The sequence below is a fragment of the Ovis aries genome, chromosome 23 (assembly GCF_016772045.2).
Source record: "Ovis aries strain OAR_USU_Benz2616 breed Rambouillet chromosome 23, ARS-UI_Ramb_v3.0, whole genome shotgun sequence".
NCBI lineage: Eukaryota > Metazoa > Chordata > Mammalia > Artiodactyla > Bovidae > Ovis > Ovis aries.
This window is the reverse complement of record NC_056076.1, coordinates 23,121,377-23,186,858: the sequence shown is the minus strand read 5'-3', so window position 1 is coordinate 23,186,858 and position 65,482 is coordinate 23,121,377. Positions and strand designations below refer to the sequence as shown.

The 65,482-nt window shown below is 39.3% G+C and overlaps 1 pseudogene; it reads right to left on the bottom strand.

The window, feature by feature from the left end:
• Positions 1–26,514: 26,514 nt before the first annotated feature.
• LOC101112617 (protein maestro-like) lies at positions 26,515–27,393 on the bottom strand (annotated as a pseudogene).
• Between the last annotated feature and the right edge of the window lie 38,089 nt (positions 27,394–65,482).

Genomic DNA, 65,482 nt, shown 5'->3' with positions numbered 1-65,482 from the left:
ACATATTTCAGAAAATAAAAATATAAACTGAGTAGTTTATCTTCACCTTAGAAAACAAAAAAGGAAGAGTCAGTTCAGCCAAACAATAGTAGGAAAGGCCACAGTAGAGTAGAAACTAATGACATTTAAAAAAAGAACAGAAAAATCAACAAAATCAAAATCTGCTTTTTTAGAAAATGTAATAAAAACAATATACTTGTAGCAGACTTACCAAGAAAAATAGAAAGAAGACACAAACTATGTAATTCAAAAGTGAAAGAGAAGCATTACTACTATCATACGGACATTAAAACAATTATAAGGAAATGCTATGAACAACCCTAGGTCCATACATTTGATAACGTACACAAGGAAAAATGGAGACTCTAAACAGACATATATCTATTAGAGAATTTGAATCAATATTTAATAACCTTCCAAAAGAGAAAGCATGAAGCCTCGATGGTTTTACTGGTAAGTTCTACTGAATTCTATCATTTAAAGAGAAGTAATCCCAACTCTACAATCTCTTCTAAAAACTAGAAGCAGAGCAAATAGTTCCAAACTTGTTCTATGAGGCCATCACTACCTTAATACCAAAACTAGATAAAGACATCTCAGGAAAGAAAAACTGTGGACAAATATAGCTCATGAACCTGGTTGTAAATATTATGAATACAATGCTATATGTTACAAGTCAGACACAACGATCTATTAAAAAGTAACTATACACCCGGACCAAGTGGGATTTATTCTAGACATAGAATGTTGGTTCAACATTTGAAAGTCAATCATAGTTATCCACATCAGGAGGTCAAAGAAACAGAGTACCGTTGATTCTATCAACCTAATATCTCTTGAACTGACTGAACATATTCTTACGACACCATATCAATTGGCACAGAAAAACATTTGACAAAAATCCAACACCCATTCATTATAAAAACTCTCAGCTAACTTGGCCTAAAGGGAACTTTCTCAGCTTGATAAAGTACATCTATAACCTTCCTAAAGCTAACATCACACTTAATGGTGAGAATTCTAAGTTGCAGAATTAGGCAAGAATGTCTTATCTTAGCACTCCTATTCAATAAAGTACTATGAGTCTTCCCTAATGCAATAAGAATTTTCAAAAAGGAAAAGAGGATATGAGCTATACAAGTCGGGAAGAAAAAAATAAAGCTTTGTTTTCATAGATGGCCTGGTTGTCTTTGTAGAAAACCGTAAATAATCTATACATCAAAACTCCTGGAGCAAATGACCAATTACAGCAAAATTGCACGATATAAGGTCAATATACAAAGCCAATTGTGGCTATAAAGCAGCAATGAACAGTTCTAATTTGAAATTTTTAAATGCCATTTATAATAGTACCAAAAACCTGTGAAATACTGAGGTAAACATCTAATATGGATACATATATATGTATGTATACATACATAGGATAAATATGCAGAAAAAGATAAAATTCTGAGTTATTTTGTAGAAGTGAATGAATTGATTTTAAAATATATATAGAAAGGCAAAAGAAAAAGAACAAAGATGTAGGAAACACAAGACTTAATTTCAATACTTAATATAAAGCCACAGTAATCAAGACCCTGGTATTGGCAAGAGAATAGAATACATAGATCAATAGAACATAATAGACCCACCAGAAATGCACCCAAGCAAATAGACTGACAATAGAGCAAAGACCATTTAATGGAGAAAAGATTTCTTTTCAACAAATGGTGCTGGAATAATTGGATATTCATATGTGAGAAAAAAATAACCTAGACACAGAATTAATACATCACAGAAAAATTAACACAAAAATATCATAGAACTTTATGTAATATCTAAAACTATAAAACTTTTAGGAAAAATACAGAAAATCTATCTTTTTTCAGTGGAGTAGTGAGTTTTCAGAAACAAGACCAAAAGCACAGATCAAGAAAAAAAAATAATTTGGACTGTACTAGAAATTAAAACTTCTGTGAAAAACACTGTTAAGAGAATGGGACGATAAGCCACAGTTTGAAGAAAATATTTGCAAAACATATATCTGATGAAGGACTTGTATTCAAAGTATACAAAGAATTCTTAAAGCAATAAGAAAACAATCTGATTTTCAAAATGGACCAAGAATCTAAACATGTATCTCACCCAAGAAGGCAAACCTGTGGCAAATACATATATGAAAAGATGCTCAGCATAATTTTTCATTAGTGCATCTTAAATGGAAACAGTAAGATTTCACTATATACTTATTAGAATGACTATATTGAAAAAAAATCTAATACCACCAAATGCTAGCAAGGAACTCTCATTCATTACTGGTGGGTTTTCAAAATGATTCAATACTTTTAAAGACAGTTTGGCACTTTCTTACAGAGCAAAACATAGATTTGCCATAAAATCCAACAATTGCAATTTTAAGTTTCTACCCAACGAATTTTATAATCTGTGCCCACACAAAACACTATTTGTGAATGTTTAAGCCAGCTTTATCACCCCTAAACAGGAAGCAACCAAGAAGACTTCAATAGATGTTGGGTTAACAGACCATAGTACATGTGTACAATGAAAACCTGTTGAGAAATAAAATAGATGAACTATCATTTCATTTTATAAATGAACATACACAGAATGGAATATTGCTCAGAAATAAAGAAAAATAAATAAAAAGACAGACAAATACTAAATATATTCCCACATTGCTTAGAGAAAGTCAGTCTGGAAAGATTGTACACTCTCTCTTCCTGATTATACGATATTCTAGAACAGGCAAAACTATGGAGACAGTAATACAATCAGTGGCTTCCTGGTGTTTGGAGTGGGGATGGTTTGAATAAACAAGCTGGGTTTAGAAAAGGCAGAACCACCAGAGATCAAATTGCCAACATTCATTGGATTATAGAGAAAGCAAGGGAGCAACAAACAACGTCTATTTCTGCTTATTGACCATGCTAAATAAAGCTTTTGACTGTATGGATCACAACAAACTGTGGAAAATTCTTAAAGAGATGGGACTACAAGACCACTTTACTGTCTCCTGAGAAACCTATATGCAAGTCAAGAAGCAACAGTTAGAACCAGACATAGAACAACTGACTGGTTCAAAATTCAGAAAGGAGTACGACAAGGCGGTATATTGTCACCCTGCTAAGTTAACTTCTAGGCAGAATACATCATGTGAAATGCCAGGCTGGATGAATCACAAGATGGAATCAAGGTTGCCAGGAGAAATATCAATAACCTCAGATATACAGATGATACCACTCTAAAGGCAGAAAGTGAAGAGGAACTAAAGAGCTCCTTGATGAGGGTGAAAGAGGAGAGTGAAGAAGCTGGTTGAAACTCAGCATTCAAAAAAACAAGATTATGGCATTCAGTGCCTTCATGGCAAATAGAAGGCAAACAACTGGAAGTAGTGACAGACTGTATTCTTTTGGCCTCCAAAATCACTGTGGATGGTGACTGCCCCCATGAAATTTAAAAATGCTTTCTCCTTGAAAGGAAAGCTATGACAAACCTAGACAGCATATTAGAAAGCAGAAGCAATCACTTTGCCAACAAAGGTCCCTATAGTCAAAGCTATGGTTTTTCCAGGAGTCATGCATGGATGTGAGAGTTAGACAATAAAGAAGGATGAGTGCTGAAGAACTGATGCTTTCAAACTGTGGTGCTGGAGAAGACTCTTGAGAGTCCCTGGACTGCAAGGAGATCAAACCAGTCAATCCTAAATGAAATGAACCCTGAATACTCACTGGAAGTACTGATGCTGAAGCTGAAGCTCCAGTACTTTGGCCACCTGATGTGACTCATTGGAAAAGGCCCTGGTGATGGAATGATCCAGGGCAAAGGGAAAAGGGGACTACAGAGGAGAAGATGGTTAGATAGTATCACCGACTCAATGGACATGAGTTTGAGCAAACTCCAGGAAATAGTGAAGGACAGGGAAGCCTGGCATGCTGCAGTCCCTAAGGTTGCAAACAGTCAGACACAACTGAGCAACTGAAAAACAACAATATTTAACTATATACACTAGAAATAATGGCTATATAATGATACATTAATTGTACAATTTTAAATTATTATCTAGACCAGTTTATTGAAGTGTGATCCTGGAATAGTAGTGTCAGCCTCACCTGGAAAATTATTAGAAATATAAATCCTTAAACTCCACTCAGACCTACTGGCTCAGAAACTCAAGAGGGTAGAGCCTAAGACTCATTTTAACAAGCCCTCAAGCTTGGGAAGATCCCCTGGTGAAGGAAAATGGCAACCCACTCCAGTACTCTTTCCTGGAGAATCCCATGGAGGGAGGAGTGTGATAGGCTACAGTCCATGGGGTCGCAAAGAGTCGGACATGACTGAGCGACGTCACGTCACTTCACTTCAAGATATTTCTGGTGCTATCTCAGATGTGAAAAATCACTGATCAACACTACACTGTGATTGCAACTGTAAATGGAGTATAGTTATAATTTTCTAATTAAATTGTCTGTTTAGTTTTATACCTGTTGTAAAAAAAGTTACTCAATTAGTCACTGTTAATGTGATCCTATTACTTTAGAGATTATCTCAAACAGTTGCAAAACGAGTTCCTGAAATCATACAAGGTTTGAATGTATGAAAATAGATGGCAAATTTACAAATTTTAGTTCTTATTGTGATTGGAAGAAAAGGTTCCACTTTTTTGAATTAAAATATTTTAATGTTAAACTTTTCATGATGAAATAATTTCATACTTGCAAAACAGTAAAAAGAATCTCAATATACCCTTCATCCAGCTACTCCAACAGTAAACACTTAACCACAGTGCAGTGATCATATCTGGGAAATTGAGAACATTTTTAAATAGTCAGGAAACCTTACTCAGATTTCACCAGTTGTCCCATTAGAGCCTTTTATAAATCCAAGCTCTAACTAAGATTATACATTGTATTTAGTTGCCATGTCTTAATCTCCTCTGACTTTGGACTGTTGTTTGTTTCTCTGTTTTTCAAGACCTTGAAACTTTTGAAGTATGTGCTGTGCTAAGTCATTTCAGTAGTGTCTGACTCTTTGAGACCCTATGGACCATACGCTGCTGGCTCCTCTGTCCATTGGATTCTCCAGACAAGAAAACTGGAGTGGGTTGCCATGCCCTCCTCCAGGGGATCTTTGCAAACCATGGATCAAATCCGCGTCTCTTACATCTCCTGAATTTGGCAGATGGGTTCTTTACCACTGACGCCACCAGGGCAGTTCTTGAAGCATGTAGGTCAGTCAGTTGTTTTGTATATATCCTTCAATTTATGTTTGTCTCATATTTTCTTGTGTATAAATCCAAGCTATTCATTTCTGATAAGAATACTATTAAAAATAATACTATGCCCTTCTCAGTGCTTTGTATCAATATGTTGTTACTGGTGCTGTTGTCTTCGATCAGTTGGTTAAGCTGATGCTTACCAGGTTTATTCATGTAAAGTTACTATTTTTACCTTTATCATTAATATATTATATTAATATATTAATATAATTAATAAGTATTGTATGAGGAAAATACTTTGAAAATATTATGAAATAAAATACTTATGAAAAAATACTTTGTTTCTCATACTTTTCCCATTAATTTTAAGACCCACTGATGATTCTTGCCTGGAACAATTATTACTGTGATAGTCACCAAATGGTGTTTTTTTAAAAATTCCATCATTTTTCTTTATTAACTGGAGTTCTACTATAATGAAGGGCTATCCCTTACCTCCTTTCCTTTTTGTATTCAATAATACATTCATGCCAGTATAAGCTCATAAAATTTGCTCTATGGAGTATACTCCATCACTACCACCATTTCATTCATTGCTCAAATTGACCAGATGCAGCACTAGGAACTACAAGTTGGCTCCAGTATCCTTTCAACATGTGATTATCTTTTGGGCACTTGCATACACTGCTGCTGCTGCTAGGTCGCTTCAGTCATGTCCGACTCTGTGTGACCCCATAGACAGCAGCCGACTAGGCTCCCCCGTCCCTGGGATTCTCCAGGCAAGAACACTGGAGTGGGTTGCCATTTCCTTCTCCAATGTGTGAAAGTGAAAAGTGAAAGGGAAGTGGCTCAGTCGTGTCCGACTCTCAGCGACCCCATGGACTGCAGCCTAGCAGGCTCCTCTGTCCATGGGATTTTCCAGGCAAGAGCACTACATACATATTATTCCAGGCTCATTTTGTACTTTCCCTATCCCAACCTGGAATCAGTATTTGTCCAAAAAGCATGAGTTCATTAAAGAATGATATTTAGAAACTAAAATCTGGATATGAGTTGTGTTCATTGCTACTAAGTTATCTTTGCTTCGAGGTATTCTCAAGGGAGAGAGTATACACGCTTAAATGCATCTAGTCTATTTCTCTATCAATCTATTTAATAAATATCAAATCATACTTAATGGTGATTCCCCTACTTCCAACCTAACACTACATGGTTCATTTTAACCATACCCTCTTCCTAATTTGCAACTACTTTCTGTGTGGAAAAAAAAAAAACGGAATTTGGCTTTCATTATTCATCATATACTTATTTCTCAGTCCCAGAATACACATAAAATAATTTCAGAATTACTAACATAGACCTCTGTGGAAAATAAATTACAGTCTAGAGTATTTGTGTTCAGTACATTTTAGAAGAATATACTGTAAAGGCCTTAATGTTTACACCTAGGCAGTTACATATTTTTAAAACTTTGTATCTCTGTTTAAGACAGTTGAATATCTTCAGCTCAATAAGAATCAATCCAGTTATAAAATTTTCCTTTTTTCATAAACAGCAAATTCCTACTGTTTAGCACAGGGAGCTATATTCAACATCCTGGGATAAACCATAATAGAAAAGAAAATAACATTAATATATATATGTATATATGTAAAACTGCATTACTTTGCTTAACAGCAAAATTAATAGTTATAAATCAGTTATATTTCAAAAAATAAAAATTTCCACCTTTAGCACCTGTTTAACTATAAATACATATCCTACACTTCTCATATTGTTAAATATTTTTTAAGTTTTTTGTATTTTATCCCTCATTTTTATTTAGAAAAAAAGAACAAATTATAATAGCATTTAAGCCCCACCAGGACAGTGATTTTCTTTTTTGGTTTTTTATTTTCTTTTTCTACTGTAGTTCTAATTCCTGGAAAAGAATCTGATGTCTACTAGCAACTCAACAAAAATTGGTTGACCAGAATTTTCAAACAGTTATACAATCTGTTGTGTAACAACAGCGGTTCTGCCAAAAGTAAGCTGTTGGTGAACAAGCGATCACCACTAGGTGGCAGTATAGAGCATTCATACCTTAACTAACGCACTGAAGTTCAGAACAGGCCCATGAAAATAAAGTGAGAGGTGGCCCTATGAAATACACATAGCCTGACTTTGGAAAATCTAGTGGTACTTGTTATAAGAAAGCATTAACCCAAACATACAAGCCTACTCAGTGCCCATCTGTGACAACAGGATGAACATTTTAGGAATAGTATTGCTATTAGAAAAAATAAATGGTTTGGGCCTTAGAGAGCTTTATCTTTAGTACTGGGGGACAGAAGATATGTAACAGGAAAAGCAGAGAATAACATGGAAGCTGCTCAAGCCACAGGGACAGTATTTAGATATGCATTAACCAAGGATAACTCAAGGGTTCTAAGGTTGAATGGAAGGGTAAGTCATAGCCAAGTTGAACAGTAAAGTAATATGGAAGGAATACTGGTACTATTTTTTTCTGTTTCTAAGAAACAAGGATACTGAAATGAGTGCTTTATCTAATGTCCCACAGCTATTCTGATTCTAGAATTGCTGATTTGTGATACTACTTCAACCATCTCTTGCTCCTAAATTCTTAATAAAAATAAATATTGAATTCGAAATGCTGCCCTAAAATTTCCCAAATAATGGACTATTTTTAAAACTCCTGAGAAAATCAGACCAGCAGCTAATTTTGTAGGGGCTCAGCTGGTAAACTATCTGCTGGTAATATAGGAGACCCAGGTTCAGTTCCCTGGGTTGGGAAGATTCCCCTAGAAAAGGGCATGGCAAACCACTCTGGTATTCTTGCCTGAAGAATTACATGGACGGAGGAGTCTGGCAGGCCACAGTCCATAAGGTCACAAAGAGTTGGACATGACTGAGCGAATAACACTTTCACTTTCAAAATTAATTTTTAAGTTATTTTTGCTTAAGAACTTTGTTTTATATATTTATAAATATTTATAAATATAAATATTTATAAATATTTATATATATTTAATATAATATAATTATATTAAATTACAATGCATGGATTCATTCTCAGCTCTTAATAAGAGTTCTTACAGCTGGTCACTCTTTTAATGAGAAATTATAAACATAAGGGTGAAACTAGGATATTCTTTCACCTCAAAGTGCCTCTTTTTTAGTGGAAACGCAGAATCTATTTGGATAAAGTGTGTTTAACCTAGAACTTAAGTTTCCAGATATTCCTAGAGAGATGGTTTCAATGCTATAGGCAATGCCTTTTCTTTGAAAGTTTCAAATGCATCTGCTGAATTATAAAGAAAAGAAAGTTAATAAAACATAAAATATATTTCTAAGATTTACTATGGCCCATTAGTTTTTCCTAGACTATAATTGATTGCCTTAAGGAAGTTAATTACTTACAAATTAAATATTACTTTAATTAAACATCTCTGAGAGTCAAAGATCAATTGGCAGGTAAGAGTTAAAGTAGAAAATAATAATAAATTGATCATTATTTTAGGTCTTTTATTTTAAAATCTGTTTTTCTAAACTTGTTTTTTAATATCAGTAAGGTTATTTGTGTCAGAAAAGATCATTTGTGTATATGGAATTTTAAAGAATATTTGAATATAAAATAACTAATCAGAACATATTACATATAGTATAGGGAACTCTACTCAATACTCTGTAATCACGTACATGGGAAAATAATCTACAAAACAGTGAAAGTGGTTCACTTTGCTATGTTCCTGAAATTAACACAATACTGTAAATCAACTATACTCCAACAAAAAAAAATTTTTTTAAGAAGTAAAGACAAAATAGCTTAAATTAAAAAACAAACAAGCAAACAGACAAAATTAGGGCCAATTCAAAACTCTGGTCCTCTCTGGTTAGGTATTACTCTATGTTCACAGCTATCTCTGTATGAGATTATCAAATTCTCTGCTAAATGTGTGAAGTTCAAATATTCTCTTTTTTTATACGAATTTGATTTATTGGACCAATTAAGGACACTTTACTGTATAGTTTTATTACTTTTGCGCAGCGAACTCTCAAAGAGAAGATAAGGATGCCTTAGTTTTACTGAAAGTAGTTCTGGCTTGGGGGCTTCCCTGGCGGCTGAGTTGGTAAAGAATCTGCCTGCGATGCAGGAGATTGCCTGCAGCACAGGAGAAACCTGGGTTCAATCCCTGGGTCTGGAAGATCCTCTGGAGAAGGAAATGGCAACCTGCTCCAGTATTCTTGCCTGGAAAATCCCATGGACAGAGGAGCCTGGCAGGCTACAGTCCATGAGGTCACAAGAGTCGGACACAATTTAGAGACTAAACCACAATTACTGTCCTGCCTGAGGTCCCAATTTTGTTTGCTTGTTTGCTTTTTTTTTTTTTTTTGTAATTTTGTTTTTCTTTTTTAAAAGAAATTTATTGGAGTATAGTATATTTACAGTGTTGTGTTAATTTCAGGTGTATAGCAAAGTGAATTAGTTATGCATATACATATTTCCACTTTTAAATTTGGTTTTGGAGTCAGGGTGATGCTGGCCTCATAGAATGAGTTTGGAAGTGTTACTTCCTCTGCAATTTTTTGGAATAGGGTAACTTTCTGGCTAAACATAATAATATTATGTAATTTGACTATCTTTAAATAATACTTATAAAGAATAATGCATATACTAATGAAATGTGATAAATGGAAACATACAGTTATGTTAAGAAGGTTAAGATAATTGTAAATACATGCTTTGATATATATCATATATCTATAACATAGTTATAACATTCTAATAAACTAAAATATAAATTATGTAAGCATTAACAATGCTTTGTGAAAAGATCAGTTCACACACTGCATTTTGAAAATTTACTTTCTGAAGGGTATAGCAAATTACTGAAAGTAACCAAATGAATTATTAAGGTACATCATTTACCAGTAACAATACCTATTAGGTGATACAGATCTATCTTGAAGTACACATCCAGAAAAACCATCCAAAGTAACTGAACAACTAAAAAGTATAGATTTTTTAAAAACATTACCAAATCTTTACCTTGCTATACCCACTGTTTATTTCTCAGTTCAGTTAGTCACTCCGTCGTGTCAGACTCTTTGCAACCCCATGGACTGTAGTATGCCAGGCTTCCCTATCTATCACCAGTCCTGGAGCTTGTTCAAACTCATGTCCATCCATCAAGTCAGTGATGCCCTTCTCCTCCCACCTTCAAACTTTCCCAGTATCAGCGTCTTCAATGAGTTAGTTCTTTGCATTAGGTAGCCAAAGTACTGGAGCTCCACCTTCAGCTTCAGTCCTTCCAATGAACATTCAGGACTGATTTCATTTAAGATTGAATGATTCAATCTCCTTGCAATCCAAGGGAATTCAAGAGTCTTCTCCAACACCACAGTTCAAAAGCATCAATTCTTCGGCACTCAGCTTTCTTTATAGTCCAAATCTGACATCCATACCTGACTCCTGGAAAAACCATAGCTTTGATTAGATAGGCATCTGTTGGCAAAGTAATGTCTATGCTTTTTAATATGTTGTCTAGGTTGGTCAGAGCTTTTCTTCCAAAGAGCAAGCATCTTTTAATTTCATAGCTGCAGTCACCATCTGCAGTGATTTTGGAGCCCACCAAAATAAAGTCAGCCACTGTTCCCAACTGTTTCCCCACCTATTTGCAATGAAGTGATGGGACTGGATGCCATGATCTTCATTTTCTGAATGTTGAGTTTTAAGCCAACTTTTTCACTCTCCTCTTTCACTTTCATCAAGAAGTTCTTTAGTTCTTCTTCACTTTCTCCCATAAGAGTGGTGTCATCTACATATCTGAGGTTATTGGTATTTCTCCTGGCAATCTTTATTTCAGCTTGTGCTTCATCCAGCCTGGCATTTCACATGATGTACTCTGTATTTAAGTTAAATAAGCAGGTGACAATATATAGCCTTGATGTACTCCTTTCCCAATTTGGAACCAGTCTGTTGTTCCATGTCCAGTTCTAACTGTTGCTTCTTGACCTGCATACAGATTTCTCAGGAGACAGGACAGGTGATCTGGTATTCCCACCTCTTGAAGAATTTTCCAGTTTCTTGTGATCTACACAGTCAAAGGCTTTGGTGTAGTCAATAAAGCAGATGTAGATATTTTTCTGTAACTCTCTTGCTTTTTCTATGATACAATGGATGTTGACAATTTGATCTCTGGTTCCTCTGCCTTTTCTAAATCCAGCTTGAACATATGGAAGTTCATGGTTCATGTAGTGTTGAAGCCTGGCTTGGAGGATTTTGAGCATTACTTTGCTAGCACGTGAGATGAATGCAATTGTGCGGTACTTTGAACTTTCTTTGGAATTGCCTTTCTTTGGGATTGGAATGAAAACTGACCTTTTCCAGTCTTGTGGCCACTGCTAAGTTTTCCAAATTTGCTGGCATATTGAGTGCATCATCTTCTAGGATTTGAAACAGCTCAACTGGAATTCCATCACTTCCACTAGCTTTGTTCGTAGGGATGCTTCCTAAGGCCCACTTGACTTCACATTCCAAGATATCTGGCTCTAGGTGAGTTGTCACACCACTGTGGTTATCTGAGTCATGAAGATCTTTTTTGTATAGTTGTTCTGTGTATTCTTGTCACAATTTTTTCCAAAATATATTTTTAGCCCTTTTTTTGAATTTTGATTTAAAATTCATGCTTGGATTTCCCTGGTGGTATCATGGATAAGAATCTGCCTGACAGTGCATGCATCCAGATCCCTGGCATGTGAAGATTACACATGCTGTGGATTGACTTATCTCATGTGCCACAAGCCACAATTACTGAACCCACATGCACTAGAGCCAGCAAGTCTAGACTACTGTGCTTGCATGCTCCAGCTACTGAAGCCTGTGCACCTAGATCCTATGCTCAGCAACAAGAGAAGCCACTGCAATGAGAAGCCCTGTGCACCACAACTAGAGAGTAGTTCAACCCCCCCAAACCCCCCCGCCCCCCACCCTGGCTCACTTCAACTAGATAAAGCCCTTGCACAGCAAAGAAGACCCAGCACAACCAAAAAGAAAAAAGTTCATGCTTCCTACCTTTTTTTCCCCTAAATCATCTGACATTTTGCAGAGACTTAGCTAGCATAAACAAGGTTCTACATTTTGAGATCCACCTTTCCCTCATGGTGTCATTTTTCTTGTTTTTCTAATTCTCTGTATTTCTTACAATCAGAAAGTTAAATGTCAAGCCTTGACTTGATTCCGGTGTAGCACTCTGGGCAAAAATACCTTGTATGTCCTGTGCTATATCATCAAGAAGCACAAATGCCATATGGCCCACTGTTAATGCGACTACTTTACATCATATGGTCAAAATGTTGACTCCCAGATCTCTCCACTGTCTAGGATTTCGATTTCCTATTGAAATTGGCAAGTGGTGTTTTAGTGTGACACTTTGATCTCAACAACATTTCCCCTAATGATTTTAGTCTCTAGTGATTATCTTATACTGAACTATTTTACTTAAGGTTATAAAAAATGTCATTTTGAATTCTCTAATTTCATCTTTTTTAATTAGCGTTTTTAAACATCTGTATAAAAATGAGAGCACTTTATCTCATGACCACAGGCTGAACTTCACTTCCTCCAAGAGTTATGCTAAATGCCTAACCTTGCCTTTAATTACAAACTTCAAGGATAAGTTAATAATCTCATTGGTAGTATATCTCTCACTTTCTGACACTACAGAGTTTTTAAACTAAGTGGTTACAGCCAATTATAGTCATTATTCTTTTTGAGGCTTAAACTGTTCCAAAACTAGTTCCTGGGTCCTTGTGACATGTCTCCCTTCTTTGAGAGCTTGTTTTCTGGCACTAGAGGATGTAGCAGGCTCACTGTGTACTTTCCCTAAGCCAGGCCTAAAAGAGCAGTCATTTCTCCAAAATAGTATTTAGAAACCACAACCTAGTCACAGGTGTGCTCATCAGATATTTTTAAAATAATGTTTAAATGCATGGCTGAGCTGGCACAGACAAATGAGCTTTTGGAGACATCTAGAGAGGTGAGAACATGACGTTTACATATAGCTTTGGCTCTAATGAGCCACAGGCATGGAGAACAAGCAATATTACTGGTAGGGAGCACTCGAAAGGAAGGTTGAATTAGACACCCCACATAGAATTTGGGATGCTAAAAGGCAATGCACTCTGTGTTGAAAGGGGGAAAAAATATTACAGTGGAGCATGGTAGGATGTTTGCCTAATTTGACCATTAATCTATATAGAGTTGAAAATAAAAAGAAAATTTCTCCCAGAAACTTCCCAAATATAAATGAATCCTTATCTGAGATTGGGAATGAAATTACCTAATGCTAGCTATCTGGTCTACAAAATCCATAAGTCACATATTAAGTGATTCTTGGTCATTAGTGTCTAGATTCACCTGCAGAAACCAGAAACAAATCTTCTCTGAAGGGGAGACGTTTAAACTTCATCCTCACAAAATTCCCACAAAGATGAAAATAACTACCATCAAAGAGAGGCAGAATTAGTAGGGAAAAAAATGTTTAAACCTGCAGATAATATACCAAGGATGGCAAATGTTGATATTATCAGGCAAGGAATATAAAACAAGTAGGTTTAAAGAAAAAAAATGGCAGGAATATGACTACAGAACAGTAGGTCTTCAAAGTTGACCAGGTATAGTTTCAAAAATTTCAAAATAAAACTTTTGGAAATGAAAACTACTATCTGCAAAATAAGAAACTCAATGCTGCTAAGGCACTTCAGTCATGTCTGACCCTGTGCGACCCCATAGACGGCAGCCCAAAAGGCTCCCCCGTCCCTGAGATTCTCCAGGCAAGAACACTGGAGTGGGTTGCCATTTCCTTCTCCAATGCATGAAAGTGAAAAGTGAAAGTGAAGTCGCTCAGTTGTGTCCGACCCTCAGCAACCCCATGGACTGCAGCCTTCCAGGCTCCTCCATCCATAGGAGAAACTCAATAGATGGGCTAAAAACAAATTAGCTCCCATTGGCTAACTTGAAGAGAGAATTCATGAAGGAAAATATTGAATTTAATTCATTACCCAGGAGGCAGCACAAAGTTATGAGTTATAAAGAAATGAAAATATGAAAGAAAAATAGATATTGAATATAAAGTAAAAAGGTTATTCAATGTTTATTCAGAGTTCCTGAGAAACAGGGAGAACAGGAGAAAGGCAATAGCCAAAGAGATAATGGCTAAGAATTTTTGAGAACTGATAAAGACACCCATTCTGAGGCTAAGAAGGTCAAAGGAACTCCAACAGAATTACTAAAAAGAAGAAGACGCTTAGACACAACATAGTAGCTACAGTGAAACTGCAGATTATTAAAGATAGACTTAAAAGCATTCAAAGAAAATGCTTTCTATGAAGGAAAAACAAAACAAGTTCTCAAGAGCAAATCTAGAAGCCAGAAGACAGCTGAAAGGAGATTCAGAGAAGGAAAATAGATAGCAGACAGAATTTCATCTCTATCCAAAGCTATCATTTAGGAATGGATGTGATATACAGGTGCTTGGCAAACAAAAAATTTAAAAAAAAGTGAAGATGAAATAAACCTTAGTTTCAGGCAAAAGCAAGACAAAAGAAAATACCAAGAGAACAATGTGAATCAGTCAGTTGTGTCCTACTCTTTGTGATCACATGGACTGCAACACTCCAGGCTTCCCTGTCCATCACCAACACCCGGAGTTGTTCAAACACATGTCCATCAAGTTGGTGATGTCATCCAGCCATCTCATCCTCTGTCATCCTCTTCTCCTCCTGCCTTCAACCTTTCCCAGCATCAGGGGCTTTTCCAATGAGTCATTTCTTCACATCAGGTGGCCAAAGTATTGGAGTTTCAGCTTCAGCATCAGTCCTTCCAATGAATATTCAGGACTGATTTCCTTTAGAATGGACTAGTTTGATCTCCTTGCAGTCCAGAGGACTCTCAATAGTCTTCTCCAAAACCACAGCTCAAAAGCATCAATTCTTCAGCACCCAGCTTTCTTTATAGTTGAACTCTGACATCCATACATGACTACTGGGAAAGCCATAACTTTGACTAGATGGGCCTTTGTCAGCAAAGTAATGTCTCTGCTTTTTAATATGCTGTCTAGGTTGGTCATAACTTTTCATTTCCAAGGCAAACCATTCAATATCACAGAAATCCAAGTCTATGCCCCAACCAGTAATGCTGAAGAAGCTGAATTTGAATGGTTCTATGAAGACATACAAGACCTTCTAGAACTAACATCCGAGAAAGATGTCCTTTTCATCACAGGGGACTGGAATGCAAAAGTAGGAAGTCAAGAGATACCGGGAGTAAAAGGCAAGTTTGGCCTTGGAGAACAAAATGAGATAGGGCAAAGGCTAACAGAGTTTTGCCAAGAGAATGCACTGGTCATAGCAAACACTCTCTTCCAACAACACAAGAGAAGACTCTACACATGGACATCACCAGATGGTCAATACCAAAATCAGATTGATTATATTCTTTCCAGCCAATGCTGTAGAAGCTCTATACAGTCAGCAATGATAAGACCAGGAGCTAACTGTGGCTCAGATAATGAACTCCTTACTGAAAAATTTAGACAAATTGAAGAAAGTAGGAAAACCACTAGACCATTCAGGTATGATCTAAATCAAATCCATTATGATTATACAGTGGAAGTGACAAATAGATTCAAAGGATTAGATCTGATAGAGTACCTGAAGAACTATGGATGGAGGTTCGTAACATTGTACAGGAGTCAGGGATCAAGACCATCCCCCAAAAAGAGGAATGCAAAAAGGCAAAATGGTTGTCGGAGGAGGCCTTACAAATAGCTGAGAAGAGAAGCAAAAGGCAAAGGAGAGTTCCATTTGATTGCAGAGTTCCAAAGAATAGCAAGAAGAAATAAGAAAGCCTTCCTCAGTGATCAATGCAAAGAAATAGAGGAAAACAATAGAATGGGAAAGACTAGAGATCTCTTCAAGAAAATTAGAAATTCCAAGGGAATATTTTATGCAAAGATGGGCACAATAAAGGACAGAAATGGTATGGACCTAACAGAAGCAGAAGATATTAAGAAGAGGTGGCAAGAATACACAGAAGAACTATACAAAAAAGATCTTCATGACCCATATAACCATGATGGTGTGTATGACCACTCACCTAGAACCAGACATCCTGGAATGGGAATTCAAGTGGGTCTTAGGAAACATCATTATGAACAAAGGTAGTGGAGGTGATAGAATTCCAATTGAGCTATTTCAAATCCTAAATGATGATGCTGTTAAAGTGATACACTCAATATGCCAGCAAATTTGGAAAACTCAGCAGTGGCCACAGGACTGGAAAAGGTCAGTTTTCATTCCAATCCCAAAGAAAGGCAATGCCAAAGAATGTTCAAACTACCACACAATTGCACTCATCCCACATGCTAGTAAAGTAATGCTCAAAATTCTCCAAGCCAGGCTTCAACAGTATGTAAACCATGAACTTCCAGATGTTCAAGCTGGATTTAGAAAAGGCAGAGGAACCAGAGATCAAATTGCCAACATCCGTTGGATCACAGAAAAAGCAAGAGAGTTCCAGAAACACATCGACTTCTGCTTTATTGACTGTGCCAAAGCCTTTGACTGTGTGGATCACAACAAACTGGAAAATTCTTAAAGAGATGAGAATACCAGACCACCTGACTGGCCTCCTGAGAAATCTGTATGCAGGTCAAGAAGCAACAGTTAGAACCAGATATGGAACAGACTGGTTCCAAATTGGGAAAGGAGTACATCAAGGCTATATATTGTCACTTGCTTATTTAACTTATATACAGAGTACATCATGTGAAATGCCAGGCTGGATGAAGCACAAGCTGGAATCAAGATTGCTGGGAGAAATATCAATAACTTAAGATATGCAGATGACACCACCCTATGGCAGAAAGCGAAGAACTAAAGAGCCTCTTGATGAAAGTGAAAGAGGAGAGTGAAAAAGCTGGCTTAAAAACATTCAAACAATGAAGATCATGGCATCTGATCCTATCACTTCATAGCAAATAGATGAAGAAGCAATGGAAACAATGAGAGACTTTATTTTCTTGGGCTCCAAAATCACTGTAGATGGTGATGGCAGCCATGAAATGAAAAAAAAAAAAGCCAACCCAATGTGAATATACTTCAGGAATAAGTGGTTTCTAGAGGGGGGACAACAACTAACTTTGATCATTCACTGAGCTTTTAGAAATATGCTATTAAATAACTCTTCAGTCAATGATTAAATCCTGAAAGAAATAGAAAAATACTTTGGGACAATGATAATATCACTACATGTCAAAAATATGGGATACAGTAAAGATTTATTCAGAAGAACATTTATGGACTTAATATTCTTATACTGATAAGATGAAAAGCTGGAAATTAATAACATTCCAATTGAATATGCTAGAAAAATAACAGAATAAATTAGAATAAAGGTCAAGATAGAAGAAAAAATGGAAATAAGAAAGCTCTGAAATTAATAAAAAATAAGAACAGTATTATTTTATGTGGATAATATATATTAGAAAAGACCGATAATCTGATTATCACCCAGTATTATTAATTAGGTAGAACAGTAATCAGAAATTTGAAATATATAACAAATTTGTTACTATAACAAATATATTTCAATATACTCAGTTCCCAGTGTTATCCTGTATGTTTTATTTTATGCATTTAAAAATATTAATTCATAGAAGGTTTCATAAGCATTATCAGACTACCAAAGGGATTCATGGTACAAAAGAGTTATAAATTATTGGTGTCATTTAAATATTGAGTTAAAGAATTTTAGGGCCATTATCTTCTTCTCTATCTGGAAGGCTAAGATACTTGAGCATTTTTTATTGTTGCTTTAAGACTTGCTGGAGAGATGGAAAGCAGGACAAAGTAAGAGAGACAAATGGGCAAATGAATGAGCAGACAATTAGATATCCGTATCTATAAAATCTTGGTGTATTGTATTGAAAATACATTGACTGTATATATTAGATTATTTGGGGTTTATTTACTTAATATCTCTAAATTTTCCATTTAAATATCTCAGATATTTTCAGTATTGCATTCTCTTAGCAGTATATTGTCCTGTTTAAGGCAATAAACTTACTGAATATGGCCACTGATAGAACAGAATTTTCCAATATCTATATGTACTTTCCTTCTGATTAATGAAAATCTATTATATACTCATCAGCACTTCCAGTGAAAGATGTCAGATTTATGCAAACAACTCTGTCCACTTTCTCTTCAGATAGATATATGTATATGTGTGTGTGTGTGTGTGTGTGTGTATATATATGTGTATATATATATATATATGTGTGTGTGTGTATATATATATATATATATATATATATATATATATGGCTTCCCCGGTGGCTCAGTTTGTAAAGAATTAACCTGCAATGCAAGAGACCTGGGTTCAATTCTCCATTTGGGAAGATCCTCTGGAGAAGAGCATGGCAACCCACTGCAGTATTCTTTCCTGGAAAATCCCCATGGACAGAAGAGCCTGGTGGGCTACAGTCCATGAGGTCGCAAAGAGCTGGATATGACTGAGCAACTAAACATATATATACATACACACACACACACACACACACACATATATACATAGTCAAAGCTGTGGTTTTTCCCTTGTAGTCATGTGTGGATGTGAGAGTGGACCATAAAGAAGGCTGAGCACCAAAGAATTGATGCTTTCTAACTGTGGTGCTGGAGAAGACTCTTTAGAGTCCCTTAGACAGCAAGGAGATCAAACCAGTTGATCCTAAAGGAAATCAACCCTGAATATTCATTGGAAGGACTGGTGCTGAAGCTCTAATACTTTGGCCACCTGATGTGAAGAGCTGACTCACTGGAAAAGACCCTGATGCTGGGAAATATTGAGGGTTGGAGGAGAAGGGGATGACAGAGGATGAGATAGTTGGATGGCATCACTGACTCAATGGACACTAGTTTAAGCAAACTCAGGGAGACAGTGAAGGACAGGGAAGCCTGGTATGCTGCAGTTCATGGGGTCACAGAGTTGGACATGATTTAGCAACGGAACAATGAATATACACACACAATTGTATGTATATATATGTTTTTAATGAAAATCACAATAATTAAATATTAAAAAAGTGAGCCATCAATATGGAAGAAAGCTTGAGGGAATCCTAGCTAATAAAAAGAATCAGACTGAAGGGTAAAACAGGATGGAGAAACCTTAGACCTAAACACTAAATGAAAGTTCTGTCCCCAAGATAACCAAGGACTAGCTCCAAATTCCAACAAGGACAAAAAGCTGGAATGGACCATTAATTAAAATGCTTTAGAAATAATGTTTTAATTAACTAAGCCAACTCAGAGCAAAATAACTTTCTAGAAGAGGGAGCTGATCTGCCTAGGGAACCATTCCTATAGGAGCCCAAGAGAGGCTAGGTAATGGATTTAGATAGACACAGCAGATGCTGAGGAAAGAAAAAGGAGGAGCATCTCTAAAACATATATGCACTAAAGAGTTTTAATCTGGGCTTTCCTGGTGGCTCAGATGGAAAAGAATCTGCCTGCAATGCAGAAGACCCAGGTTCGATCCCTAGGTTGGGAAGATCCCCTGGGTAAGGGAATGGCTACACACTTCAGTATTCTTGCCTGGAGAATTTCATGGACAGAGAAGCCTTGTAGACTACAATCCATGGGGTTGGGTCACAAGAAGTCGGACAGGACTGAGCAACTAACACTTTCACTTTCAAAGTCCTCTTAGCCTAATTATGCAAGTCCCCAGTCACCTAGAAGGGTTCATGCTTAGTAACTTACAAAGCAGTAGTAACTGACATCTTCTCGATGTAAATGGATCATTAATCTTTCTAATTCTTTATTCAATAAGTACAGATTTTTATCTAAGGATCACCACACATTGGAGGAAGACCAAAAATGGTAAAAATCACAATGAATAAAACAAAAAATTAAACCTATAAGAAACAGAAATAATTTCAGAACTAAAAGGAAAGTTAAAAATATTCCACTTGTTTATTCAGAGAAGTTTAAGAGGATAGTGCATCCAGAAAACAAGGATAGACTGTTATTTCTTTAAAAGGGGAACTACCAAAGAATAAATTTGTGGATTTAAAAAATATGTGATTATGGAATGTTAGTCAATGAACTGAATAAAGGAATAATCCAGTTAAGACCAAGGTTAGTATTGGAAATATTACGTTTAAGAAATTTCTCATACTGTAGAATGTAATTATGTTATATATAAATATATTTTAGTTATATATAATACACATATGTAATTTTTTTCTTTACAACACTGAGGTTCAATTCCAGAATGCCAGGCATTCTTAGGAGTCAGTGATTAGCGAAGGGAAGAAAATAAAGAAATAATGCAAATATTTTTAACTTAAAGACCTATCAGATATTGAGCTGGGTAGCAGAATCAAGCACATATCAATGCATTTCAGTAAAATTTCAGGGCTTCAAGGATTCAGAGGAAATCAAGAAAACTTTCACAGAAGAGATAATAAAAAAAGATATGTACAACAAATGACATCAAACTGATTTCACCAAAATTAGAGGCTCACAGACAGTGGGAAATGCTATCAAATTTGAGTGGAAAAATTATTCGAAATAATAATTCTGCATGTATTAAATCTATCAATCAAACAAGAAAATAGGTACATTTTTAAGATAAAAGGACTGAGACGGTTTATAGATCATCACTACTTACTATGAATGCTTGGAAAACTGCAAAATAAATAAAAACAAATGCAAGGGAAAGAAAGCCATGAGAGAAGAAGGCATCAGCCTGAATATGAGCCAGAAGAATGGTCCTTAACCCTATGCTAACATTAGAATCAGATCTGGAGCTTTCAAAAGTACTGCTTTTTCAAAGAGAAGGTCATCTGGGATGTTTGTGATGTTCTACATTTTCAATTAACTGTACACAGATGTGTCCACTTTATAATATTTAGTCACAAAAAGGAGAAGGAAATGGCACCCCACTCCAGTATTCTTGCCTGGAAAATCCCATGGACGGAGGAGCCTGGTAGGCTGCGGTCCATGGGGTTGCTAAGAGTTGGACACGACTGAGCGACTTCATTTTCACTTTTCTCTTTCATTCATTGGAGAAGGAAATGGCAACCCACTCCAGTGTTCTTGCCTGGAGAATCCCAGGGACGGGGGAGCCTGGTGGGCTGCCATCTATGGGGTCGCACAGAGTTGGGCATGACTGAAGCGACTTAGCAGTCACAAAAAATACACATACCTAATTTCTCCCCCAAAGTACTGGAGCTGACACTGAAGCTCCGATATTTTGGCCAACTGATCCAAAGAGCTGACTCATTAGAAAAGACCCCGATGCTGGGGAAGATTGAAGGCAGAAGGAGAAGGGGACAACAGAGGGGAGATGGTTGGATGGCATTACCGACTCAATGGACAGGAGTTTGAGCAAGCTCCGAGAGATGACGAAGGACAGGGAAAACTGGCGTGCTGCAGTCCATGGGATAGCAAGGAGTCAGACATGAGTGAGCGACTGAACAACAACAAATTTCTCCCCCAGCCTTATTAAGTCACAAAATCTAGGGGCTGGGTACAAGTGTGGACATATTTTAAAGAGCCTCAGGTCATTATAATTTGCATCCTAAATTGAAACACTGCCTCCAAAAGAAGGTGAAGTGCAAACAGATTAGTATTTTTGAACCCCTGGTGCAGAGGTTAAGTTAATCATGCTCCTTAATTCACACCACATTAAATACTCCCTGTTTGATTCATTTATTAATTTATGTATTCCTTTATTGTCTTCCCATAATCCCATTTTCCATTCTTCCCAACCATCCTATTGCTTTTAATGCATACCCTTTTAATTGTATTTTTATGAACTATTGTGTATGCCTGTAATTTTCATTTGTTTAAAAGGCATTGTGTTTGATAATTACTAATTAAAAAATTATAATATCTTGTTATTTTAGGCAGTTTTTGTCTTATGAATTATCAATATAATGGCTAACATCAAAATGAATTTCAAAACAAAAACTATTTTAGAATATGTAGTTTTAGAGAATAGAACTGGACAAGGGAATAGATCTTTCATTTTACTAGGCACTAATTGCCGTCTATGGGGTCTCACAGAGTCGGACACTACTGAAGCGACTTAGCCCCAGCAGAATTTTCAAGATAACTATTTCTCTGAATGATCAACTCCTTTTATTTTGGAAGGCATGTATACCACTGAAATTTCATTCTTCTTCTTCTGAATTTTTAGTTTGTATATTATAGGACTTTTTATTAGTGCCATGCTTAGGACTAATTCTCACGTTTGTACTTAGCATGGCACAGCATACTTTCATGGAATGGTTGTAGGCTCCTGTACTAAATGTGAAAATGTTTTTACAAGCGATAGTTTTCTCTGATGCATGGCTTTGCTGAAAAAATTCAGCTTTCAGCCGACAAATTTGTGATCTCTTGAAAACAGCTTATTAAAAACGTGGCTCTCATTGGACAAGTATCATAATTTGATCTGAAATAACACCACATATAACTTGTGTATATATACACCAGTAAAAACACACAAGAATGCATTTAAATAAATTGTATCTAAAATATATCTAAACAGTAAAGAATATGTGAAAGCAGGCAAAAAGAATAAAAGATGTAGAAAGACAAACTCTTCAAATATCTATAAAAGTATGACCTCTCATGAACCTATGTATAACAGTAAGATAAATTCTTCCATCCTTCAGATACCAAAATATTAAGAAGAGCATCTAGCTGCCATTGGCAGAGACAGCTGCTACTTAGCCAGGGAAGCCTTAGGAACTGGCTAGGAGGATCAGCACCAAGCTGAAACCCCAACAAAAGGAAAAAGCAATTTTATATATCATTCTGTTTGTGAGGTTCTTCTCAAAACACCGATGAAACCAAAAACTTAGAATGTCAAGACCATGCTGTGATATGATATGGAAGGCTAAATAAAAGAAAAATTTTATAATATACAACAAAAACAGACATAAGCATATACATATCTCTCTGAAAACATGGAAGTTTTCATTAATGGAAATTGGTATCTTAATTTTGATGGTTTCCCTGGTTGCTCAATGGTAAAGAATCCACCTGCAATGCAGGAGATGTGGGTCCCCTTGCTGGGTTGGGAAGATACCCTGGGGAAGGAAATAGCAACCCACTCCAGTATTCTTGCCTGGGAATTCCCATGGACAGAGGAGCCTGGAGAGCTACACAGGGTCACAAGAGAGTTGGACATGACTTAGTGACTAAAGAACAAGATCTTAATTTTACCCATTTATTGCTATTTATTAATGGTCCTCACTGGTGGAGAAATAAAGATGGTGTGCATCTTTGAAACCTGCAGTACTGTTTCACTGGAAAGGTAAGTTAGCTGAATGTGTAGTCACAGCATAGTTAAAAGCACACAAATATACATGCATAGACGCAGAAGTCATGGTCCACGTAAAAGAGTATTTGGGCAAAATTGAATCTGATGACCCTATTACCAACCTATATATCCTCTTACAGAGAAAAAAGAATGAAGTCTTACACTAATTCTAAAAGATATGTGCACCTCAATGTTCATGGAAACATTATTTACAATTGCAGAGAAAAGGAAGCAACCTAAGCATCTAACAACAGATGATTGCATAAATAAGGTGTGGTATAAATACATACTACTCAGCCATCAGAAATGAATTTTTACATTTACAGCAACATAGATAGACTTGGAGGGTATTATGCTAAGTGAAATAAGTCAGACAGAGAAAGACAAACCCTGTATGATATTGCTTATATGTAGAATCTAAAAAAGAAAAATACAATAAAACAGTGAATAGAACAAAAAAGACTCACAGATACAGATAACAAACTAGTGGTTACTAGTGGGGAGAGGGAAGAGGGGTAAATAACACAGGAGTAGCAGAGTAACAGGTGCAAACTATTAGGTATAAAATAAACTACAAGGATATATTTGACAATAGAGGGAATATAGCCAATATTTTATAATAAGTATAATTGGAATATAACCTTTAAAATTGTGAATTACTGCACTGTACACCTATTTATAATTTGTTGTACAGCAGCTATACTTCAATTTAAAAAAGAGCCAAGATATGTAAACAATCTAAGTGTTCACCAACTGATTAACAGATATAAAAATATCATGTGTGTGTGTGTATATATATATCTTTATTATGGCTGAACAATGGTATATTATTCAGCCATAATAAAGAAGAAAAAATGAAATACATATATATAGAGAGATAGATTTCCTTATACTACATTATTTCATTTGATCCTAGTAACTCTGAAAGATAAACAGAAGCAATGTTGAGTATTTCCCTGTTAAAAGTAAAGGAACTAAGAGTGAAATAAATCAAATGACTCGTGCAGGGTCCCACAGCTAGCGTCAGTATAAGACACGGAGCCAGACCATCAGGGTCAATATGACTCTGCTTGTATGTTTTCTCTTATGACTTCAAGCAACCACAGGAGTAACTGTTTTACGTACATTTACAAAGTAGTTGCTAATTCTCTGCTATCTTAGTAATATCATCCTTGAGTATGATACCCACACTGCAAAATAATTGCCCCCAAAGATATCCCTGTCATAATCCTTAGAATTTGTGAATATGTTAAGGTTACAGGACAAATGGAAATTAAGGTTGCTATGCAGCTGACCTTAAAGTTTCAGAGATCATGCAAATTCAGTGAATGAACCCAGTGAAATCATAAGAATACTTAAAAGTGAAAGAGGAAGGCAGAAAAAGACAATCAGAGGGCAGATGTAGCTGTGGGAAAATAGATCCAATGTCATTGGCTCTGAAGAAGTTGGAAGGAAACCACCAACCAAGGGATATGCACAACCTCTAGAAGCTGGACAAGACAAAGAAACAGATTCTCCCCTAAAACCTCCAGAAATGGACCTAGCCCTACCAACACCTTGATTTTAACCAGTTAGACTCATGTTGGACTTTATCTATAGAACTATAAGATAAATTTGTGCTGCAGAGTTGGTGTTAATTTGTTACTGCAGCAATAATGATCAAATACATAGACCTTATTACTTTACAATGGCCAATGTTTTACTTCTTGTTCAAATATCTGAGGTCAGCGAGTCAGCTGTGGCTCTGATAGGTTCTGTTCGGTTCTTCTCTGTTAGTTTTCTCATTTTGGAACCCAGTTCAAAGACAACTACTCTCTGGGTCATGTTCTTTTAAAGTAAAGGGTGGGCATAAAAGAAACAAAACCAACACTAAATGAGCATATTTGAAGATGTGCTCTGATGTGGCATTCAGTTGGCCCTTGTATGGTGGACCCAGAAACCATGGATAGAGGTGGCCAACTGTATTAATACTACCCATTTGATACAAAGAACTTGAGCATCCTTGGATTTTGATATCTGAGGGAGTCCTGGAACCAAGTCCTAGTGGATACAAAGGGACGACTGAATATCACACCTGCTCACATTCCATCGGCCAAAACAAATCACATGGCCAAACCAAAAGCAATGGAATGAGAAAGATATGGCTTACTCAGCAGAAATGAAAGGAAAATGTAATTGGTGAATATATAATATGTCACAGACATAAAGAAAAATGTCTGAATTTTCCCATTTACCTTTTCCTAAGCTAAAGAAGGGGCTTCTCAGGTGGCTCGGTGGGTAAAGAATCCACTCCAGTGTTCTTACCTGGAGAATCCCGTGGACAGAGGAGCCTGGTGGGCTATAGTCCACAGAGCGGCAAAGAGTCAGACACAGCTGAAGCGACTGAGAGAACACACACTCGTGCACACACATACACACACAAAGCTAAAGAAGGTTAAAATAATGTGTTCTGGTGACTTTTTTTTTTTTCAATTTTTTTTTGTCTTTATTAACTCTTGTTTGGAATGATCTTGGAGGCACTGACTGTCAAAGATGATGAGCAGCTAGAAATTGCCCTCCACACTAAATTTTGGTAACTTAGCCAACTTTAAATAGCTCTTGCCAGAAAAAGGTTTTAATAGCAAATGGCAAAGGATCAATAGCAGATTAAAAAAAACAAAACAAAAAACAAACTTCAGGTAATATTCTCCTGAGCCTTAAAAATTAAAAAGAAAGGTTGGTGACAGAGATATCCTTAATAAGAAAAACACTGAGAACAAAAGCCACATGTACTTTAAATGTTTTAAAGAAAGGATGCACTTTATCATCAAATATGTATGGAAGAAAATGAGACATAAGCTGTTTAGAATTTACTTTGGGTACAATTATACAGTTCCATGGTCTTATGTTTGCCATCAATTGGTCTCCCAACATCCCATTTTCTATCACAGTCACCAGAGGCAACAGAGCCTCCAAAGGGTTAAAAGAGGGGGACTATCAGCCCCCAGCCAGGCGCTCAGTTCACTGGACCAACCTCCCTGCCTCTGTGTTTACAGGATTTTATTTGCATAGAAGAACTGCAGGAGCTCTGGATGGTAGGGGCTCAGCTGCTGGCAGAGTTTAGGGTTCCTTTGACCCTCCTCCTTCTGGAAACTGTAGTCCTTGCTTTGTCTCAGATACAGAGAACAGGCTCAAAAAGTTGTTTTGCAAGCCTTGGCCACCTGGGGATTCCTGTCCTGTAAGTGGGACAGGAGGGAGGCCCGAGTCAGATTCACCTGACGGGTGAAGAACCTCCTCCATTTCTGTCCAGCAAGGGTAAACAGTTGTCCAAATAAGACAATGGTCAAGTATCTCAGGCTGTCATTCTTGTCCTCAAGCAAAGCCCTGGTCTGGAGGGTGATGTCTATGAAGAAGGCGCTCAGGCCTTTCCCGTGCATCTTGCCCAGGATGATGCTGTCAGGATCTTCAAGCTCTGGTGGATGACTTCAGAACTCACCGGGTCATACAGACCATGCACCAGCAGGTCTAGAACAATCTTCTTATATTTTCTTGCCTTGTCCAGGGTCTCACGGGTCATGATTCCCAGGCCTCTCATCACCATATAAGACTTTTTAACACTGGGGTCCCAGGCTGTCTCTGCCAAGATGAAAAACACATTCCTCAGAGGTTCCTGCTTCTGGAGCCTCAGATTCCAAGAGACCTTGGGAAAGAAAGACATCATTGATGTCCTTTTCTCCTTGGGCTGGGTGGTGGGGCTGGAAAGGGGCTGGCCCCGTATTCCTCTCCTTGTTTGGTCCATGGAATTGTGGTCACGTGGAGATGTGGCGGGTGTGGTCAGAGCACAGGTGGCGCGCAGAGCTGCTGTTCTCCGGGTAGCAGCCAGATGGGATGACTCGGCTCAATTTTCTCAGCTGTGAATTCCTGAGCAGGGTGATGAGGCTTCTTCCTTGGAACTCATCCTAGTGAAAGAAGCGATCACTTCCAGGAACATCACTGTCCTTTAAACAAGCTTGGGGCTGGCCGTCAGTTGCATTTTGTCCTTGAAGATGAGACATAGAGCAGATTGGCATTTTATCACGAGTGGGAAATACGTAAGTGAAGTCGTTCAGTAGTGTCTGACTCTTTGCGACCCCACGGACTGTAGCCCACAAGGCTCCTCTGTCTACAGGATTCTCCAGGCAAGAGTACTGGAGTAGGTTGCCATTTCCTTCTCCAGAGGATCTTCCCAACCCAGGGATCAAACCCAGGTTTCCTGCATTGTAGGCAGACGCTCTACTGTCTGAGCCACCAGAGAAGTCCCTAATAAGACCTTTTTCGGCTATCTGCCCCTGATAGTTGCTAGAGATTCGTTACAGGCCGTGTTGTTTTACAAACTGAAAGTTCTCATGTTAGTTTCCTGTTTCTCCAAGGGCCCAGGAAAAGAGCCTCTGGTGACTATTTTTAATGATTCCTCAGAGACAAAATGTGACTGTTTTTAACAGAAAAATAGTACAAAAAGATTGCTAGCTACACATGCTTTTATAATTCTGGCTTCCGGATTAAAGTGAACCTACATGTGAATATGGTTCTGCACTTAAACTTCCTCTCCCTCTACATAATTTTCACTCAACACATATTCCTCTGCCAGGTACTGCTGTAAACACAGGATAGAGTATCTTGCTGCAGAGAAGAATGCAACAAATGAGGATAGGGCGAGGGGGAACTTATGAGGTTGATCCAAGGCAATGAGTGTTGCAAGCGTTAGTCACTCACAGTTGTTTCTGACTCTTTGCAGCCCTAAGGACGGTAGCCTGCCAGGCTCCTCTGTCCATGTAATCTCCCAGGCAAGACCACTGGAGTCAGTTGCCATAGTGAATTTAATGTGGTTTTATCTTTGACACCGGTTTCATGGCTTCCCTGGTGGCTTAGATAGTAAAGTGTCTGCCTGCAATGCAGGAGACCTGGGTTCAATCCCTGGGTGGGGAAGATCCCCTAGAGAAGGAAATGGCAACCCACTCCAGTATTCTTGCCTGGAGAATTCCATAGACTGAGGAGACTGGTGGGCTACAGTTCATGGGATCGCAAAGAGCTGGACACGACTGAGCGACTTCACTTTCACTTTCACGGTTTGTAGATTCCTTTTCATGGCCGTGCCTCTTTCCCTACACTAACCTGTAACATCAGGAACTCATGCCATCTGTCTGTCCAGGCCCATGACACTGCCCTACTCCACCCAGTCGTCTCTCAACATCTTACGCGCTCTAAAATCTCATTACTATTTTGTGCTACCAAACTAATCTGCCCTCTGCCCTCTGTGATAGTAGGACTTCCTGAAAACTTGTGAATAATTTTTAGTTGGTCTTTCCTCCAGTCTCCTCTTCACCACACTACATGTTCATCAGGACCCACTACTGGCAACATGGACCCCTAATGGGTCAGATCTATCTAGATAAAAGTGAAAACATGCTTTCTGAAAAGGATACACTTTAACTAACAAGTCTACCCACAGACATTGATTAAGCTTGCATTCTATTTGAAGTCCTATGAAATGAGCAGGGGATGCAAAGTCAAAGAAATGCAGCTCCTGGCTCTAGGAAGCTCACAGTCTTAGAGGGGAGACACCTACTAAATAAGCATGATCAGTACTGCAGGCCAGTGCAGGGCTGGCTTGCCTTCTGAGGCCTATCCATGTTCTCTTGGCCAGCACAGTGGTCAAGACCTGCAGCATGTAGTTCTTTGGATGCTGTGTCAGCTGGCTTTATGCTAGATTCAACCAAAGGAAGGTGCTGACTTATGATTGGAGGGCATGAAAAAGGGATGAAAAATTAATGACTGAAAACAGAGGCATGGAGAAATTAATAGCTTGCTAGGAGAACACAGTAGGTTATAAAGAACAAGTGAAAGCTTGAACCAATCAATAAAGAGAACTCTTTCCACTTCTTCTATGTTTAACACAGTCATCTAATACCACCAATTGCCACTTTGCAGAGATGTGAGGACATGGAACAGGGACAGACTGACAGGTAAGTTCTAAAGAGATACCCAGACCTAGAGAAGATCTTAGAACATGGCGAAAGGAGGACAGAAGCTGCAACTGTGAGATTTTCTGTGAGGTGTATTAAAGTAGTCAAAGAATGAGATAGAGGGAGGGAATTTGGGTAGAGGCAAAAATGGAAAAGATGGGGTAAGTTGGAAGGAAGTGGAAAATTCAAAGTTCTTAGGATTTATCCAGGGTAGAGGCAAGGAAGACTTGAGGAGGGGAAAACGCAAAAGAGGAGTGGTACCCAAATACTCCCAAGGTCCTCCTAAGAGCTGGGAGACACTATCAGCTTCACGCCCCAGATAGAGCTCCTGGGAGCTCTTCCTGTCATGCCCTTATGCTCACTGCCAATTCAGCTGTGGGACTCAGTTGCAGCTCAGACACTTCTCTATGAGTTTACATGTATTAACAGCCCTCATTGCAAATGGTGAACCTACAAAATAAAGCAAAGGCATTATGTGGGGTAACATAGAAACTAAAAAAACAACTAAGACTTTGCCTTTTTAGAGTTTAGGCATTAGTTGAAGAGGAACTATGAATTAAACACGGACAGAATAATAATTGCTTGTCTGTTTTTCAAATACTGGCATTGTTATAGTACCCTTGTCTTTTCTCATAGCCTTGCTTTTAATTTTCCCAGAGTATTTATTCTCCTCTCCACCTTTCTTCTTGATCAGATGTTAGAAATGGATATATCTATAGAAAAAAGGTAGTATCTAAACAAATGAGATCAAGTTAAACTTAAAAGCTTTTGCACAGCAAAGAAAATCTTTGAAAAGTGAAGACAAATCACTGAATGTGAGAAAAATATTTGCAACTGATATGACTGAAAAGGCACTAATAGCCAAAATACATAAACACCACATATAACTCAATAATAGCAACAAAAAAATCAATTAAAAATGGACAAGGATCCAAATAGATATTTCTCCAAAGAAAATAAATAGATGGTAAACAAGCACATGAAAAGATGCCCAACATCACTAATCATTAGGGAAATGCAAAGCAAAACCACAGTGAGGTATCACCTCACACCGGTCAAAATGGCTATCACCAAAAAGATGGCAAATAACAAATGTTGGTGTGGATGTGGAGAAAAGGGAACCTTAGTACACTGTTAGTGGGAACGTAAGTTGGTGCAGCCACTGTGGAAAATAGTATGGAGGTTTCTCAAAAAACTAAAACCAGAGCTACCATATGATCCAGCAGCTCCACTCCTGGGTATATATCTGAAGAAGATGAAAACACTAGTTCAAAAAGAAACATGCAGCCAATGTTCTCAGAAGCACCATTTACAATAGCCAAGGCATGGAAGCAAGCTAAGTGTCCATCAACAGATGACTGGCTTAAGCAGACGTGGTACATATATACAGTGGAATATTACTTGGACATAAAACAAATGGAATTCTGCCACTTGCAATAAATGTGGGTGGATCTAGTGAGTACTATGTTTAGTGAAATAAGTCAGATGGAGCAAGACAGAGAATCTATATTATCACTTATATGTGGAATCTAAAAAATAAATGTATTTAACAAAACAGAAACTGACTCACAAATACAGAGAACAAATTTGTGGTTACCAGTGAAGAGAGGATATGGGGAAGGGCAAAATAGGGGCACAGGATTCAGAGATACAAACTGTTATGTATAAAACAGGTAAGCAACAAGGAGATATTGTACGGCACAAGGGAACATAGCCACTATTTTGAACTTTAAATGGAGTACAGCCTATTAAAATAGTGACTCACTAAGTTGTACACCTGAATTAACATTGTGAATCAACTATACTTAAAAAAAAAAGAAAATAGAGAGTATCTGGATCAAGATAGTTCTGACTGATTAACATATAATTAAACATGAAAGAAAGGAAAATTGTACACACTTATGTGCAATATCAAATACAACCATGCAAATGAATAGACCCATATTTATGTGAGAATCATGCTATCAAACTGAGAAGAACACAACAGACACACTACAAATTTCTACATGTATACAATTCTATAAATATACAAGTAAAATGTATCAAAATATGCTGCTCGGGCTGTGCAAAATACCTTCTTTGAGGAAGGAGATTTGAGTTGCACAAAACAAACTTAAGTGTCATGATGAACCTGCTGGCTGGCCATCAGGCACAGCAGCCAAACACTAAGAGCCCAGTTTCCTCCTTCTCCTCTAGGTCCCCTAGGGACTACAAGGAAGGCACAAGAGCGGCTTGATACAGAGGGCTATGCACCAGCACCGCTTTTGCTGGCTGTTACATCAGCAGCTGTAACAAGCAGTGGGCTTCCCAGGTGGCACAGCAGTAAAGAATCCGCCGGCCAATAAAAGAGATGCAAGTGACGTGGGTTCGATCACTGGGTTTGGGAAGATTCTCCTTGAGGAGGAAATGGCAACCCACTCCAGTATTCTTGCCTGGAGAATCCCATGGACAGAGGAGCCTGGCTGGCTACAGTCCATGAGATCACAAAGAGGGGGAAATGACTGACTATGGATCAAGCAGTTAAGAAAAACAATTCCTGAAAAATCTTGAATCATCCAGGGCTTTTCAGTACCTTCTATGTGCCAGATAATGTGCTGGGCACTGGGGATATGAATGCAAAGCAAGTTAGGTACGGTCCTGGCTTTAAAGGCCAATGAAGAAACTCAAGTTAAGAGAAATTATAGTTTGGAACTCGCCAGAAATCGCACAGCTTGTCAAAGTGGAGGCAAGATTCACACCAGTGTCTGACCTTTAAAACTCATCCTCAACTGCTATCCTAGACTGATTTCATTCCCTTTTTCACTCTGGAATTTTCTCTCTTATAAATTTCAGGGCAACAATTTACATGGAGCAGATCATCCAGCGTCTAACGACTATTTCTTTAAATATGAACTGGAGAGACCCTGGAATTGTACACAGTCGCAATTTCGTTGTAACTGATGAACAGTGTGGGGCTGGGTCTGCCAAGCCCTGGCTTGACTGGATGAGTCAGCCCGAGGCTGTCCCATGAAAGCCAGCAATTCTGCAGTGACTTTCCCCATATGGATGCCCCCCTTAGTCAGCTCTGAGAATGCAGAGGGAGGTCTGGCTTGGTGTTGCAGCAGCAGACTGGGTGGACAAAGGCCTGGGATGGACACAGATGCCCCAGCAATTGTACTGAGCCTATTTCCTGTCATTTCAACCCAGTGTCATGTATTATTCAACTCAGAGTGTATTTTGGAGATTCAATTTGCAGGGTATATGACACACATAGTAAATTGGTGTGTATTATCTCAGTTCATTTGCTGGAGGACAGGTGTTCACATCATAAGAACCAACAGCCCCATCGACAGTAATTGGTGCCTTGGCTGCCAGTCTGAGCCTAGAGGGCAGGGATTAAAAGTGCATGAGAATGAACTAATAATAATTTCCACATGTGGCCCAGTGTGTTTTACTGGAGGCTCCCAAAGAACATTTTAGGCATTCATTCATCCTCACTACCATGCTGCCTGGGCTTGCCATTACTCTCCTGCCAAAGCCAGAAAAACAAAAGCAAAGAAGGGCAGACTCAAGTTCACAGAGGAAAACAATGGCAGGATGGGGATTACACACTCTGGAGGCGTAAATCCTTGTTCTCTCTCCTTGAAATCTCACCGCTTCCATTTTCCTCTCATTTGTTATTCAGTTTCTTAGCCAGTGTATTAGTAGGAACCCAGACGGGTGAATTCAACTGTGTTCAGGTTAATTGATTTCAAAACGTTTACAAGCCTGCACACTGCACTAAATCACACTCAACACAAATGAAAACAAACAACAACAACAACAATATATATATATAGTTCTCATAATAGCTACCATATGTTTCAAATATGTGTAGCATACAAACAATAATTACAAGTCATTGAATACACTTTCAGTAACAGGCAGGTTGTGTGGCTAAGTATTTCTGTGTGAGCGGAGTCAGTCTGGATAGAAGGTAAAGATTTGTGTGAAGCCAAGAAATTCCAGAGCCTAGGTGTTACCTTAACTACATATCTCATGTCATTTCAGAACATTTTGCATGCTAAATTCACTTAAAAATATGAAATTAGAAAACCTTGTCCTTGCGGGTTTTACTAATAATGAGCAGGGAGAAAAATGGAACTTTTGCCCTGGAGCTCTGGTGAAAAGACATAATTAAAAATACTGCACTGGAAAAAAAAAATGATTTTTACTTCCCAGGTGGCATTTGGTTTCTGCATACTCACAAATAGCCATCTATAACAAAACCAACACACTAAACTAAGCTCCATCCACTTAAAACAAATGCAGTTTTCTTTATCACCAGTTGAGAGGTTCCAAAGGAAAAATTGAATAAACGGAAAAACAGATTGACTGCCATCTTCTCTTTCCAAGGGTAAGATGTGCAAACATGAAATAATTTCAGTTTTCTAACCTCTGGGAAATTAAATTTGACCAATAACATGATGAAGATATACAAAATTACAACCCACAGTCATACAGGCCGTACATGGTACAATTTCAGTGCATCTCAACATACCCAAGACTCAAAATGGAAACCCTGGATTTGAGCAAGTAGTGCCTATTTTGAGAAAATAAAATGCCTTTTATATTAAATCCAATTTATCTAGATAACTGGTCCAGCATAAGTAGAGTATAAAATTATCTAAAAACCTTTCCTAGGGAGCCAGCAGTTGTTAGCTTTTGCTTGACACAGATAGCAATTTATAATTTACCATCTCTCCCATCATAACATTTTCAATATAGTTCTCATTTTAGTCCAAAATGAAAGTAGAAAGAAAAGAAAAGGAGTCCTCAAACTAGGGCCACAGGGTAGAAAGACAGTGCAAAAAGAGAAGGCCATGGGTCACAATTGGTCATCAGAAAAATCTAGAAAGGTATGATTCTTAAGCACCATGGTTTTCCAATTTGCTACAAGTTCTTGGATTTCATACCATGGAGAGGCATGACCACCCTATTTAATGAGCTTCCTCCAAAGTCAGGTTCTATAGTGGAGTAGAATGAAGCTCTATTTGCAGAGTAATTCCCATCTGTAGGCCTGGGGCCAGATTGCTAAGGGGAACAGAAAAGGAGTCAAGCCAGAACTCAATGTCTCTCTAGCTTCATGCTCTGTTCTAGTAACTGCTTTATTCTGGAGACATATAGGTCCCATGTTGGCCCCCACCTACTGAACTTTTCGATGTCTCAGACCATCCCTTGAAATTCTGCATGCCTACCTTTCTCTTTGCCTTGCCCCAGTCCCCTGCCAGGACCTGCCTGGTTCCTGGATCACAACCTCTCTTTTGTCACCATAATCTCTGGCTCCATCCAGCCTACTGACACCTGCATTTTTCATTAGAGAAGCCGATTCCCCAGCACAAGAAACAGGAGTAATCGGGAATATCAAAGCAAGTAGCTGAAAGAATCTGTTTATAGTTACCATATTATCATTGATGTTAATTTCTAACCTTTCTTCCATTTTGTCTTTGCCTTCATCCCACTTTTTGGCACCTGGAACAAAGGTGATTGTTGAATCTGTTTGTTGAATCCATTTCCCGGCTGCATGTGTCTTTTTGTTGGTCCCCTTCTCTTCTACTCATGAACACATTTATCTTCTACTCATTAAGTCAGCTGGCATGAGTTTGCAAGCATATGTTCACTGGAAGAAATTTAAATGATTGTGACCTTAAACTCAAGAGGAAAAAAAAAACCACCCTACTCATTAAAAAAATTTTTTTTAATATAGTTAGTGTGCTAAATGACTAATAGGTTATCTGAACACCAGATATGTCTTTAAGCACTTTAAAACTAAGACATTTCAAATGGATTTTGATGGTTTCTATTTCCATTAAGAACAGAAGATTGCCTGGTTACATGCTTGTCATATCTAGAACAGTGCCAGTACATAAAATACTCTAGATAAATACATGCTGAATGAATAAATTTGGTAAATAAAATGTATTTGGATGGCAGATTTCTTCTCCTCTCATTATTTTTTTCCTCTTGCATTCACCACAGTATGAGCCAGAGTTTTCCTTACAAAGATGATGATTACCAAATGAATAAATTGATAAATGATATGATCCGAAATATATCCAAACAATTGTAAGCATAAAAATTGTAGTGGGAAACAGAGCCTGGTATGAACAGTAGTTATATCTGTGTTCTGTGATTACATATCTTTTTCTTTAATTTTTCTAAAATTAATATGGATAACTAATTTATATTGAACTGAACTGAATTTATATTATAAAAGTCACTGTACTCTTAATAAAAATAATTTAACAAGCAGCAAATTTAAATATAAATTTTATTTTCATCCCAAGCCCTACTCTCCAAAGATGAATGTCATTAATACTTTGGTATGAATTCACATGGACAAAAAATATATAAACATAAAATGGCTCTGTCATACTATATACACTACAGTGTAACTTGCTTTTTCATTCAATGATATGGTATGTGTATATGCATATTTTTTAAACTTCCTGGCTGTAATAAATGTACCATTTCAATTGTACCATTGAAATGTAGCATTTCAATTCAAACTTGTTCAATTATTTTCTTACATGACATGCCTATTAACATACCTGTAATTCAAGACCATGACTTTACCCCCCAGCTTTACTGAGATGAGGGCTTCCCTGGAAGCTCAGCAGGTAAAGAATCTGCCTGCAGTGTGGGAGACCTGGATTCAATCCCTAGCTTGGGAAATCCCCTGGAGGAGGGCATGGCTACCCACTCTAGTATTCTGGCCTGGAGAATTCCATGGACTGTTTCATGGGGTTGCAAAGATTCAGACACACAACTGCGCAACTTCCACTTTATTTCCCTTTCCTGAGATATAACTACTATATAACACTGTGTAAGTTTAAAGGGTATACTTATATACTGCAAAACAATTACCGCTATAGCAACAGCTAATACTTCCATCGTGCAACCATGTCATTTATCTTATGTCTGTGTGCAAACAGTCCAGTTTTTCTTTGTTGATAGTGTTACTACTGGTTGCTTTTCTCCTAAGAATATGGAATAATGTATGATCAAAACCATGCAAGAACCAGACCTTCACTTTCACATAAAACTTACAGTCCAGAAGTTTCTAGATGGTATTAACCTGGCATGGTTATGTTTGTTTTGCTTTTACTCAAATGTTTCTTGAATATTTGAGTATTCATTTTTGGAAAGGTGGTGTTGCAAATCAGTTTCCCTTAGTTATATGTATTTACTTTTAAGAGAACATAAAACCTATTCTTATTATTTTTATTTTACTCCCTCCCAAAAGGCTACTATAATAATAAAAATATAAATGATACAGGCATGGAGAAGGAGAATGGAACTGAGAGAGGAAAGAGGAAAATTAATATAAATTTGGAAAGAGGACTCAAAGAGACCGGGTAAACAATAGAAATCAGAGGATCTTGTATATGAAAATGTTAGACAATGCCTGGTGGCTCAGATGAGAAAGGATCTGCCCACAATGCAGGATACCCAGGTTCTATTCCTGGTCAGGAAGATCCCTTGGAGAAGGGAATGGGAACCCACTCCTGTATTCTTGCCTGGAGAATTCCATGGACAGAGGAGCCTGGTGGGCTATAGTCCTTGGGGCCACAAACTGTCAGATACAACTGATCGACTAACCCCGTTGACCTAGATGAAATCTATCAGCACTGACATTGATGAAGAAATCAGGAGAGGGGTCTTCTTCAAGGACAGGAAGATAATGAATTTTCTTTAGAAACACTGAGTATGAAGCAACAAGTTTCCAAACAGTTGTGTCCAGGAGCAGCTGGAAGCTATCAGATGGAGACTTGAGCACTCTGAAGGCAACAGGTAGGATGTTGAGACTACACAGAGCCCTCAAAGGCAAATGAGAGGGCTAAAAACTGCCTGGCAACTGATGACAGATGGAAGATGAGATGAGCACTCAGCAAGTCAGAAATTGTTAACAGAGGTTCAGACAAACATGTTGATAAGACGACAAAAGTAAGAGAAACCCAACCCCCAGAGACGGCAGTGCAGAGCTAGAGTTTCACTTTTCAGAATTCAGAGTTACCCTCTAGACAACAAAACAAGACTGTGTGTACTAGAGTTTAGGATATGAACTAAACTCATCAGAATCGAAGGCTTTATTATCCTCAGTCAAACACAGCAAAATTCATTATAGCAAGTTGTTCTCTAAGCATAGTTTTAAGTACCTACTTGACAGTGATGAGCTCTAAAAGACGGTCATTTATGGTCCTCTTTCAAAGTTAAAAATCATTAGCCTCATTTTATGCTTATTTTATATTTGTACTTCTCTTTTGCCTCAGAAGACCAGAAAGTGAGAGCAAGAATATTTGAAATCTTCACTCATACTCATTTATTTTCCTTCAGTATTATTTAATGACACTTTTAATTATGAATTCCTTTTATTTCTGAGATTACTTCTTGGTTTTCAGTGGTATTTGTAGCATCTCTGAATTTAGAACCATCCGTAAGTTTAATTAACACACAGAGCACTTCTATAATTAATACAGATGTTAAACAAGACAAGCCATAAAACCCATATCTTTAGCCATCATACCTTATCTTCACATTGCCATTTATTATTAACTGTGTTTCTTATCCATCAACCAGAGTTCAGTCCTTGAAATGGTACTTGAATCTTATCCAATCTGACTAAATTTAGCAAACATATTTAATAAGACAAGATCCTGAATATTACTCATATCATGGTTTAGCATATGTTTATTATTTTCCCTTTTAATAGAATCAGAATAACTATTGTATCTTATAAATACGATGTGCCCTTTAACACAGGGCCATTTGTAATTTTTAAATATAATTGCCAAGGTGAATCATTAGATCTGGTTACGGATATTGCTTTACTGGGTTTTTTGCTTCATACTGTTAAGTTTCACCTACTGAAGAAAAAGCTGTGTATTTACAGACTCTTATTAATTCACTTATTTATCAAGGTGCATTAAATATCTACCACATTGAGACCATGCCTTCTTTTTGTTTACAAGTACTTGATTTAAAAATATTACAAAAGTCAAAATCACATCAAATCTTCTATGAACATTTGCTTAAATATATGAGGAATTATAAAAGGCATACCACTTTCTTTAGAGAGATTTCTTCCTCATTTTTGTTACCACTCTGAACATTTTAAATTGCATGGTGAATTAGGTTTATTTTTTAACAGCAGTAATTCTATTTATTATCAAATAGCTGTAAGCATAACTTTAAGTAATTTTTCCAACTTCAAGTTTTAAAAATGAAGCATATCCTATCTCAAAACATATGAAGTACTCAGATTATTCTATGCCAAGAGCTAATGTTGTATAGCATGAAAACTGGAAGCAGGTTTATCAATATTACTGAGATATGCCAAAACTGAAATGTGAGGGTGTGAGGATAGAAATGCTCCATGTAAAAGTAAAAAACAAATACTATGAAAGATAACAGTACATGGAATAATAATTACAGTAACAACTTTCTGAATTTTTAATATGTTCCATGCATTTTGCTAAACACTTCACATAAACTATCTCATTTAATCTACTCATATTAATTTATAATTGAGGAAACTGGATGTCTGAGACAATAAATATTCTATCTGAAATCACCCAGTTAATAATTAGAAGCTGGGGTTCATGCTAGGTATATTTCACTCCAAATTGTAGGTTTATACCTATTCTGCAATAACACTTCCATTGTGATGAAAGTGATGCTTATAATCTATGGAAAATTAGTAAGAAAAGGAGTCTATAATAAATTTATATGCCTAAAATTATGTAACTAAGATGGTTCAATTTACAGTTGAGTAGAAAATACAGCCTCTATTTTTCATGGCCTTTGTCTGAAATTCTCCATATATGTCCCCAATACTCTAAGGATTCTTCAGTTCAGTTCAGTTGCTGAGTCGTGTCTGATTCTTTGTGACCCCATGAATTGCAGCACGCCAGGCCTCCTTGTCCATCACCAACTCCCACACTTCACTCAGACTCACGTCCATCGAGTCCATGATGCCATCCAGCCATCTCATCCTCGGTCGTCCCCTTCTTCTCCTGCCTCCAATCCCTCCCAGCATCAGAGTCTTTTCCAATGAGTCAACTCTTCGCATGAGGTGGCCAAAGTACTAGAGTTTCAGCTTCAGTATCAGTCCTTCCAAAGAAATCCCAGGACTGATCTCCTTCAGAATGGACTGGTTGGATCTCCTTGCAGTCCTAGGGACTCTCAAGAATCTTCTCCAACACCACAGTTCAAAAGCATCAATTCTTTGGCACTCAGCCTTCTTCACAGTCCAACTCTCACATCCATACATGACCACTGGAAAAACCACAGCCTTGACTAGACGGACCTTTGTTGGCAAAGTAATGTCTCTGCTTTTGAATATACTATCTAGATTGGTCATAACTTTTCTTCCAAGGAGTAAGCGTCTTTTAATTTCATGGCTGCAATCACCATCTGCAGTGATTTTGGAGCCCCAAAAATAAAGTCTGACACTGTTTCCACTGTTTCCCCATCTATTTCCCATGAAGTGATGGGACCAGATGCCATGATCCTAGTTTTCTGAATTTTGAGCTTTAAGCCAACTTTTTCACTCTCCATGTATTCAAAAGACCAATTCGATTTACTTTTACTTCATCTCTGGAAATGGAACTCAGATATAACCCTTCGGTGAAGGAGGAGGGAGAGGGGCTCCTAAGTCCACGCCAGGATCTAGTTAGCCCAGAATGTGCTCCCAGGACCCCGCTTTCTCTCCCACAAAAGAAAGAGTCTTGTACCATAACCAAAAGACAGACACATGTAGAAGCCTGGGTAATCCTGCTTCTACCCTGTTGGAGTTAGAGAAAGAAATAGCAACCCACTCCAGAATTCTTGCTTGCGAAGTCCCATGGACAGAGTAGCCTGGCCGGCTATAGTCCATGGAATTGTAGAGTTGGACACAGACTTAGTGACTCAACAACAACAACCACCTGTTGGAATGTTGTGACTCTTATTTTGCCTCAGATACAAGAACTGAGAGCTTCCCAGGTGGCTAAGTGGTAAAGAATCCACCTGCCAAGGCAAGAGATGCAAGAGTCATACGTTTGATCCCTGGGTTGGGAAGATCCCGTGGAGAAGGAAATGGCAACCCACTCCAGTATTCTTGCCTGGGGAATCCCATGGACAGAGAAGCCTAGCAGGCTACAGTCCATGGGGTTGCAGAGTCAGACACGACTCAGTGACTAAGCACACAAGCACAAGGGCTGAGAAAAAGCCTCCATGCTCTTGTAGCCTCCACTGTTACTGATGCAGAATTCTGTCCAGACCAAGTGTTTCTTTGAAGTGGGATCAAGGATGATTCTCATCTCTATATGATGTTCATTCAAGCACGCAGTCCTCTGTGTGACATCAGCTATGATACCCAGTACTGCAGATTCATAGAGTCACCTACATAGATCTTCCCCAGGGCAGAAGCCCATCACTCAGTAAGGATCCCCTTGTAGAACAAGTCACAGAATCAGCTTTACCCTTTGATTTCTTTATCAGTGCTACAAAGAAAGAAGCCACTGGGAGAGGACTGATTCCTAATAAGCAAGTGAAAGAATTCTTGCAGAACAAGAGTAGCACGTTGAAATTTATAAGGCCATAGCAGTCCTTGGGGTCGCAAAGAGTTAGACACGACTGAGTGACTGAACGACAACAAGAGAAACCATACCAGCTGTGGATCCATTGAAATCAAAGTTTTGGGAAATCAAGGTTCAAATTCAAATTAAAAAATTATATATGTATTTCAAATGGCCCCCCAAAAAAGAAACTAAAGCTCCAAAAGGATAAGAATATCTAAAATGAAATTCTGACATGAAGGACTAGTTCCAATGGAAAAAAAAATGTGATTAAGGAAACCAGAGAAAATGCACTAGAAACATTAAGATGAATTCATATATTAAAAAGAGAGGACCATAACATGTAAAATGTCACAAAAATTCTAAAGTAAAATCAAATATTTTTAAGAGCCTGTAAGAAGTGTTTCAAAAATGTTAAAGCCCAAGATGGCATGAGATCTGGGGCAAATGGGGCAAGAAAAATATTCATGGCTTAAAAAAACCTTGAGCTGTAACTTACATATGGTAAGATTAAGTACATGTTACTAGTCAAGAAAAAAAAGGCAGAAGTAAATTTCGGTGCTTCAAGCTACTCTCTGAAAGGGATACATGGCACTTGTGTTCATATTTCATTGGCCAAAGCAAGTCTCATATCAAGCTTAACATCAGTTGGGTGGAGAGAAATATTCCTACCACGGAGAGGAACAGAGAATGCTTTAACAAAAAATGCAACCTCTTCTGCAGCCTCTGAGCACACTGTTCATGCACCTCTTTGTGGCTGTGGATGAGTATTCAAGGCTGCTGCAAAGAGTTTATTCAGACTGTGTTCAAGGCAGTGCCAGATCTGCACTTTGTGTTCCTCATTGTGGTGTCCTACATGAGCCTCAGCTCGACTCTCATAACCATATTCAGACAAGTGGGATGGTTATGACGAGGACTTTGCCACACATGTGTGTCACAGTCACAGCCACTACCCTCAGCTGCACATCTGCAGAGCTAGAGGTCAAGTCCTGAGGCTTTGGAGTGGAATAGTCGACTCCAGGACCCTAGACTACCCGAGAACCAACCCTAGGGAGTGTCAACTAGGAAGAACTGATGCAAACAAAACCACGTGAATAAAGAGCTAGTATCATCCAACCACCAGTAGCACCCTGTGCAGAACGCCTCATCTAAACAACAAACAAAACAAAAATACAAACCCAATCATCAGCAGACAGGATTACCACCTCACCCAGCCTTGTCCATCAGAGGAAAAACAAACAAACAAAAACTAGGCACAAATCTCACCCTATACAAAGCTTACACAAACCACTGGACCAACATTAGGAGGTCAGAAGCCAAAAGGAAGAAAGAATTCAACCTTCTTCAAGGAAAGAATTCAACTTTCCTTGAAGCCTGGGAAAAGGAAACCTGTATGACAATAAGTTAAAAAACACAATGAAAAGGCAGAGAAATACTACATGAATGAAGGAACTAGAAACACAGAAGTCCAAATAAATGAAGAGGGAATAGGCAAACTACCTGGAAAAGAATTCAGAATAATGATAGCAAAGATAATAAAAAACCTTGAAAACAAAATGGAGAAAATACAAAAATCAATTAACAAAAGGGACAGGGGAGCCTGATAGACTGCCATCTCTGGGGTCGCACAGAGTTGGACACAACTGAAGCAACTTAGCAGCAGCAGCAGCACAAGAATTAGAGAATAAACAAACATAGACAAACAACATAATCACTGAAATTAAAAATACTCTAGAAGGAATCAATAGCAGATATCTGAAGCAGAAGAACAAAAGAGTGAACTGGAAGATAATATGGTGGAAATAACTTCTGAAGAACAGAATAAAGTAAAAACAATGAAAAGAACTGAGGACAGTCTCAGAGACCTCTGGGACAATATCAAATGCACCAACATTCAAATTATAGGGGTCCCAGAAGAAGAAGAAAAGAAGAAAGGGCATGAGAAAATTTTTGAAGAGATTTGAGAATTTCCCCAACATGGAAAAGGAAATAGTCAATCAAGTCCAACAGGTGCAAAGAGTGCCATACAGGATAAACCCAAGGAAAAACAGGCCAAGACACATACTAATCAAACAAAAAATGACTAAACACAAAGAAAAATTATTAAAAGCAGCAAGGGACAAGTAACATACACAGGAAACCCCATATGCTTAACAGCTGATCATTTAACAGAAACTCTGTGGGCCAGAAAGTAACGGAAGAATATATTATAGTACTGAAAGGGAAAAATCTACAATGAAGATTACTGTATCCAGCAAGGATCTCATTCAAAACTGATGAAGATATAAAAAGCTTTTCAGAGAAGCAAAAGGTAAGAGAATTCAGTACCACCAAACAAGCTTTACAAAAAATGTTAAAGGGACTTATATAGTCAAGAAATACAAGAGAAGAAAACAGATCTACAAAATCAATGCCAAACAGTTAAGAAAATAGCAATAGGAACATATATATCAATATTACTTTAAATGTAAATGGATTAAATGCTCCAACCAAATGACACAGACTGGCTGATTGGATACAAAAACAAGACCCATATATGTGCTGTCTACAAGAAACTCACTTCAGACCTAAAGACACATATAGACCGAAAGTGAGAGGATGAAAAAATATATTCCATGCAAATGGGAAGCAAAAGAAAGCCAGAGTGGCAATCATCATATCACACAAAGTAGACCTTAAAATAAAGAATATTACAAGAAATAAGGAAGGACACGACATAATGATCAAGGGATCAATCCAAGAAGAAGACATATCAATTGTAAATATCTATGCACCCAACATAGGACAGAGGTTCATGACATTGTACAGGAGACAGGGATCAAGACCATCCCCAAGAAAAAGAAATGCAAAAAAGCAAAAAGCTGTCTGAGGAGGCCTTACAAATAGCTGTGAAAAGAAGAAAAACAAAAAGGAAAGGAAAAAAGGAAAGATATAAGCATCTGAATGCAGAGTTCCAAAGAATAGCAAGGAGAGATAAGAAAGCCTTCTTCAGCAATCAATGCAAAGAAACAGAGGAAGAGAACAGAATGGGAAAGACTAGAGATCTCTTCAAGAAAATTAGCGATGTCAAGGGAATATTTCATGCAAAGATGGACACAAAAAAGGACAGAAATGGTATGAACCTAACAGAAGCAGAACATATTAAGAAGAGGTGGCAAGAATACACAGAAAAACTGTACAAAAAAAGATCTTCATAACCAGATAATCATGATGGTGTGATCACTCACCTAGAGCCAGACATCCTGGAATGTGAAGTCAAGTGGGCCTTAGGAAGCATCATTATGAACAAAGCTAGTGAAGGTGATGGAATTCCAGTGGAGCTATTACAAATCCTGAAAGACGATGCTGTGAAAGTGCTGCACTCAATATGCCAGCAAATTTGGAAAACTGAGCAGTGGCCACAGGACTGGAAAAGGTCCATTTTCATTCTAATCCCAAAGAAAGGCAACGCCAAAGAATGCTCAAACTACCGCACAATTGCACTCATCTCACATGCTAGCAAAGTAATGCTCAACATTCTCCAAGCCAGGCTTCAGCAATGCATGAATCATGAACCTCCAGATGTTCAAGCTGGTTTTAGAAAAGGCAGAGGAACCAGAGATCAAATTGCCAACATCTGCTGGATCATCAAAAAAGCGAGAGAGTTCCAGAAAAACATCTATTTCTGCTTTATTGCCTATGCCAAAGCCTTTAACTGTGTGGATCATGATAAACTGTGGAAAATTCTGAAAGAGATGGGAATACCAGACCACCTGACCTGCCTCTTGAAAAATCTGTATGCAGGTCAGGAAGCAACAGTTAGAACTGGACACAGAACAATAGACTGGTTCCAAATAGGAAAAGGAGTATGTCAAGGGTGTATATTGTCACCACAACCTGGAATCACAATTGAGGGAAAATATCAATAACCTCAGATATGCAGGTGACACCCCCCCTTATGGCAGAAAGTGAAGAAGAACTAAAAAGCCTCTTGATGAAAGTGAAAGAGGAGAGTGAAAAAGTTGGCTTAAAGCTCAGCATTCAGGAAACTAAGATCATGGCATCCAGTCCCACCACTTCATGGCAAATAGATGGAGAAACAGTGGAAACAGTGGCTGACTTTGTCTTTTGGGCTCCAAAATCACTGAAGATGGTGATTGCAGCTAAGAAATGAAAGGATGCTTATTCCTTGGAGGAAAGTTATGACCAACACACACAGCATATTAAAAAGTAGAGACATTACTTTGCCCACAAAAGTCCATCTCGTTAAGGCTATGGTTTTTCCAGTAGTCAGGTATGGACATGAGTGTTTGAATGTAAAGAAAGCTGAGTGCTGAAGAATTGAAGCTTTTGAACTGTGATGTTGGAGAAGACTCTTGAGAGTCCCTTGGACTGCAAGGAGATCCAACCAGTCCATCCTAAAGGAAATCAGTCCTGAGTGTTCACTGGAAGGACTTGTTAGCTAGGTAGAATAGGGAAAATGAGTCCAAAATGGAGGTGGCTAAAAGACAAGGAAGGGAAAAGGCCGTGAAAATAGAACAAAGGAAGCTCCGAGGACTGGAGTGAGGACCTCAGGTAAAACAAACAACATTCCTGGCTGGCCCAATTTACATAGGACAGGCCCAGGAAGCGAAAAACAGATAAAAAGAGGAGCCAAAGCTAGCGCTCGCTCTCTCCCACATGCTGGGGAGCTCTTCTCTTCATGTCTTTGGATCGACGTGCCCTCACGCATCAAAGATGGATTTTCCTGCTATCTTCTAAATAAAATAGAGCTGTAACACTGATTTGTCTAAGAGCTATAACACAGTCCTTTCGAGACCTGACAGCTATAACACAGTCTATCCAAGACCTGAGAGCTGTGACACGCCAAGGGGGCTTTAATGTCCGTCATTCCAAACTTTTGTTGTGACGAGACAAAATACAAGGATCATACACTCAAGTGACAGACTGATGCTGAAGCTGAAACTCCAGTACTTTGGCCACCTGATGCAAAGAGCTTACCCATTTGAAAAGACCCTGATGCTGGAAAAGATTGAAGGTAGGAGAAGAAGGGGACGACAGAGCATGAGGTGGTTGGATGGCATCACCGACTCAATGCAGATGAGTTTGGAGTAAACTCTGGGAGTTGGTGATGAACAGGCAGGCCTGGCGTGCTGCAGTCCATGGGGTCGCAGAGTTGTACATGAATGAGCGACTGAACTGAACTTTTAGTTGAGAAATGTGAAAGGATCATGTGTTTCAAAAGGCTGATCCATGATAATGCATAATTCAAGTCATTCAATTGCAATGAATCAGATTAATAACTAAATGGTTTACTTATTAATTATAAGTATTAAAGTTTTTTATAGATTAATAAATACATGGTTTCCTTTGTTGAAGATCAAATCGGAACTCTGTCCAACTAGTCCATGTTGTCTTACAGTCTATTTTGTGTGATTCCTTATATCAAATATAATGAAGAGGGAATTCATAGGGCCTGGACTCCATCTTAGGCCTGTTCATGCTGATCATGCTCAGCCACCTTTCCGGTGGACTCTGAACTCTGTGTTTAGTGCCTATAAAAACAACAACAGAAAGATAAGACCCCCTCCAGACAGGGGAACCTTGAAGATCATATCTAGGTTACTCATCGCCTAAGAGAAAACATACACTAATCACCCCTTTCTCCAGACAGGCCATAAATTTTTCTTTATCTATTGGAGTGTAGCCTCGGGTTTATTGATTATTGGCTAATTGTTTGACTGTTTGAGTACACGAGCACGTAGCACGTGAATGATGGGGTTATTGGGATTGTATTTTCCTTGGTTTATGTAAGTCTCAAGGAATTTGGAGTGGTGGGTTCAGACATGTACACATGGAGTATAAAAGTGTTATGCCCAAGGTCCAAATCCCCAGAACTGAGAGAACAAGACATCCACGGCAATGCAAATGCAAAAAGGGAATTTATTGCTACCTCAAGCCAGGGCCCTGGCCACATCCGACACAGTGGAATAGAGCCAGAGCCCCGAGCCCTGGCTTACAGTAGTGTTTATAGGTTTACGACAAAGACAGGGAACTGGCAAGGTTGGATTGGTTACAAGGGTTTCTTTGCATCTACTAATTGGCTAGATTTTCGAGCGCGCGGGCTTTCTTAGGCGATTTCTATCCTCGTCCTGATTGGCACAGACCAGGCAATGGGGAGCATGCTGACAGGCTGAGTCCTCCTGTCACCAGCGGGGGTAATTTTGATCCCGCCTGGGCAGTGTCTCAGCTGTTTCCGGGATGCTTGCTCCAGCCTATTTTAGTCATGGCCTCTATCAGGCCTCAACAAAAGATTTTGACAAATGCTGGTCGGGGTCCTTGGCTAAGAGGAGACTCTGCCTTGGGCCCGCCGCTGTAATAAACTGCACTCCACTATCTGCATCGTCCTTCTGAGTGAGTTTGTTTCCCAGGACGTGTGGCTACAACAATAGCAAAATTTAAATATCCTATCAGTAATTGGTGCTCTATAGGAATCTGCTTCCTGAAGTCAGCCTATGTCAGTGCATCTCAATCTTGGCTACATGTTGGACTCACCTGAGGAACTTATCTATGTCACGGTCCTGAACAATTACGTCAAGGCTCCTGGTGGCAGGACACAGGTAGGTTTGAAAACTCACGGTAATCTAACACATAGCTGAGGTTGGGAATCACCACCCCACATCCAAATGGTACTCACTTCTTCCTTTTTTTGAGATTATGCTCCCTAGGCTGGATCAACTGCATCTCACTATTTCTTAGGTTTCTGCCATACATCTGCAAATTATCCCTGAAAAGGAAGGACAAATCAACCAGAACTAGAGTGAACAAGATCCTGGTTTGCAGGGACTGAGAGCTTCTCAGGAGGTGGGATTTCTGGTATTAAAACCCTACCCAGAACAATTTCCTCTGCCCTTTCTCTGGATGGGCAGTTTACTTGAGTCCACTCCCTGGGGTCTGGGATCAAGAAATTAAGTGACAAAATGTAAAGGGAACTGAACAGTGCTATGTCCCTTTATGAGTTCACAGTCTATAAAACCGTACAGCAAGGGTGATGACACCTGTGACAATTTTATATCAGAATTTACCCATCATCAGGGGTTTTAGTTTGCTGAAGCCTAAAATATTTACACATATAATAGCAGTCAGCTTTTCTTTTTCTTCTCAAGCCCTCAGGCACTTGATTCACTGGCCCCTGCTAGGCTAGAATTTAGCAAGCTTTGCCGAAACAGGCGAATTTCATCAGTATTGAAAAAAACTATTATATTTAAATGGTCAGACTGTTTGGGGTGGGTCTGGGAGAAAGATGAAAAATTATTCTGTAATTTCATGACTGTTTCATTTTTTTTAAACCGATTACACCAAGGTTCTAATGTTTAGTCTTACACAACTCAGCAACATTTGCATATAAAATCCTTTGCTTTCCCAATGCGCAAGGAGTGCAGAGAGAGGTGTTTGCTGGCAGCCGGGGGAAGTTTTGGATCATAGTGTGGGACAGTTTCTACGTAACACCTGGTTACAGCTCTGCTAACATCTGCACTTTACCCTACTGAGGTTATCTTTTCTCTGAACAATGGAAAATGGGCCACAGACAGCTGCTGGGTTGCCTTAAGCATGACAGTGACTACTGAGGTGCTTTGAGACAATCATAAAGAACAGAATTTAGCTTGCCTCCTCTCTAAATGTTTCCTATTGTAGTGTAAGGATCCATCTGCATACCTAGTGTTTCCTCAATCTTACTCTTTACAGTGGCATAGTGATGCCCTGGGGCATCACAGAGGTAAGCACAGGGAAGTCATTTGAACTTGAGTCCCACTTTGTTCAACTGCCACTATCTCTCTATTTCCTCTACTCTATGGGAATCCACTCTTTTCCTTCATCTTGACTTCTTTTTCTTTATTTCTTCCCATTCCTTGTATCCTCTCTATTTGCACACCAGAAACTCGGCTTTAAAATGAACCCTGTTTCCTTCTAGTCGGCGAATCTTATGTTAGACACAAATCCTGGGAGCATTTTCACACTCTTCAGCAGGTTTCCCCAGGAGCTGCTCCTTCCTGCCAGTGTCTCTTTTTCTGGTTTAGGCTTTCAAGTTCCATGAAGATCGGCTTCTGGAATTGTGAGGCATTTTATGTTTTTTGTGTTTTGTTTTTTTTTTTTTTTGTATTTTTAAGTCATCAGGAATCATGTTCTTTGCAGACAAATAAGTGCTTATCTGAGTCAAGGAAAAAGTTCTATATTTTTGGAAAAGATTCCAAAATTAAGTAATCACCCTCAAATAAAACCTGTGATGGATGTAGTAAGTATAATTTGTAGATTAGACTTTCTTTTATTCCATATATATTCAAACTGCTATGTGTCAAGTTCTGGGTTGGGTGTGGGCAACATCAACCTGAACAGGCTATGGTTCAAGTTCTCTGTGAAACCTCAAGTTTATGTGGGAGATAGACTTAAGAACAATTCATATGTGATGTTCTTTTAAAGTTTCTATTTATTCATTTATGAAATTCATTTTAAAAGCTTTGCTTATATTTCTAAAATATCTTTTCTAACATTACAAGTATGAGACTTCAAAAATACTCTATCAAAATTGACACTGTATCTTTCATATATGGATACTAGAGAATTAATTTTGAGGATTATTTGGTGTTTAAATATAAGGTATTTGAAATTAATATTCATAAAATGAAATAAATGGACATTTGAGATCACTGAGAACTTTGTAATCTTCTGATAATGTTACCATGTGGTAGGACATATATCACCATTTTAATGAAAAATTTGTTTATTTTTAATAAAAGTTTTAAACTGCTTATAAAAATCTGATTATGTCTAAAAGTATAAGTTATAGAAAATAAGAGAATACCAGAGTGAATATGAAACTTTACATGTTATTCACAAAATAGTGTGTATGCATGTGCTTATGTGTTTATGTCTATGAGAGATGATGAAAAAACTTCTCAAATATATGACCTAAAGTTAAACTTAACAATGAGGTAAAAATAAGAACTATAAATCTTGAGTCTAAATCACTTTATCATTCTCTTATATTAATAGATTAAGAGTTAGCAGATACCTTGGAAAGAGTATAGCTTTTGATGTCTCATTATAAACATGTTAAAATGTTCTCATAAATAGCCTTTGATATCATATTCTAAAACTGACATTGCTGAGTCTCCCTCAACTTTTCTATTAGATGACATCTTTCTAAAAAGTTTTTTCAAGTGTAGTTGATTTACCACATTATGTCAATTTCTGCTGTACAGCAGTGACTTAGTTATACACATACATTTTTTCATATCCTTTTCCATTATGGTTTATCACATGCTATTAAATATAGCTGCCTGTGCTATACAGGAAGACCTTGTTGTTTGTCCACCCTATATGTAAAAGTTTGAAGTGAAGTGAAAGTCGCTCAGTTGTGCCCGACTCTGCAACCCCATGGATTGTACAGTCCATGGAATACTCCACACCAGAACACTGGAATGGGTAGCCTTTCCCTTCTTCAGGCGATCTTCCCAAGCCAGGGATCTAACCCAGGTCTCCTGCCCTGCAGATGGATTCTTTACCAGCTGAGCTACAAGGGAAGTCCAAGAATATTGGAGTGGGCAGCCTATCCCTTCTCCAGCGGATCTTCTCAACTCTGAAATGGAACCGGGGTCTTCTGCATTGCAGGCAGATTCTTTACCAGCTGAGCTATCAGGGAAGCCAATGTAATAATAGTAGTTTATATCTGCTAATCCCAGGACTCCCAATATTTCCCTCTTCCACTCCTCTTCCCCTTGGCAACCACAAGTCTGTTCTCTGTATCTGAGTGAGATTTTGTTTCGGAGATGTGTTCATTTGTGTCATACTTTAGATTCCACATATAAATGATATCATATGGTATTTATAGATGACGTATCTTGAAGTCCTCTGATACTGGAGTCATCTGTGACTCTGCTGGCTTAACACATGAGATAGGATCTTTCCATGCACTTCTCTTTTGAAACTGTCTCTTTGGGGCTCCTTTGATAATAGTTTCTTTTAATTGTGTACTTTAAATCGGATCTCACGTTATTCCATTTGACTTACATTCTTGTAGAATTTTTGCGGCACTCGTTTTATCAGCCATTTATAACACACTCTGGCATTCATCACTTGAAAGATACTATTGAAGGGGAGCTTAATTGCCCGAGATTGATTCCACCACACACATCATTACACAGGCTATAGATATGTGTACACGGCTAAAGGAGAAATGGGGGTATGCTCTTCTCTCTCTGACACAGTATTTAAATAACACTATTAACTGATTAATCAGCACAGGAGCTACGTGGAACGTATGGCTTTGGTTTTCTGAATTCTGATTGATACTGGAAATCAAGCAGTAGCTCTTTTGAATTGCTACTCACTGATTTAGAACAGATGCAAATCCATCTAGAATGAAATAAAATCTTCCTGAATAATCAATTCAGTACAATTATTTATAAAGAATCAGGCTGTGTCTCTAAAACCTAAGAAATCATATTGCAGCATGGGTAAGCTGGTTATTTAAATTAGGATGCCACACCATCTATATGATTATCAAACTGTATATAAATATATTCCAAAATATTCTGAATAGACTATTATAAGTAATTTTTCCTTTTCAAATGAATACAGTTTCTAGTTACTTCTAGGGATGGAAAAGAAAGGGAAAAACAAAAGAATTTCATCTCACATATATCTTCATAAATGATTCTACTTTATGCATAGATATAAGAGCCCAGCATCTAGGGAAATTTCAAGGGGAAATAGTAAAGTCTTCCTGGGAGGGAAAAAAATCTAGGACAGGGGAGAAAAATAGAGCACACAGGGCAAAGCAAAACCCAGAGAAGTAATAAAAAATACAAAGCATCGCCAGAGCAGGAGTGTCTGAACACATAGCAAATACATAAGCATGAAAACACACATCCACCCCCATGTTCCAGAAAAGGGACACAAACAGAAAAAAAATTATTATTCAGGAAGATTTTGCTCCATGTATTTCATTCTAGACGGATTATGGCACTGGGGTTGGTCATAGCTGTTGGGGCTCTAGCTTCTTCCCCTATCAGTGTTAAATCTTCTGTAGATATTGCAATTGGACACCATCTTGGACTAGGTTTAAGGAGCAAATGGGTCTGTTGTGAAGTCATACATGCAGTAAGCTCTCCGGTGATAATGTTTTTGGAAGCTTGGGCAATAAGCACGGCTGCAAGTACTGATAGATCAGTTTTAGTGACAGTGCCCGAGCTCTGGGACCTGTGCAGAGCCTCCATGCCTGCCGCGTGGGCTGCTGCATTTGTCAAAGCACTGGGATGGCTGAGGACAAGCACTGACCGATAACCACTGCACCAGTCATCTCGTTCCCCTGGTGGGTGGGTGCCTCCTCCACCACGAATGCTCCCTTGTGGACATCGCCAGATGGTGCAATAACTTGCCCTTTGTATCAGAGGAATGGCAAGATACTCCAGACCATCAGAGACCCAACATTTCCACTGATCCTCCAGGTCTCTGAATCTCTACTGTTGTTATTCTCATTTTCTGGCCTACGTGTGTCTTATCAGGGAATACACAGAACTTGCCACTTTCTGATCATCAAACCAAATTAGTGTATTGTTACCAATATAATGGACCAACATGATATTCCTCAGGATATTGCATTGATCAGGGTTTATGAGAACTGCACTGTGGCCAAAAACAAGGGCACTAATGAAGCTTAGACTAGGAAGGTTTTTGGTCTTCTTACCTAGTACAATTTTTCTGGTTCTTCTGTGTTAATAACTGGGGAAAAATTCCAATGTGATAGTCACATATGCAATTCCTGAGACTGTTCTAAGAGTTCCTATCCAGCACAACAGCTGCAATTAGGACTATCATTTGCTTAAGTTTATGTCAAACCCAATCACGAACCACAACCCATAGGAGTTCCATGGAGGCTTTACAATTAAACGAGGCTTCCCAGATGGCTCAGTGGTAAAGAATCCACAGGCTAATGCAAGAAACACAGGTTCAATCCCTGGGTCAGGAAGAGCCCCTGGAAAAGGAAATAGCAACCTACTCCAGTATTCTTGCATGGGAAATCCCATGGACAGAGAAGCCTGGTGAGAAACAGTTCATTGGGTGTCACAACAAGTCAGATACAACTTAGCAACTAACACAAAAGCAATAAACTAAATGCTGCAGCTGCTAAGTTGCTTCAGTCGTGTCCAACTCTGTGTGACCCCATAGATGACAGCCCACCAGGCTCCTCTGTCCCTGGGATTCTCCAGGCAAGAACACTGGAGTGGGGTGCCATTTCCTTCTCCAATGCATGAAAGTGAAAAGTGAAAGTGAAGTTGCTCAGTCATGTCCGACTCTTATTGACCCCATGGACTGCAGCCCACCAGTCTCCTCCGTCCATGGGATTTTCCAGGCAAGAGCACTGGAGTGGGGTGCCATTGCCTTCTCCATACAACTAAATGGAAAGAAGACAAAAATGGTAACCACCACTCTATCCTTTAAGTCTTTCGTGTTGGCTCTAATCCCTTTGATTCCTCCCAGGGTGTAATTTACCATCTTGGCTGGGCTGGGAGTTGGGGGAAGCAGTGGGACAGCTTCTGGGGCTTCCACTTGGCCTTTCCTACAATAACAGCTATTACTCCATAGATTAGGGAACCAATATAAGAGTACCACCTTACCTGCCTCCTGAGAGACCTGTATGCAGGTCAAGAAGCAACAGTTAGAAGAAGACATGGAACAATAGACTGGTTCAAAATTGGGACAGGAGTACATCAAGGCTGTATATTGTCACCCTGCTTATTTAACTTATATACAGAGTGCACCATGAGAAATGCTGGGCTGGATGAAGCACAAGCTGGAATCAAAATTGCTGGGAGAAATATCAATAATCTCAGATATGCAGATGACATCACCCTTATGGCAGAAAGTGAAGAAGAACTAGAGTCTCTTGATGAAGGTGAAAGAGGAGAGTGAAAAGGCTGGCTTAAAACTCAACATTCAAAAAACTAAGATCATGGCATCCAGTCCCATCATTTTATGAAATAAATGGGGAAACAATGGAAAGAGTGACAGATTTTAATTTCTTGGGCTCCAAAATCACTGCAGATGGTGACTGCAGCCATGAAATTAAAAGACACTTGCTCCTTGAAAGAAAAGCTATAACAAACCTAGAAGCATATTAAAAAGCAGAGATATTACTTTGCCAACAAAGGTCCATATAGTCAAAGCTATGGTTTTTCCAGTGGTCGTGAATGGATATGAGAGTTGGATTATAAAGAAGGCTGAGCACCAAAGAATTTATGCTTTTGAACTACGGTGTTGGAGAAGACTTTTGAGAGTCCCTTGGACAGCAAGGAGATCCAACCAGTCAATCCTAAAGGAAATCAACCCTGAAAATTCATTGGAAGGTCTGGTGCTGAAGCTGAAGCTCCAACCCTTTGGCCACCTGATATGAAGAACCAACTCATTAGAAAACATTCTGATGTTGGGAAAGATTGAGGGTAAGAGGAGACGGGGATGACAGTGGATGAGATGGTCGGAGGGCATCACTGACTCAATGGACATGAGTTTGAGCAGGCTCTGGGAGATGGCGAAAGACAGGGAATCCTGGCGTACTTCAGTCCATGGAGTCACAAAGAGTTGGACACAAGCAACTCAACAACAATAACAACCAGCTGCTAAGTATATCCATACTAATCAGGCAGTAGCAAAATGAGTCAACACCCACAGAATGGATCCATAAACCCAACAAACTCAGTAATGGAGAGACTTGGACCAGGATCTTCCCTGGCTGTCCAGTGGCTAACACACTGAGCTCCCAATGCAGGGGGGCCCAGGCTTGGTCCCTGGTCGGGGAACTATATCCCACATGCTGCAACCTACAAGATTCCATGTGCTGCAGCTAAGATCCAGTGCAGTCAAATAGACAGACTTGGACCAGAACTTTATCTCCTGATCTCTAATCACTGTAACCACTCTAAAAACTGTTGGGTTTCTAAATCTCAGATAACATCTGGTCCTAAAAACTCTCAAAATGTCAAAATATTTCCTTGGAAGGTGCCTTTGGAGGGAGATTATGGGAATGATGACTGTATACGTTCTACCTCAAGGGGACCCTGCTTCTACCTCAATCAACAAGTCTAGGTCTGAGAACTGGCTTAGATCTGTAAAGTGGTGCCGTCATGCCCTAACTTACCAAAATGTTCATAGGGAGTGGATTGGGCTGAGTGCAAAGGAAGAGGAAGCATTGGCTTCTGTAATAGCTGAGGTACTTCGACAGTTCAAGAACAATGATAAATGTAAGGACTGTGGAGTTAACTGGCTTGTATAAGTGCTTTGACAATAGAAAATGGCAAGCTCAAGTCAAACAACTAAGGGGCCAGGGGCCACTGTTTGTCACTCAATCGTGCCAAACTCTTTGCAGACTCTGCAGACCGTAGCTAGCCAGGCTCCTCTGTCCATGGAATTCTCCAGGCAAGAATACTGGAGTGGGTTGCCATTCCCTTCTCCAGGGGATCTTCCTGACACAGGGATCGAACCTGGGTATCCCAAATTGCAAGCAGATTCTTTACCATCTGAGCCACCAGGGAAGTGGAGACACATTTTAAAAAGCCAGAAATGGGAACTTTCTTATGATGCTATTGGTAGCATGCTTATTTGGAGCTAAAGTTTCTAGCTAGCCTTTCATTAGTCCATAAGCTTATAGTAAGTTGAGATTTCATGCATAAAAATACTAGAGAAGAAATCATTGATCAGCTCATAGCCCTTCTTACCATGTGTTCCCGATAAACATTGGCGGTTTTACACAAATAGCTCTCTCTGCCAGGCTGCATGTTCCATGTCATGTGTGTGCTGAGAACTGCATGTCTTCAGTTTATTCTGGCATATCACTGGGTAATGGCTCAGATGAGCTCAGAGAATGGAGAACAGATGAGCCGTTTGGGGGAAAGTTATGGTTTCATATCTCTAAGCAAGGTTTAAGTAAATAGGTTTGGAGGTTGGATGAACCTATTATGGGAGCACCTGTTGGATCAGGTTTACCTGACTGCTATTTGTGTGGCATACTGTATAAACCCACAGGGTGGTTGGACTCGTTCCCAGGGTGAAAATGCTGCCTCCTGGTTTCAGATGATGTGGTGCCCGGAAGCATGAGCAGAAAACAATAATAGAGACTTGAGTGTTTTCTGTTAGTGTTTAGACAGGTGTCTTATCTATTAAAAATCAATCACGCTCGTTGGTCACTAGAGGGAATGTAAGTTTTGTTTCAGAGGAATAGGAAAACTTTTTGTTTTAGGAAAGAGAGAGAACAAAACAGGAACCAGGAGACCTATTCCCACACCCATTCTGCCACCTCTTGGCTGAGTGGATTTTAGTCTTCTCACCTTGTGGACCCTCAGTTTCCACAGCCGTGATTGAATGAAATGATATACAAAGTTCCTTCTGTCTCCAACAGTCAGAAACACCAAGAATCCCATCTCATCATCTATCTTTAGGCTTCATTCATCCACCAGCAATGTAATTCTATAGCTTAACCAGTGTGACTCAGGGCCCCCAAAGCTTCCTCCCAAAGGGAAGGAAGCAGTAGCACTGATCAGGTATTTGAAGAAAATCTGAGGCCTCTCTCCCATTTGAAAACCTCTTTCTGGCTTGCAGCCACCTGAAAAGTTTTGGGGTTTTTTTTAAAGAATTTTTTATATGGGCCATTTTAAAAGTCTTACTTGAATCAGTTACAATATTCCTTCTGTTTTATGTTCTGTGTTTTATTTTGGTTGTTTTTGTTTTTCTGGCTGGGAGGCACACAGGATCTTAACTCCCGGATCAGAGATTGAACCCATATCCCCCGTACTGGAAGGTGAAGTCTTAACTGCAGGACCACCAAAGAAGTCCTCCAAACATAGTCTTAAACCCATTTTCCTGAATTTGTATTTCCTTCCCTTGTTCCTGGTTCATGATTCACCTCTACCCATAAATCAGCATCCAGTTAAGGAATATTTCATCCAGCCTAGATTTTCATGAATTGTCCACAATTTTGCTGATGGTCAGACATTTTCAGTGATTAATTTTCTGCCCCCTGCCTTTGGGCCAGCTTCCTCACTGTGGAAGCCACCCCAGCTTGCTTGTCCTTTGAATACCTTTTTCTGAAGTTTAACTGGCTCTGCTCTTCATGTTTGCTTACACAGAAGTTCCCTGGCCCATCCATCAGAGATCTTCCAACCTCCCTTCTTTCCCTTGCCTCCTCCCTACACTCAGGAGTATTCTAATGTCTTATTGATTGGAGTCCTTTGTCCTCAAGCATGGAGCGTCAAGGATATTCCTGGGCTGCACATGGAGTTTATCTTCAATATCCATGTATTTCAGGCTTCCCAGGTGGCTCAGTGGTATAGAATCTGCCTGCTAATGCAGGAGACATGGGTTCAATCCCTGGATTGGGAAGATCCCCAGGAGAAGGAAATGGCAACACAGTCCAGTATTCTAGCCTAGGAAATCCCATGGACAGAGCAGCCTGGTGGGCTATAGTCCATGCAGTCACAGAGTCAGACATGACTGAGCGACTGAGCAGGCATGCATGCACCAATGTATTTTAGACTGTGCTAGGTGCTCTCAGAACCCAAAGGCACCAAGATATTCAGTCTCTCCCTTTTTTCCCAAAATACTAATTTTCACGAAGTACAGACTAAATGCTCCATGACTCTAAGCTACTTTAACATGATCAGTTGCCTAATGAAGTGAAGGTGGGGCACTTCTGGTACTCCTCCTTACTGGTGGGTTCTCAGAGTAACTGATTACGTAGCTAAGAGATGCACTTCTCGCCCTGAAAGCTGGATTGGGCCATGGCAGCTGCCACTGCAGCCTGGGCCACAATTGTTCTGGGGCTTCCAGAAGGCCTGTCAAAGCTGTACAAAAAGACTGCTTTCTGAGAACCAGAGACCCTTTTACAAATGAGCCATCCAAAGCCTGATGATGTCTGACTTCAGATTTACATTTAACATTTAGCATTAAAAAAAAAAAAATCAACAGTACAAGAAGGAAGGAAGGTGCTTTCTTTTTAACAAAACATCGCATTTATGTACCCAGATGAAAATTCACTCTTGATTCTAAATTAATACATAGGCTGTATTCTAGGTCTGGAATGTTGCTCTTATCAAACCAGTACCTGAAACACAATATTTTGGTTTATGCTGAAAGCAAAAGGCCTAAAATCAGTTTCAGAAATAGATATAAAAGCTCTGTTTTCACAAAAGCTCACTGGAATAGAAATCATCAACCAGAGAGAAAGACAACAGATTCTTACAGCTCTGTGTGTGTAACGAACATCATAATTATCCATGCCCCAGGGACTTAACCCCTTCGGGAAAAGACCCGGCTTCCAGCCTCCTTATCAAACTAAAATCCTTTGAAATAAATGTATCATGTCTTCTGGCTCTGTTTAAAACTATTTGTAGATAGATACTGTTTGTTGTTGTTTTTTTACTGCCTTCGTTGTGTTTCCAGTGTTCACAAGGACAATTAAAATCCAGTCTGTAATAAGGCATCTGTTGTAAACAAGTTCAGACAAAGGAAGCAATGTTTCTGGCAAGCAGGGGGCACGCAGAGATGTAGATCCTGTGTTCCAGAAAGCATGGATGCTCACAGGATCCGCTCCTTTCCCCTCCAAACCACTCCTTCACATACCTTGGGGATCTTGGTGGCGAAATTTCTCAGCTGTGTAAGTTGTTTTTGGGAAACATTAGACATCAAAAATATAGTTCATCTCCAAAACATGCCTTGCTTTTTTACTCTTATGGGTTCAGCCACATCCATTCATAGATTTCCTAGTATCTATCCATCCTGGACTAAGAACAAATAGGCATCTGCCTCCATCGACAGAAATACATTCTGCAAGCTTCCCTTCTGCAGAGCACACACACACAGGGGCACAGATCGGCACACACAATACACATGTGAACACCGTGCACAGACCTGCACACCTTTACATACACACAAGAACAGGCACACAACAAATTATGTGCACAGGCACGTACACACCCACCTACACTCATATGCTTGCACAAGTATAAACAGACACACGTGCACGCATGCTAATTCATATATGTTCCTGTGTGTGCGCTGCTGCACGCACACACGTGTGCATGTGTGTGCACACACACACTCCCTGGCTGGTCAGAAGAGAAGGGCTCTGGCTTCCCAGCCCTGCTTCAGGCCTCTGGGTTTCTGAGCTGTATGATCATTTCCATCTTGAAAGATAATAATCTTCAGCATACTCTTCTCAGTGCCTCAGGGAAAGTTCATTCCTACTAGCTGCCTCCACACCCCCTTCATGTTTCAGGCCCACAGTCAAATCTTTCTATTTCAAAGAGAAATCATTACTAGCCCCAAACTGGGCAGCCTCTCTCTGTAGCCAGGATTGAGGACTGAGGACTGACCGGCTTTGTACATCATTCCCTGAGATACAGGAAGGTGACCCAGAGCCCCCAGCCTTCCTCTGCAGGAGCCAAACAGCTGCTGGAACCTCCTCCCTTGCCTGGTCCCCCCCTGCCCTCAGGGCAGGGATACTCTTACTCATCTTTGCATCTACAGCGCCTAGCACAGTGCCTGTCAGAGAACAGAAACCAGCAAAGATCTGCTGAAAAATGAAAATCCAGGAGCTGATTCTCTCCCCAGTTTCTCAAATCTGGGTAATCATACTCCCAGGCTTCCCAGGTGGTGTTAATGGTAGGGAATCCACCTGCCCATCCAGGCAAGAGACGAGGGTTCAGTCCCTGGGTGGGGAAGATCCCCTGGAGAAGGAAATGGCAACCCACTCCAGTATTCTTACCTGAGAATTCCATGGACAGAGAAACCTGGTGGGCTACAGTCCATGGGGCCAGTAGGAGTCAGACGCGATTGAGCACAGCACATACTTGCAGGAGTATGTCTCTGTGTACCAGCAGGAGCCTAAGTCATAGGCAAAACAGAGTCCATCATCCTAGAAAGTTCACTTTCTATCAAGTCACGTTTAAAAGATTATTTTTCTCTGAAAGCTAGCGTTGGATAAAGAGAATCTAATACATGTCACATTTGTAGTTATGATAAAGATCTCGGGCTCTGAGGACCATTTTAAATTCTGTACTTACCACTGATTAGTCACATGATCTCTAGTAAGTTTTAAAAATGTCTCCAAACACTTGCGTTCTCAGTTGTAAAAATCAAGGTTCAGTTCAGTCACTCAGTCATGTCTGACTGTTTGCGACCCCATGAATCACAGCACGCCAGGCCTCCCTGTCCATCACCATCTCCCAGAGTTCACTCAGACTCACGTCCATCCAGTCAGTGATGCCATCCAGCCATCTCATCCTCGGTCGTCCCCTTCTCCTCCTGCCCCCAATCCCTCCCAGCATCAAAGTCTTTTCCAATGAGTTAATTCTTCTCATGAGGTGGCCAAAGTACTGGAGTTTCAGCTTTAGCATCATTCCTTCCAAAGAAATCCCAGGGCTGATCTCCTTCAGAGTGGATGGTTGGATCTCCTTGCAATCCAAGGGACTCTCAAGAGTCTTCTCCAACACCACAGTTCAAAAGAATCAATTCTTCGGCACTCAGCCTTCTTCACAGTCCAACTCTCACATCCATACATGACCACAGGAAAAACCATAGCCTTGACTAGACGGACCTTAGTCAGCAAAGTAATGTCTCTACTTTTGAATACACTAACTAGGTTGCTCATAACTTTCCTTCCAAGGAGTAAGCATCTTTTAATTTCATGGCTGCAGTCACCATCTGCAGTGATTTTGGAGCCCAAAAAAATAAAGTCTGACACTGTTTCCACTGTTTCCCATCTATTTCCCATGAAGTGATGGGACCAGAAAAAAATCAAGGGAATAATAACTTATTTCACAGAAATTTTGAAATTCAAATAAGAGGCTGGATTGTCATGGAACTTACCAGTGATACTGCAGGCTGCCACCTTGGTGCTAAACACGAGAGCAGCGTAGTGATATAGACAGCAGCCACAGCAATGTTTGCCTCAGCAGGGGAAATGGTAACAGGCACAGAAATAAACAGCAGAAGGAGGGAGGAAGGAAGTGATTGAATAAACAAAGCAAGACAAATTAATCTCAGTGTAAGCATGCCAGCCTTTCAGGTCAGTCACCACCAGTGGGAATCTCTTTATCCCATCACCTTGTTGTACCAACAAGGAAACGGAGGTTTAGAGAACTCAACAAAGTGACTCACCCAACTTCATCAAACTGACTGACAGTGTCAAGCCTACAGTCCATTCCCAATTTCAGATGTAGAGCTTCTTAGCAGCAGTATAATATCTCATCTCTGAATAGAATCATTCTGATGTGGTGGCAAAAAGATATCCACTTGCTCTTGAAGTGGCTTACTAACAGGCACACAGGAAAATGAACCTGGCCTAGGGAGTCCTGAAATCAAATTATACTTCTGCCCTTTCATAGATTTCTGGCTGTGACAAACTTATTTAATCTCTCTGAAAATTGTTATCCACATGCGGCATGGAGAGGATAATATCTACCTTGATGAGTGAATTAGAGAAAATGATTCTGCGTGCCAGGCAGCACATAGCAGTCATCACTAAATGACAGCTTTTACATATTTATCCATTTTCTTGATCCTGCTACTAATTCTTAATCCCTACAACTACACTTATGAATCCATCAGGAAAAATAATTATCATGCTCATAATGTTTTCTGAACATGTCCAAAACCAAGGTGATAAAACAGATTGAAAATTCAGGGACTCCGTGGCTCCACCCCAACAGTCACTGGAATGTCAGTGACTGTGAGAATGACATCTGACCCTACTGTGCCTAGATTTCATCACCACTACTATGTAGTGTGTGTTGGAGCGGGCAGTTGTAACATAAATCTGAAAATCTAAACGGCAATGAACTTTCTTAAGAACACTAGTGAATAATAACTAAAAAGCAGACTTGGTGGTTGTCCAGACTCTCAGTCATGTCCAGCTCTGTGACCCCATGGACTGCAGCACGCTAGGCTTCCCTGCCCATCACCAACTTCTAGAGCTTGCTCAAACTCAAGTCCATTGAGCTGATGATGCCATCCAGCCATCTTATCCTCTGTTGCCCCCTTCTCCTGCTCTCAAAAGCAGACTAATAAGTACTTGAAATAGTTGGAGCAAAATATGTTCGCTTTTGACATGGTTTTATTTTTCCTTCTTTTAAAGTATCTCTTTGATGCTCTAAAGAGCGTGATTTTTCATACTTAGGTCCTGAACTAGAAATCAAAAGACCTATAATATATCTGTGGCTAAAAAAAAAAAAGAATTCTGGAAAAACCATACAAATCATTTTGGTGCACTTTGGCTAGCTCATCTCTCACCACTACCAAAAAGACAAAAAAGTAGGCCATATTATCTCCTAATAATGGACTTTAATTAAATAAAAATTTTAGTAAAATTAAAGACTTACTAATTTTACTAATTTTCCCTCACCCTGGTGAAAGCCCTACCAAGCAGCAGCACTGCTGAGTGGAGGAGGCAGGAGGCTGGCCCAGGAGTCAGAAGGTGTGGGCCAGAGACGGAAGGGCCACCCTCTATGTGACTCGTTTCTGGCCCCATCTCTTATGGTCTCCCATAGACTGGCCTTCATCTTCAACAACTTTTCCAGCTCTCTTATATCCTCTGGCTCAGCCCAGGAGGGTGCAGAGGGTGAACACTGTAACTCTCCATGCGTGCATGCCCAGTCATTTCAGTCGTGTCTGACTCTTTGAGACTCCATGGACTATAGCCCTCCAGTCTCCTCTGTCCATGGGATTCTCCAGGCCAGAATACTGGAGTGGGTTTCCATGCTTGCCTCCAGGGGAATCTTCCTGACCCAGGGATCGAACCTGGGTCTCCTGCATTGGCAGGCAGATTCTTTACCACCCATAACTCTCCATAACTCCTCCTAAGACAGAGTACACAGGAGACAGCCAATCACCCTGCTAGGTACTGGTATCAGAACAGCTGAAGTTATGAGAAAACTATTTTGAGACAACCCCCGGTGTATACATCCCTTCTCCCAGATATGCTATCAAACACTAACCTAAGGGCTGCTGGGAAAATACTTTGCAGATATAATGAAGAATCCATATCATTCAATCTCAAGAAGGGAAATTATCTGGCTGGGTGTGACCTAATCAATCACATGAACCCTTTAAAAGTGAGAAGATTTTTTTCCTTTTGCCTGGTTTTACAGGGAGAAGCCAGAAAGTCATTTTCTCCATGGCCTGGAAGAAGAAAACCCCAGGTTGTGAACTGCCCATGGAAGCCGCGTGCAAGGAGTTGTGAGCGGCCCCTAGCAGCTATGAGTGGTCCCTGGCTGACTGATAGCCAGAAAACCTGAACCTCAGTCCTACAACCACCAGGAAATGAGTTCTGCCAACAACCACTGAATCCAAATGCAGATTTTTCCTTCAGAGCCTCCAGAAGAAAAATCAGTCCTGCTGGCGTATCAATTTCAACTTTGTAATACTCTGAGCATAGAACCCAGTCCCGCCATGCCCAGACTTCTGGCATACAAAACTGAATCAATAAGTGGGTGTCTTCAAGCCACTCAGCTCATGGAAATTTGTTACACTGCAGTCAAAATCTAATAACTTTCACAACTAGAGAAAATAACAGATAATAGCCTTTTCTTGTATCAAAAATTACTTTTCAAGAAAACAACCATGCTGTGAACTGCCTACTAAGAGGGCCACAGGATAGGGAATCGCAGGTGGCCTCAAGCCCACAGTCTGCAAAAAGCCAAGACCTCTGTCCTCCTACTGCAAGGAATGAATTCTGCCAACAACACACATGAGCTTGGAGGCAGATTCATCCCCAGTTGAGCCTCCACTATGAGAAAGAACCCACCTGCTCGTGCAGGAGATATGAGATGAGGGCTCAATCCCGGGTCAGGAAGATCCCCTGGAAGAGGGCATGCCAACCCACTCCAGTATTCTTGCCTGAAGAATCCCATAGACAGAGGAACCTGGAGTGCTACAGTCCATGGGGTCGCAAAGAGTCGGACATGACTGAAGCCACTTAGCATACATACACAACGTAGGTTGGCGGACACCTTGACAACAGTCTTGTGAGCCAAGGACCTGAGCACAGGCTCCAGTGAAGATGTGCCTGGACTCCTGATGTGCGGAAACTTTGAGATAATTGATGGTTTTCTTATACACGACAAGAATCAGAAAACACAGTCACAGGAAATGTATTGTTTTTAGCCTATGAGTTTGTGGTAATTTGTTTTGCAGAAATAGTAAATGAATACACTGAAACTGAATGATTCCAAGACACTGGTATCCTGTTTCACTCTGAATTAAATTTTTTTTTAAAGTCTCAGACTAAAAAGATAAAAAAGACTTCTGGAATAATCAGCTTATAATTTCCTTTTCATACAGCTCAACTGAAATGTTTCTGCCTCTTGTGCATTATCTAGCAGAAATCACAAGGCCAGCCTTGCTCCAGGTGTGAACTAGAGCTTCCTCTATCTTAAGGGGACTTTTCTCTCAAGAGGAAACACAGGCTCCCCACAGGCAAAAGACACTGCTATCCCACTCTCGGACTATGTGCTTTCTGCAGATTTGGAGTCTAAATTGGAATCACTGCATCCTAGGACTCCCTCCATCAGACTGTTTTTCTTTATTGTACATCTTATTTAAGGTTGGTCAGAACAAGTGAGCAAGCTATTGGTCAGGAAGCTGGAGCATGCTAGAAATTCCCCAGTGATTCTTTTGGGAGAGGAGGACAGGGCCTGTGAATGGGCAAAGAGAAAGAGTTGTGAGGTGAGAAAAGTGTTAGTGAAAATGTTATTTGCTCAGTTGTGTCTGACTTTTGGCAACTCCACGGACTGTAACCTGCCAGGCTCCTCTGTCCACAGAATTCTCCAGGCAAGAATACTGGAGTGGGTTGCCATTTTCCCCCCTCCAGGAGATCTTTGCGACCCAGGGATCGAATCCAGGTCTCCTGCGTTGCAGATGAATTCTTTACCTTCTGAGCCACCAGAGGTGGGAAAGGATTCATATTATCTTCAAGCCAGCCTCTGATTGTTCAGAATCAGGTAGTTTGTGCCAGGTCTTCACCTTTGTTTGGGTCCTGGGGGTTGCAGCTGCAAGAACCAAAGTCAAGGGCACCTGCCGGCCTCTGAAACAGGAGAACGATACAGAGGGATGTAAAGAAAACACTAAAGAGAATATTGTTTTCCCCTAAGATCAGGAGCGGATGCTTTTAGTAGTTTTAAACTTCATGTTTTGTCAACCTCTTTCCTAAAAAGGAAATGCTAACGATTTCACTAAAGGCACAACCAGAGCTCCACCATGTGGTGGAGCCTTTATGGACCAA